The sequence below is a fragment of the Pleurodeles waltl genome, chromosome 4_2 (assembly GCF_031143425.1).
Source record: "Pleurodeles waltl isolate 20211129_DDA chromosome 4_2, aPleWal1.hap1.20221129, whole genome shotgun sequence".
Lineage (NCBI taxonomy): Eukaryota > Metazoa > Chordata > Amphibia > Caudata > Salamandridae > Pleurodeles > Pleurodeles waltl.
In genome coordinates, this window is record NC_090443.1 from 1,054,027,321 (window position 1) to 1,054,099,409 (window position 72,089).

The 72,089-nt window shown below is 45.8% G+C and overlaps 1 protein-coding gene across 1 annotated transcript; it reads left to right on the forward strand.

The window, feature by feature from the left end:
* Nucleotides 1–5,654: 5,654 nt before the first annotated feature.
* Nucleotides 5,655–50,350, forward strand: CLP1 (cleavage factor polyribonucleotide kinase subunit 1). The gene is made up of 3 exons (XM_069233063.1): nucleotides 5,655–5,790; nucleotides 30,349–30,966; nucleotides 48,360–50,350. The coding sequence occupies exons 2-3, from the start codon at nucleotides 30,358–30,360 to the stop codon at nucleotides 49,029–49,031; spliced, it is 1,281 nt and encodes a 426-aa protein (XP_069089164.1). The 5' UTR covers nucleotides 5,655–5,790; nucleotides 30,349–30,357; the 3' UTR covers nucleotides 49,032–50,350.
* Nucleotides 50,351–72,089: the final 21,739 nt, after the last annotated feature.

Consider the following 72,089-nt stretch of genomic DNA (forward strand, 5'->3'; position numbering starts at 1 on the left):
ATATTTGTGATGATCATTGGTGATTTAAGGACACAACCTGGATGGTCGAAGGAAACTTTTCAGATTGAGGGTTGAGGTACGTGAAGATTTATGGATTTGGTCAGCCAGCCGATTATCGCACAACGCAATGTAAGCGCGCGGAGCGCACTACCTTTTTTTAAAACTTTGCTGTTGTGGTTGAGGTGCGGTGAGGGCTGTGGCTGGTGACTGTGCCACACGCTGCACAGCGGAAAGGTGTTGCGCAGGTGGTGCGACGTACGCACTTAGAAAGTCTTGTCTTCTAGTGGTGCACTAAATACAAATACAAGCGGAGTGTACATGCGCTGGGAACTTTGTGAGAAAAAAAAGCTGAGCGTACGTGAGCACACAGGAAGTCATGCACTTGTAAAAAAAAACAACTAGAGTGCTGAATCTACATATCTGCGGTGACTTGCACACCACGTATCAGACATTGTGTGCTGGTTGCCAATTAGAAATAAACTCGTACATCTGCGGTGGCTTGCACACCATTTATAAGACATTGGCCCCTATTATGACAATGGTGATAAAAACTGCCTACTGCCGCGGCGACATCTGCCAAAAGACAGTCGCCGCGGCTACCATTCGTCCGCCATGATATGACCACAGCTGGATTTCCGCCACAAGGGCAGAAATCCGGCTGTGGCCATACTGGCGGATGGCGGTAAGGTGGCGCTGCTACCACCAGCAGCGCTACACCAGTAGATCGCCATATGTGTGAGTGTGTGCGTGAATGCGAGTGTGTGTTTAGTGTTGTTTGCGTGCATGTATGAATGTGTGTGAGTGCATGTATGTATGGAAATGTGAATGCGTATCTGCATGTATGTTTGGATGTGTGTGCAGATGTGTGCGTGAATGGATGAATGCATGCGTGTATGTATGTGTGGGTGTGTGTCTGCGTGTGTGTGTGTGTGTGTATGTGAATGGGGGCGTGGATGCAGGGAGGGGTGAGGTGTGTTTGGGTGGGCTTGCAGGGGGAGGGGGCCTCCTATTAGTGACAGGGAAGGAATTCCCTGTCACTGATAGGGCCTACCACCATGGTTTTCGTGGTGTTACGAACGCCACGACAACCATGGCGGTAGGCAGGGTCATTATACTGCCGGTGGCACAATGGCGCCGGCCGGGCTGGAGATTCTTATCTCCAGCCCAGCTGCTGCTACCGCCATGGCGGTTGGAGTGGTACATTGGCGGGTTGGCTTAAGCCAACCTGCCAATGTCAGAATGTGGCGGTAAGTACCGCCAGCCTGTTGGCGGTACTACCGCCACATTAGCTCTGACCGCCGGGGTCATAATTACCCCCATTGTGTGCTAGCTACCAATAATAATCACTAAAGTAGTAACTTTTACAGGTGTTGTTAAGACTATATATATATATATATATATATATTAATTGTTTTATTGTGATTTTACTGAAGGGATTTATTGTGTTATTTATTCATTCGTTATTGTTATATTTCCAATGTATTCTTAATATAGCATTGCAAGGAAATATTATAACACCACCATATTTCTTGTCACAGGCAGATCAACCTGACATTTGTTTGGAGGATTGGGTGGAAATGTTAGAGAACTACATCATTGCTCTTGAGGGTCAGATTTTTTGCCAGCTAGGAAAAAAGCACTATTGTTAAGTGTGCTGGGATGTGAAGACAAAGAGTTTTCAAGTACCTACCTGTGGCGTTAGGTCCTAACGGTCAACCTATAGATTTTGTTTGTAAAGAAGCTATTAAAAGATTAGAGAACAGGTTTACAAAAGAAGTCAACTTAGAGATGGCTAGATATAAATTTTACACTCAACCTCAAGCTGAACACAAATCCATTGAAGTCAGTGGAGGTTTCCCAATAGGTTTCTCCAGTTGTCATCACTCAGAAATCTGATGGTCGTTTGAGGTTCTGTGTGGACTTGCGGTCCTTGAATCAAAATATAGTAATCGATAAGTTTCCTCTCCCAAACATCAATGAATTACTGACATTGGTAAATGATAGGAGGTACTTTTCAAAACTAGATTTGAAGAGTGCCTATCATCAGATTAGACTGCATGAGGACTCTAGACCTCTAACGGCTTTCATAACATCAGAAGGAATGTTCCAATTTACGCATATGCCTTTTGGGTTAGCATCAGCAGCAAGTGTTTTTCAACGAGTGATTATACAGATTTTGGCTAAAGGAATGGATTATAAATGATGGCAGGGATAAAACAAGTACAAAAGTTATGAGAAGGAAACCAAACATGAATTAGAGGTAGGAGATTGGGTCAAAGTTAAATCTGGTAGAGTTCAGAGAGGACTCTCTAAGTTCAGAGGGCCTTTTCGTGTTCAGCGTGTAGGAACATTCTTTGTGATTTTGGAAAATGGTGAGAGGTGGAATTTGAGGAATGTGGCATTATATAAAAAAAAGAGAGTGTATGAGAAATGAAGATGAAGGCTGTTCGGGGTTCATGTTTGTGAAAGATGAGGAAGTGAATAAATGTACTGAGTCCAGTATTTCTATATACAATGGTGGTGAGTTGGGAGGATTGACATTTGGTAAAATAATTTGTAAATCTCCTACTTATTTGAAAGATTATGTTAGACATTAGAAAGGTCAAGATTTAGGATTAACGTAATTGTAGTTGTCTGTGTGAATCATAGTGAAGAGGGGGAAGATGTTTTATGATGTAAACTTGTTATCGTGATGTGTGTATTTTAGAGTGTAAGGTGTCGAGTGTTCCAAGAAAGCCAGTTTACTCTGGCGTCTTGAAGGCGACCAACAGCAGGTTTTGTTCTCCAATAAATCTTATAAAAAAGGAACCTGAGAGACTGCAGATCTGTTCACAACAAACTCCAGATACCTTCTGGAGAACAGCGATTGAAACTTCACCTTCTGGTGTTTCAGCTGGTCATTTGCCTTTGGGGCCCTTGCAAGGTTGATCTTTTTGCCTCCAGGCTGAATGCGCAACTGGGGAGTTTCTTCAGTTAGAAACGTAATTTGTGGACTCTTGTCTCTGATGCGTTTCTACAGTATTGGGAAGGGGTTACGAACTATGCGTTTACGCTGTTCACAATGATACCCAGGGTGACAGCATTGGTGATGAGGCAACTGACAAGCTTCTCTCTACATCGGGCAAGCTTGAGTGAACAGTACACGTAAGTAACATGCTTCGGCCCAGGTCAATAGGTTTGTTGGTGTAATAAATGGAGCGTGGAGCCCGTGGAAGCTGACCTACTGATCGTCTTAACTTTTCTGTCAGAATTGGCTGCCAGTGGGCTTGCCTAATTAGCTCAATTAATAACTTCTGTTCAGCTGTCTCAGTAGGACATAACCCAGCAAAGGGTAGACCTCAAGGGGAACATCACATGATTTCCTGAGAGGATGTGTTTTTGCAGTCCTCCGTTACTGTGTTATTCAAATATATGGTAAGTTTATATAGTTTTGTGTTTCCTAGAACTCTGACCTGATAGTGAAGTTCTTTTAAGACATCAGTTTTCAGCAAAGTTGTCCATGTTATTGTGCTTGGTTTTCTTGTTTCTGACGTCAAAGCCTTGGATTTAACATGTAGAATGTTTTTACCGTAGAGTGTGATTATTCACATATCTAAACGTACTAAATGTAATTACAGGTCAATTTCATAGCTATTCTTTCCAGACAATAGGATACTGTGTATGGTTTGTTGTCTTAAAGCGTATGAAGATGAAACAAGACTACTGTGACCTGATGGTGGGGGCCAAGTATTGCTTTTGTAGCAAAAACCTTTCTGGCCAGTTACTTCCGCCATCCTAGCAGCTGGGTAGGATGGTTGATGAAGCAAGCTGGTATAGAAAATTCTCAGTTTGGGTCTCATTCCCCGAGGGTCGCAATGGCTTGGAAGGTTTTTGCACTGCATTCCAAACTAGAAGACATAATGAGAGTGGCTAATTGGTGTTTGACTCTACTTTTAAGAGTTTCTACTATAAAAATTTCTAGCTTACATATTAAGAATTTTCAATTCTAATAAAGGACATGGATGCAACGATTATCCCACCCAAGATAATGATTTCAGTGCATGCTTTAGCGCAATGTTTCACTCATGCCTGTCTGATGTTTGAGGTTTACTGTGGTTGTCCAAGATTCAAGGGCATAGTTATGTCTTTTTTTATTTTTCTTAGGTGCAGAAGCAAACAGGAGTGACACATGAACTTAGATGTGTTAGAGAGGGGAACTTTCTGCATGAAGAGATAAGCGAACCGCGGCCTGAGGAGTCACTAACTCTAGGAGGTTTGAGACGTAGATTATCAGCATTTTGTGAGGGTCTAGAGCCACCTGATATCTTGAGTTTGTTTGCTAGCAAGGGCTGGAAGCATAGCTGCCAAGGTTTCAGATTGTTATGTGTAACATTTTCAAGATTTCAGTTTAATTATGAGTTACATTTCAATGACTATGAGTGACACTTTCTCGTGAACAAAATCAAGCAATGTAGTCAGTGAACACACATACATTTTTTAAATTACACCCACTTGAGCAACAAAATATTGATGGAAATACTAAACAAGACAACAATAAAAACTTAAAAATAATGTCAGTATTTTTCTGAATGTGTGGTAGTGTCAGTCTGAACATCAAGCAGAGAGAACGCTTGTTTCTCCTCTCTGCTGTAAGAGGCCTTATCCCCTTGTTCCTATCCTTCATAACTCTCTTCCTATTAGTGGTACAAGGCACACGCTCCCCTCTTCCTTCATTAGCCTGTCACCACTGCTGCTTTCAGAACAATCCGCTTCTCACTTTACTCCCTGTTTTCTTTGTCTGGGAGCCCGCCACACCACCAGCTGATGTGAGCAGTGAGCAACAGGTTAGGCGGCTGTAAAATAAATATTCTCAACATTATTATAGACCTGTCAGTTGCGGCTGCGACTTGTCTTGCAGCACCCACCACCAGAGGCAGTCATATTCTTGTATAGATGTGATTATTTCATCATGATAATCCTGCCCCTGCTATGACTGCGAGCACTCACTGGCCAATGATGCTGCCAGACGTGCATCAACAGGCATGCCACGGTGACCAATGTAATTACTTCAGTGGCATGGTGGGCAGCGGCAAACTAAAGAAACGTAAACTGCGGTTGGCCACGGCACAGGTGGACGCAGAGTAAATTGTTACAGGGATGACCACTTGACGCCATGTCACATGGATGCGGCTGTCCCACTTCTGTCTGCCTCATCGCGCCGCTAGTGTCAAGGAGGCACTATAAGTGTCTGACTTTGCATTTTAGTACGGTGGTGCGGCCTAGCACACTAAAATGCGTTAGTCTCACCCCTGATGCGTGGCACTTGCCCGTGCTGGGGGCGGTGTGAAAGGCTTCAGACGACACTTTCAGGTGAACAGAGAATGTTTTTTAAAGGAGATAGTTGGGTCTTGGGGAGGCCTGAGGGAGCGAGTTACAGTAATCCAGGCTACAGAGTAAAGTGCTCGGAAACCTCTGGGTAACGTCCATGCTACATAAATTACAATTTATTACTGGGACCCGCCCCCAGGCAGCAGTACAATCCGGATTGGTTGGAACTGCAGACCATCACAGCCGGCCTCCCAATCCAAAGCGTATGCGTGTGCGTCCAATAGGAGCCGTGAAAGCGTGGGCCAATCAGGGCCGGCCTCCCAAGCTGGGGCACAGGCACTGGGTGGGAGCGGCTGGCGTCCTTCCGGCGTCGCCCGCTCGCTGCTGTGACGTCACAGCGGGAGTGCGGAAGTGGTCGGCGGGCGCGCGCTGGGACCGGGGTGAGAGGGAGACGGGCAGGTTCCGGTGAGCCTCGGACGGAAGGTGAGACCGCCCCCCCCCCGTTGTGTACGTCACGTGACCCCGCCCCCCCGCCGCGGGCGGCGAGTCCGGTGACCGGAGGGGTCACTGCCGTCCGGTGATCCTTCCTCCGGGCCCGGGTTTCCCTTTAACAAACCAGCGCTCCCCGATGAGCCCCGCTAGAGCGAGGGGCACAGACTAGGACTGCGAGTCCCAGAATGCACCTCTCAGCCTAGTAACTGGGACCGGAAGTACGTCGTGTAACAAACGCATTGTGTCAGCTCACAGGGGAGCAGTCCCAGGGAGGCTGCCCCGAGGCCAGGGGGCCCCTCCTGCTCAAGGGCACTTCTGGGGGGACCCAACCGAGAGTCAAAAAAGGGGTGTACCGGGGGGGAGGGGACGGGACAGACCGGGGGCAAATAATGCATACTTGGAAGTTTATATCTCATCACTATAATATTGCTTAGTTATTGTAAACATGACCGTCTATGAATGAAACTTTATTTGCATGATTAATTAAAACCTTTGCAAAGAAACAAAAGAACAAAACATATACATAAAAGACTATTATAAAGTATTACAAAAGAAGCAGTAATGATAGCGTTTTTAGGAGCCATTGAGCTCCCGAACTATCGACGCACAGTTACCTAAAGCTCTCTTGAGCTAGAATCAGTAATTAAACAAGGAGCATGATACCTAATCTAAAATGCTCTGAATTCTAAACTCAGTACGAGGTTAATAGTAGTGTATGGCCACCTTGCAGTACACTATGCGTCACATTGTCTAGAATTCCTAAGATGCTAAGATTTATAAAATCACAGCAAGGTGCTTAGAAAAAAAAGATTAAATGAGTAGAGACTGCTTATGTCTATAAAGTGTCTGCGGAGCATTGGTGCTGTTAATTGCGTGACCGTCTATGTCTACAGCACATGAGTGCAGTTTCTGTGGCCACCAGCTATCCTGACCCTACAATATGTAGTGATAGTGATAGCCACAGTTGAAAAACAATAACATCTGATATGCACCGGCCTCCGGGTGCACGTGTGATAGTTCATGCACGGTCTCCTACGTTGGAAAAGGAAGAACGGCTAGTACTTTAGCACTGCATAACTATCTGCTGTGGTGTAGCTTTAACTGTGATGTATCCAAGAGATTCTTGGATGCATCGCGGAGAATGCTTGCAACCAGGCAACAGCAGGGGTTGGAAGGAGAGCAGGGAAGCGGACTGTACTGTTGTAAAAAACATGAACCGTCAATAAATGCCTGCATTTCAACTGCGTGCAGAGTCATCTTAACAATTTGGCGACGAGTGGAACTGGACATACATGACTGCAGGATTCGGACGGCAAGCTTAGAAGGACATTTTACTCACTAATGACCATATATTAGCCCGTTGAGGAAATTATTGTGCTAATACCTTTACTCGCTCATTTCTCGGAGCGTGGGCTCATTTACCCTGAACATTGGCAGTTAGAAGCGCGCGTGTAAACAGCGTGTGTTTTCATCAAAATAAACGCGCGCGTTTAAACCAATTTTTGTTTTCAGCGCTTTTTATGTCCATGTGCATATTGTTGACAGTGGCGAGCGCTGCACTGTGGCCTTTGTTTTCAAGTAAATAAACACACGCACGTGTGTTATTCGTGGCATGCTTTTCGATCTGCCATCTTTTCATTCACTGCTTTGTGTTTAAAAAAATATTTATTTACTGATCCGAGCACACCCCGTTCACACCGCTTTTCCCTTTGTAAATTCATGGAGGAATTCGAGATCAGTAGAAACAGGACAACACTGTTTGGGCAAAACTCATTAGAAACAGAGGAGAGACTTTTATACCATGCTTCTCGTACTATTCTCATTAGAAACAAGGACTTGTGGAAAGCACTCCTTTGTGCAGTATATACCACTATATTCATACTCTGCTTCTCATACAAATTTTATTTTAATTAAGAATAAAGACTTCTGGAAAAATACTGTACTCCCCTGTGCAGTATTTACAAGTATATTTACTGGAATAAACATACTTCTCATAGCCACCACAACAGATGAAATAGATTGCAACGTACTTTTACTAATTTTACATAATGGCAGCGGGGAGCATGTTACCACCTCCACAGTTTTTGACTGAGGCAGGTGAACCAATTTTACCCTGGAAGAGATGGAAGAAGATGCTAGACTCTTTTATATTATAGCAGTAGGTGGAGAGAAATTCTCTCCAGCAAGGAAACAAGGAGTACTTTTACATAATTTAGGAATTGAAGGTCGTAATATTTATGAAAGCCTCGATGAGATCACCATAGAAACTGCTGAAGGAGAACCTCGTGATATTTTTGAAATGTCTGTGGTAATGTTAGAAAGACATTTTGGTCCTAAAATAAATGTGGTTATGGAACGACATAAATTCTTCTCAAGAATTCAAGGTAAAACTGAGAAAGTTTGAAATTACATAGCTTCACTGAAAAGTTTAGCACAAACATGTCACTTTGGAGACCTCACGGACTCACTAATAAGAGATCAAGTAGTACATTGCACCATCAATACGCGTGTACAAGAGAAACTGTTAGCGAAGAACCCGACTTTGAAAGAGGCAGTGGATATTGTCGAAAGCATGGAACACACTACTGGTTGGGTTCGAGAGATGTGTGAAAAACCCCTTAGTGCCAACATTGCTGAAGTGAATACGACTGGTTTTGGGGAGGGTGATCTTACCGATCTTGTAGGGACCTTGACTGTCAGGAATACTCTAGTAAAAGATAAAATGAAGGGCAAGTTTGGCAAAGACTTAAGAGACCATTCCAAAACGAAGTGTTACAGATGTGGTAACCCGAATCACTTTTCAAACAAACCTGCGTGTTTTGCTAGGAATTTAACATGCAAGGGGTGTGGGGAAAAAGGGACACATCATCAAGGTTTGCAGGAGTCTCAAGATCAGTAGCGTTGATCCACAGGATATGCATCAATCAGCACACTGTTCTATGTGTATCACAAGATAATACCAACAAGGTTCCTGATGACATGGATTGTGGTCATGTAAAGATGCTGGAATGCCAAATCGCTTTTCACAGTAATGAAGTCATAGTCCTTGCAGACTCAGGCTTGCGATATACACTTGGAGGGATAAGAATTGGGAGCGCATCTTTAGAGAATATAACATACAGTTAAAAAAAAAAACAGACAGCAAACCAGGTGGTTATGGGGGAATCAAGATTGATCTCATTGGGTATACCATTATGAGAATGAATTTCAAAGGACGAGAGACAGTTGGTAAAGTCTATGTAGCTAAACGGAGTAACAACTTGCTGGGTTGGCGTCATCAGAAGGAGTTGGGCATCATATTAAATCCCAATGCCTCTGACTAAGTCATGTTAGTAGATAATGTATGTGGTGCTGAGGATGTTTTCAGAGAATTTCCTGATGTATTTACGGATCAACTTGGTCTTCTTAAACAATTTTAACACAAAATTATTCTCAAGAATAGCACCACGCCCGTTGTTCATATAGTAAGGAAACCCTGGATCAAATTGGGTTTAGATATAGTGGGACCATTCAATTTGTTAAAACCTAATGAAAGATTTGTTTTGGTCTTGGTGGATTATAAATCAAAATGGGTGTACACCTGTTGTGTGGGATCAGTTATACTGAGAACTATGATAGAATTCTTGAAAGATGTGTTTGTTTTTGAAGGAACTCCCAAGGTGATTGTGACACAAAATGGTGGGCAATTTGTTTCAGATGAAAAGAAGGCGTTTTTAAGTGAGTTATCTATTGAACATCATCGTATGGCACTTTATTCCCCACAAGCCAACGGTCTTGTAGAGAAGATGAATGGTCTCATAAGAGATTGTGCCCAGTTGGCCTTGATGAATAGAGGGGAATTTAAAAGTATTTTGAGAGAGAAGTTGTGGGCTCATCGCACTGCTCCCAATGCGTTGACAAAGAAGTCTTCTTTCCAGTGTTTCAGAGGACGAGTGGCTGGGTGCAAGGTGATTCCTAAGTAGTTAAGATCTTATGGTGGCAATGAGAGTGTGGATGGTAGTAAAGTTCGTATGCATCAGAAAAGGTATAAGGAGCGTTTTCACAAGCATAGGGCAGTGGTATTTGTGAAGAAGCCGAGGTGGTCATTCAAAGGTGAGTCAAAGTTTATAGGACCATTTTGTATCAAGGAACATAAGGGAAAAGTAGTGACTAGCGAATGTAGAGGCGTGGAGTATGTCTAGGTTGGCTAAGTGTGATTGGTGCACCAAATTGATGGAATCTAAACCATGTGCTGATGATCTGGGAGACAGTAGGATTATATCACAACATCAGGGTGTTACCCCATTACCCAAGGAGGTCCGTATTCGAAGGAAGCCAGGATATCTCAAAGACTTTGTGTGATCATGTTATTTCCCTTTGTGGTTTGTATTTTTGTTTATCTTGTACATAGTTTTGAGCAATGATTAAGTATATTGCATTATAGTAGTATAGTTAGCTTAGTTTTAATAATTGTTGTATATTCGTTTGGGGGAGGATGTGCTGTGGTGTAGCTTTAACTGTGATGTATCCAAGAGATTCTTTGATGCATCACAAAGAATGCTTGCAACCAGGCAACAGCAGGGCTTAGAAGGAGAGCAGGGAAGCGGAGTGTACTGTTGTGGTGGCTGTTGTAAAAAAAACTCGAACCTTCAATAAATGCCTGGATTTGAACTGTGTGCAGAGTCATCTTAACACTATTCCATGTAGGCCACATACATAGACACTGTACGAAGGCATACGCATAACGTAATCCAGTGCCGGATGGGACTGTGTGTATATTAATGTAGGCTAAGGTCTTTTTAGAGCACAAGTAGTGCTTGGGGAGCTGCTCAGAACAGAGTCAAATATCTATAAAAACCATCGAATATCCAGAAAGTACTGGTAGGAAGTTGGTTTTCTGGCAGGTTTCACAGCTCGCTTTAGTGTTGGTATAACTCAAGTAACGCACATTACCTACTGTAGCCGCCTTGCCCAACATGCATGGAAGGTTCTATTAGACTTCTTGGCACTTAAGAGACACAGGTACTGTGTCACAATGTTACACTTAGTAATTTACACTTAGTAATGAGTTCTCAATACAAATAGAAGCCAAATGCGATTTTATTATTTTTTTATTTTTTATTTTTGCAAAAAAATCAAGGGTATAATCACAGTCAGATATAAATTGTGTATGGTCACGTAATTACAGATAAACTACCAGGCACACACAGGCAACTACTTTATGTGTTTATCAAGTTTACTTTGCCAGGTGTGGAGTACTACCCAGCCTGATTACATAGACCACAAGTCTACAAACCTTTCGGTATGAGGGCAACATTGTATATTTTACAAATATTTGCGTGCCAAAAAAAAAGTTTTATAAATGAATTAATAAAACTTCAATGAATGAATAAGGTTTACTTGGATCTTTTTTGTAATCCACAAGAAATGATTAAGAACAAAAGAAAAATGTGACAAATTACAGAGAAACAATGCCATGCTTAAACTGACAAATGATATATAATGAGTAAAAATGTCAAACATTAGCAAATACACTGAAAAAATAATCAATTACTTAACTGTAGATAAGAAAAGCAGGCTATTCATTATTAATTAATTTAAATACTGATAATTTACACATTTACATGAAATGAGAATTTGTCCAATTTTGTAGCACACAATAAGAAAACTAAACATACTCCAAGAAAGAACTTTAGTAAAGAAATTCAAAATAAACTTGAGACATTATTAAAGGTCCAATAAAAAATAAGTTCAGTCTGGACTTTTCTACACAATTCTGTCAGTTGGAATTTTCTGCAGCATGGTTTACCTGCACTAGGAAATTGCTTTTTTCAAAGATCTGGCATACATAACATTGCTGGTCCAAAATTTACACCAGAGAAGTTAAAAAGGCTCTGATGCTACTTACAGGCAGTCAAAGGAATTGGATATATATATATTCTTTGAGCATCGGAATCCAAAGCTTTTGAAAACAGAAGGTCAGATAAAATCTTGTAGAAGGCCGGATGTGGCCTACAGGCTGTAGTTTGGAGACCCCCTGATATAGACTGTAAAGTGGAAGCACACATCATTATGTGCACAGTTTCAGAAGGCTGATGTGAATGTGATGTTGTCATTTCTGACTCTCAGTGGAAGAAATCCATGAGACCATCTTTAGGGCTGTAAAAAAAGAATAGGCTACTTAAATTACAAAAAAGGCAGAACAAGAAGAAACAAAAAGCAATGGTTTAAAACTATTTTAACTCAGGAAAGAATGTATAGTGCACAGGAGTATGCCAGCCAAAAAATAGTGTGACAGTGCACACAATGTATGATGTAAGAGACTTGAAATAGTGCATCTATCAAGTGTCTGAAAGGAATGGAAAAGCTCATGCCAAACTGTTACGCCAAACCAGCAATTTGTGATGCATAAAACACGGATGGTAGGAAATGATACTTCCAAATATAGTACTTAAAAAAAAATCAGTGAGTTAATTAGATATCCTTTTGTACCATGGAATCCTCATCAAGCAAGAGAATACTTATGAAAAATAGGATGGCGAAAGAAAAAAATACATAGGCATTTAAGGCAAGTATTAAACCAGACCTTCTGTATTGTTCAGCAACGCACAAAATGTACTGACATTACTAAGCCAGTCTTGAGTATTAATTTGAACTGATAATTAAGGACCCAGTGATGTAATGAAATCTGTGATAAAACTGGGTAAATGAAAAAACGTATTAATCAAAACATCAACGTGCTAGACCTCAGGGTCTCCCAGTGATGAGCAATTTTATTTTCCCATCTCCGAACACTGAAGAAGGTAGTACCTACTTTAGTGATTTGATGGTTCATTGAAAGCCTTTCTTCAAGCCAAGCGCTTAGATTCTTTATTACAGAGACTGGAGTCGGAGAGGGACTAAGGAAATCCAGCCACAGATGTGGCCCTCAGAAATGAGTTTGATTGGTCACCAGCAGAACCCCAATCTTGTCCTCATTCAGTTTAAGGGAGTTGTTGTTCGTTCAAGCGGTCACTTTCATAAGGCAGATATTTAGAGCATCAGATCTGTGATTTTCCTTAGATATTAGAGAGAAAAGGATCTGAGTGTAATCTGCATAGGAAAAAAGTGTAAGACCGCATAATTCCTCTATATCTGTCAGTGGGCTTGCATAACTATTGAATAGGGTTGGACTAAGAGCAGAACCCTGCAGAATGCCAGATGATAACGGGCGAGAATTAGAACTGTGAGCTTTGGTGTAAACCTGAAAAGAGCAGTTTTGGAGAAATGAACTTGGCCAAGTCATGGGTCAGCCTTGAATGCCGATGTTGTCCAACCTTTGGAGAAGTATGTTATGATTTACCATGTCAAACGCGGCACTGAGGTCAAGTAGGATCAGGGCTGCAGTTCCACCATTGTCTTCCTGGAGACTTAGCTGTTCGTGATCCAAGTGGAGCATACTCCGTACTATGGCTGGCTCTAAAAAACGATTGAGGGTTGAAGAAGACTGTTCGATTAAATGAAAGCTGAGATTTGCTGATTCACATGTTTTTCAGTAATTTTGTCAAGTACAGACAAAAACGAAATTGGCCTATATTTAGATTAATTAAGCATATCCAGATTCGTTTTTTAGGTTGAGCGTAAGCATACCGCTTCATTTATATACTTCTTTGTGGGCTCTCTGGTTTGTTTCAGTGTCTTTAAAAAATCCTTGCTTGCTAGTGGTCACTGCTTCCTCTTAGTCCCACCTTTTCCTCAGTTGCACATTCCCCTGGAGCATGGTCCCAGTACTTGTACCCTTCCACTTGTGACACTATAGCATCTGTTTAGGGACTGCTTTTTTCTTAAGCTAAGAGTATTTGACCAGAGCGCTGGATGTTTTTGGTGGCTCTAGTCAGTTTCTCTAAACAGGGGTTTACATTGTTCTTCATAGTTAAATGTGCTGTGCTTTCAAAGACCGAGGTTGAATGTTAGAGGCTGTTTTCCGGGGTGCCCGTTCCTGCCACCACGCAAAGACAGTTGTGACTTCAACTATGTTTGCATTATGTGCTGCTGATGTGTACAGAAAATTGCTGGCATTACAACATTTAATGTATATTGCCCCATTTTAAGATTTCGGTTGCACATCATGCTCGATGACATCATTAACGTCGGGTATTCAACTATCTGACACTGAACTCCTTCGTCCTGTAATGGTGTGAGGATGACGCTGCACGTTTAGCTCCTTGCTGCACTCAGAGTCCAAGGGTCTTTATTTAGAAGCACATGCGATGCAAGACATATGCCACAAATGCAGCCTCATGCAGCTAAGGAAATGGGCGTGCCTAAACTTCCCACCTCAGCCTCTTCCAGTGTGTGGGGCCCAGGTCACGACTTTTTAACACCAGTACTTGAAGCGCGGAACTGAACTCGCAATAGCAGACACCCTTTAAAAGAGTTTGTGCAATGCTGCTGGCCTACACCATGTAACGCGGACTGGCCAGGCTGCTGCCTGCTAACTCAGCGTTCTCGGATGCGCTGTCACAAATGGCTCCTTGTTTCCAAAACCTTCCAGCTGTTGAGCAGTAAACCGCTTCTTTTATAGTTAATGAAATTATAAATGTTTAATAAAGGCCTGCAGACAAGATGGTGTCGTGGGAAACAAACAATAAACATAAGAGGAGCATTGGCGCCGCATAGCGAATTCTATTCATTTTCATGCACTCCACCAACACTGCTTTTGTGCAGATGGCTCAGGAATTAGTCCAAACCAATTAGAGCAGCTTCTGGGTCTTCTGTGGGTCGAATGTTCCTAAAGATGGCCGCTCTGTATTTAGAAACCTCCACAAACTTGCATGTGGTGCATCCTTTATGATTAGGATCAACAGGGCTTTGCCTGGTATAAGAGTGTACAACCCAGTGAGAACGTGTTTTATAAAAATATGTGGGACCCGATGAACTGAACCTGTCCAGCTGTCCTGTCATGAACTCTGCCCAATGAAGTTGTTGGGGTGACATGAATTATGCAAATAAATGCGAACAGGGCATCCCGTTGCTGTGTATTGTATGTGAAGCGGTCACAATGTGGCTTTGTGCTGGGCGTCTTTGTTGCAAATAACTTCTTTTGGGCATCAGATCTGGGGGGCTGCACATATCTGTGGATGCACTGTAAATGTTTGTGGGGAGGTGAACAGCTGCAGCTTTATGAGGAATCATATACAGCTGCTCCTTTCTGAAAGGCTAAACACAGCTGCCATTCTTTAAGTTAACATGGGTGACTGTACGCGTGGGAGCAATGGAAAGCTATACCTCACTGTAAACAGCCACAGATAGTGGTACATCTCAGAGGGACGGCAGACAGCCGTGCCTCTTTGAAGGGACGGCAGACAGCCGTGCCTCTTTGAAGGGCCGCAGACGGCCGCTGCTTCTCTTTGAAGGGCCACAGACGGCCGCTGCTTCTCTTTGAAGGGCCGCAGACGGCCGCTGCTTCTCTTTGAAGGGCCGCAGACGGCCGCTGCTTCTCTTTGAAGGGCCGCAGACGGCCGCTGCTTCTCTTTGAAGGGCCTCAGACGGCCGCTGCTTCTCTTTGAAGGGCCTCAGACGGCCGCTGCTTCTCTTTGAAGGGCCGCAGACGGCCGCTGCTTCTCTTAGAGGGACCCCAGGCATCAGTGCTTGAACTATCCGAGCAAAATTCTTAATGTGTTTACATCTAATATTCAGGGATAGTGATGTGTGTTGTAAGGAAATGCCTCCTTGGCATGGTTGCCCCCTGACTTTTTGCCTTTGCTGATGCTATGTTTACAATTGAAAGTGTGCTGAGGCCTGCTAACCAGGCCCCAGCACCAGTGTTCTTTCCCTAACCTGTACTTTTGTATCCACAATTGGCAGACCCTGGCATCCAGATAAGTCCCTTGTAACTGGTACTTCTAGTACCAAGGGCCCTGATGCCAAGGAAGGTCTCTAAGGGCTGCAGCATGTCTTATGCCACCCTGGAGACCTCTCACTCAGCACAGACACACTGCTTACCAGCTTGTGTGTGCTAGTGAGGACAAAACGAGTAAGTCGACATGGCACTCCCCTCAGGGTGCCATGCCAGCCTCTCACTGCCTATGCAGTATAGGTAAGACACCCCTCTAGCAGGCCTTACAGCCCTAAGGCAGGGTGCACTATACCATAGGTGAGGGTACCAGTGCATGAGCATGGTACCCCTACAGTGTCTAAACAAAACCTTAGACATTGTAAGTGCAGGGTAGCCATAAGAGTATATGGTCTGGGAGTCTGTCAAACACGAACTCCACAGCACCATAATGGCTACACTGAAAACTGGGAAGTTTGGTATCAAACTTCTCAGCACAATAAATGCACACTGATGCCAGTGTACATTTTATTGTAAAATACACCACAGAGGGCACCTTAGAGGTGCCCCCTGAAACTTAACCGACTATCTGTGTAGGCTGACTAGTTTTAGCAGCCTGCCACAAACCGAGACATGTTGCTGGCCCCATGGGGAGAGTGCCTTTGTCACTCTGAGGCCAGTAACAAAGCCTGCACTGGGTGGAGATGCTAACACCTCCCCCAGGCAGGAATTGTCACACCTGGCGGTGAGCCTCAAAGGCTCACCTCCTTTGTGCCAACCCAGCAGGACACTCCAGCTAGTGGAGTTGCCCGCCCCCTCCGGCCAGGCCCCACTTTTGGCGGCAAGGCCGGAGAAAATAATGAGAAAAACAAGGAGGAGTCACTGGCCAGTCAGGACAGCCCCTAAGGTGTCCTGAGCTGAAGTGACTCTAACTTTTAGAAATCCTCCATCTTGCAGATGGAGGATTCCCCCAATAGGGTTAGGATTGTGACCCCCTCCCCTTGGGAGGAGGCACAAAGAGGGTGTACCCACCCTCAGGGCTAGTAGCCATTGGCTACTAACCCCCCAGACCTAAACACGCCCTTAAATTTAGTATTTAAGGGCTACCCTGAACCCTAGAAAATTAGATTCCTGCAACTACAAGAAGAAGGACTGCCTAGCTGAAAACCCCTGCAGAGGAAGACCAGAAGACGACAACTGCCTTGGCTCCAGAAACTCACCGGCCTGTCTCCTGCCTTCCAAAGATCCTGCTCCAGCGACGCCTTCCAAAGGGACCAGCGACCTCGACATCCTCTGAGGACTGCCCCTGCTTCGAAAAGACAAGAAACTCCCGAGGACAGCGGACCTGCTCCAAGAAAAGCTGCAACTTTGTTTCCAGCAGCTTTAAAGAACCCTGCAAGCTCCCCGCAAGAAGCGTGAGACTTGCAACACTGCACCCGGCGACCCCGACTCGGCTGGTGGCGATCCAACACCTCAGGAGGGACCCCAGGACTACTCTAAGACTGTGAGTACAAAAACCTGTCCCCCCTGAGCCCCCACAGCGCCGCCTGCAGAGGGAATCCCGAGGCTTCCCCTGACCGCGACTCTTTGAATCCTAAGTCCCGACACCTGGGAGAGACCCTGCACCCGCAGCCCCCAGGACCTGAAGGACCGGACTTTCACTGGAGGAGTGACCCCCAGGAGTCCCTCTCCCTTGACCAAGTGGAGGTTTCCCCGAGGAACCCCCCCTTGCCTGCCTGCAGCGCTGAAGAGATCCCGAGATCTCCCATTGACTTCCATTACAAACCCGACGCTTGTTTCTACACTGCACCCGGCCGCCCCCGCGCTGCTGAGGGTGAAATTTCTGTGTGGACTTGTATCCCCCCCGGTGCCCTACAAAACCCCCCTGGTCTGCCCTCCGAAGACGCGGGTACTTACCTGCAAGCAGACCGGAACCGGGGCACCCCCTTCTCTCCATTCTAGCCTATGTGTTTTGGGCACCACTTTGAACTCTGCACCTGACCGGCCCTGAGCTGCTGGTGTGGTAACTTTGGGGTTGCTCTGAACCCCCAACGGTGGGCTACCTTGGACCAAGAACTAAGCCCTGTAAGTGTCTTACTTACCTGGTTAACCTAACAAATACTTACCTCCCCTAGGAACTGTGAAAATTGCACTAAGTGTCCACTTTTAAAACAGCTATTTGTGAATAACTTGAAAAGTATACATGCAATTTTGATGATTTGAAGTTCCTAAAGTACTTACCTGCAATACCTTTCGAATGAGATATTACATGTAGAATTTGAACCTGTGGTTCTTAAAATAAACTAAGAAAATATATTTTTCTATACAAAAACCTATTGGCTGGATTTGTCTCTGAGTGTGTGTACCTCATTTATTGTCTATGTGTATGTACAACAAATGCTTAACACTACTCCTTGGATAAGCCTACTGCTCGACCACACTACCACAAAATAGAGCATTAGTATTATCTATTTTTACCACTATTTTACCTCTAAGGGGAACCCTTGGACTCTGTGCATGCTATTCCTTACTTTGAAATAGCACATACAGAGCCAACTTCCTACATTGGTGGATCAGCGGTGGGGTACAAGACTTTGCATTTGCTGGACTACTCAGCCAATACCTGATCACACGACAAATTCCAAAATTGTCATTAGAAATTCATTTTTGCAATTTGAAATTTTTCTAAATTCTTAAAAGTCCTGCTAGGGCCTTGTGTGTTAAGTCCCTGTTTAGCATTGCCTTTTAGAGTTTAAAAGTTTGTTAAAAGTTTGAAATTAGATTCTAGAAACAGTTTTAGATTCTTTAAAAAGTCTTCCAACTCTTAGCAAAATAATGTCTGATACAGAGATGAATGTGGTGGAACTCGACACCACACCTTACCTCCATCTTAAGATGAGGGAGCTAAGGTCTCTCTGTAATATCAAAAAAATAACCATTGGCTCCAGACCTACCAAAATTCAGCTCCAGAAGCTGTTGGCAGAGTTTGAAAAAGCCAACCCCTCTGATGATGACCTCACAGAGGAAGAAATTAGTGACTTGGAGGCCAATGTCCCTCCTCCAGTCCTAAATAGGGAGAACAGGACCCCTCAAGTCCTGTCTCCAACTGTGTTAGTCAGAAATAGTGAGTCCCTCACAGGAGGGTCCCACATTTCTGAAATCACTGAGGATGCTCTCAGTGAAGATGACCTCCTGTTAGCCAGGATGGCCAAAAGATTGGCTTTAGAGAGACAGCTCCTAGCCATAGAAAGGGAAAGACAAGAGATGGGCCTAGGACCCATCAATGGTGGCAGCAACATAAATAGGGTCAGAGATTCTCCTGACATGTTAAAAATCCCCAAAGGGATTGTGACAAAATTTGAAGATGGTGATGACATCACCAAGTGGTTCACAGCTTTTGAGAGGGCTTGTGTAACCAGAAAAGTGAACAGATCTCACTGGGGTGCTCTCCTTTGGGAAATGTTCACTGGAAAGTGTAGGGATAGGCTCCTCACACTCTCTGGAAAAGATGCAGAATCTTATGACCTCATGAAGGGTACCCTGATTGAGGGCTTTGGATTCTCCACTGAGGAGTACAGGATTAGGTTCAGGGGGGCTCAAAAATCCTCGAGCCAGACCTGGGTTGACTTTGTTGACTACTCAGTGAAAACACTAGATGGTTGGATTCAAGGCAGTGGTGTAAGTAATTATGATGGGCTGTACAATTTATTTGTGAAAGAACACCTATTGAGTAATTGTTTCAATGATAAACTGCATCAGCATCTGGTAGACCTAGGACCAATTTCTCCCCAAGAATTGGGAAAGAAGGCGGACCATTGGGTCAAGACAAGGGTGTCCAAGACTTCAACAGGGGGTGACCAAAAGAAAGGGGTCACAAAGACTCCCCAGGGGAAGGGTGATGAGACAACCAAAACTAAAAATAGTAAAGAGTCTTCTACAGGCCCCCAAAAACCTGCACAGGAGGGTGGGCCCAGAGCCTCTTCACAAAACAATGGGTACAAGGGTAAAAACTTTGATCCCAAAAAGGCCTGGTGTCATAGCTGTAAACAGCATGGACACCAAACTGGAGACAAGGCCTGTCCCAAGAAAGGTTCCACTCCAAACTCCCATCCAGGTAACACTGGTATGGCTAGTCTCCAAGTGGGATCAACAGTGTGCCCAGAGCAAATCAGGGTCCACACTGAAGCTACTCTAGTTTCTGAGGGTGGGGTGGATTTAGCCACACTAGCTATCTGGCCGCCTAACATGCAAAAATACAGACAGCAACTCTTAATTAATGGGACTAGAATAGAGGGCCTGAGGGATACAGGTGCCAGTGTCACCATGGTGACAGAGAAACTGGTTTCCCCTGGCCAATACCTGACTGGAAAAACTTACACAGTCACCAACGCTGACAATCAGAGAAAAGTACATCCCATGGCAATGGTTACTTTAGAATGGGGAGGGGTCAGTGGCCTGAAACAGGTGGTGGTCTCCTCAAATATCCCAGTGGACTGTCTGCTTGGAAATGACCTGGAGTCCTCAGCATGGGCTGAGGTAGAACTAAAAACCCATGCAGCAATGCTGGGTATCCCTGAACTGGTGTGTGTGAAAACAAGAGCACAATGCAAGGCACAGGGTGAACAAGTAGAGCTGGAGTCTGGAAGAATGGCCCAGCCTACCAAGAGAACAGGAAAGTCAGTTGGGAAACCAACTACAACACAGCAAAAGAAAGGGAACCTCTCTTCTCAGGAAGAAGTTCTGCCCTCTGAGGGAACTGAGCCTTTGGAGCTTGAACCTTATCAGGTTGAGCTCTTAGGCCCAGGGGGACCCTCAAGGGAGGAGCTGTGTAAGGGACAAGAAACCTGTCCCTCTCTTGAAGGCCTTAGGCAGCAAGCTGCTGAAGAGTCCAAAGGCAAGAAAAATGGAACGCATAGGGTCTATTGGGAAGATGGACTCCTGTACACTGAGGCCAGAGACCCCAAACCTGGTGCCACTAGGAGAGTGGTAGTGCCTCAGCTGTTCAGGAAGTTCATCCTAACATTGGCCCATGACATTCCCCTTGCTGGACATTTGGGACAAACCAAGACGTGGGAGAGGTTAGTCAACCACTTCTACTGGCCCAATATGTCCAACATGGTTAAGGAGTTTTGCCTCTCCTGCCCCACCTGTCAAGCCAGTGGTAAGACAGGTGGGCATCCAAAGGCCCCCCTCATTCCACTTCCAGTGGTGGGGGTTCCCTTTGAAAGAGTGGGTGTGGACATAGTTGGTCCACTAGAACCTCCCACAGCCTCAGGAAATATGTATATCCTGGTAGTAGTGGATCATGCTACCAGGTATCCTGAAGCTATTCCCCTTAGGTCGACTACTGCCCCTGCAGTAGCCAAGGCCCTCATTGGTATCTTTACCAGAGTGGGTTTCCCTAAGGAGGTGGTGTCTGACAGAGGTACCAACTTCATGTCAGCATACCTAAAGCACATGTGGAATGAGTGTGGAGTGACTTATAAATTCACTACACCATACCATCCACAAACTAATGGCTTGGTTGAGAGATTCAACAAGACATTAAAAGGCATGATCATGGGGCTCCCAGAAAAACTCAAAAGGAGATGGGATGTCCTCTTGCCATGTCTGCTTTTCGCTTACAGAGAGGTGCCACAGAAGGGAGTAGGATTCTCACCCTTTGAACTTCTGTTTGGTCATCCTGTAAGGGGACCACTTGCCCTTGTTAAAGAAGGCTGGGAGAGACCTCTCCATGAGCCTAAACAGGACATAGTGGACTATGTACTTGGCCTTCGCTCTAGAATGGCAGAGTACATGGAAAAGGCAACCAAAAACCTTGAGGCCAGCCAACAGCTCCAGAAGTTTTGGTATGACCAAAAGGCTGCACTGGTTGAGTTCCAACCAGGGCAGAAAGTCTGGGTTCTGGAGCCTGTGGCTCCCAGGGCACTCCAGGACAAATGGAGTGGCCCTTACCCAGTGCTAGAAAGGAAGAGTCAGGTCACCTACCTGGTGGACCTGGGCACAAGCAGGAGCCCCAAGAGGGTGATCCATGTGAACCGCCTTAAGCTCTTCCATGACAGGGCTGATGTGAATCTGTTGATGGTAACAGATGAGGATCAGGAGGCAGAGAGTGAACCTCTCCCTGATCTTCTGTCATCAGACCCAAAAGATGGCACAGTAGATGGAGTGATCTACTCAGACACCCTCTCTGGCCAACAGCAAGCTGATTGTAGGAGAGTCCTACAACAGTTTCCTGAACTCTTCTCCTTAACCCCTGGTCAGACACACCTGTGTACCCATGATGTGGACACAGGAGACAGCATGCCTGTCAAAAACAAAATCTTTAGACAGTCTGACCATGTTAAGGAAAGCATCAAGGTGGAAGTCCACAAGATGCTGGAATTGGGAGTCATTGAGCGCTCTGACAGCCCCTGGGCTAGCCCAGTGGTCTTAGTCCCCAAACCTCACACCAAAGATGGAAAGAAAGAGATGAGGTTTTGTGTGGACTACAGAGGGCTCAATTCTGTCACCAAGACAGATGCTCATCCAATTCCAAGAGCTGATGAGCTCATAGATAAATTAGGTGCTGCCAAATTCTTAAGTACCTTTGACTTGACAGCAGGGTACTGGCAAATAAAAATGGCACCTGGAGCAAAAGAGAAAACAGCATTCTCCACACCTGATGGGCATTATCAGTTTACTGTTATGCCCTTTGGTTTAAAGAATGCCCCTGCCACCTTCCAAAGGTTGGTGAATCAAGTCCTTGCTGGCTTGGAGTCCTTTAGCACAGCTTATCTTGATGATATTGCTGTCTTTAGCTCCACCTGGCAGGATCACCTGGTCCACCTGAAGAAGGTTTTGAAGGCTCTGCAATCTGCAGGCCTCTCTATCAAGGCATCCAAATGCCAGATAGGGCAGGGAACTGTGGTTTACTTGGGCCACCTTGTAGGTGGAGGCCAAGTTCAGCCACTCCAACCCAAGATCCAGACTATTCTGGACTGGGTAGCTCCAAAAACCCAGACTCAAGTCAGGGCATTCCTTGGCTTGACTGGGTATTACAGGAGGTTTGTGAAGGGATATGGATCCATTGTGACAGCCCTCACTGAACTCACCTCCAAGAAGATGCCCAAGAAAGTGAACTGGACTGTGGAATGCTAACAGGCCTTTGACACCCTGAAACAGGCAATGTGCTCAGCACCAGTTCTCAAAGCTCCAGATTATTCTAAGCAGTTCATTGTGCAGACTGATGCCTCTGAACATGGGATAGGGGCAGTTTTGTCCCAAACAAATGATGATGGCCTTGACCAGCCTGTTGCTTTCATTAGCAGGAGGTTACTCCCCAGGGAGCAGCGTTGGAGTGCCATTGAGAGGGAGGCCTTTGCTGTGGTTTGGTCCCTGAAGAAGCTGAGACCATACCTCTTTGGGACTCACTTCCTAGTTCAAACTGACCACAGACCTCTCAAATGGCTGATGCAAATGAAAGGTGAAAATCCTAAACTGTTGAGGTGGTCCATCTCCCTACAGGGAATGGACTTTATAGTGGAACACAGACCTGGGACTGCCCATGCCAATGCAGATGGCCTTTCCAGGTTCTTCCACTTAGAAAATGAAGACTCTCTTGGGAAAGGTTAGTCTCATCCTCTTTCGTTTGGGGGGGGGTTGTGTAAGGAAATGCCTCCTTGGCATGGTTGCCCCCTGACTTTTTGCCTTTGCTGATGCTATGTTTACAATTGAAAGTGTGCTGAGGCCTGCTAACCAGGCCCCAGCAACAGTGTTCTTTCCCTAACCTGTACTTTTGTATCCACAATTGGCAGACCCTGGCATCCAGATAAGTCCCTTGTAACTGGTACTTCTAGTACCAAGGGCCCTGATGCCAAGGAAGGTCTCTAAGGGCTGCAGCATGTCTTATGCCACCCTGGAGACCTCTCACTCAGCACAGACACACTGCTTACCAGCTTGTGTGTGCTAGTGAGGACAAAACGAGTAAGTCGACATGGCACTCCCCTCAGGGTGCCATGCCAGCCTCTCACTGCCTATGCAGTATAGGTAAGACACCCCTCTAGCAGGCCTTACAGCCCTAATGCAGGGTGCACTATACCATAGGTGAGGGTACCAGTGCATGAGCATGGTACCCCTACAGTGTCTAAACAAAACCTTAGACATTGTAAGTGCAGGGTAGCCATAAGAGTATATGGTCTGGGAGTCTGTCAAACACGAACTCCACAGCACCATAATGGCTACACTGAAAACTGGGAAGTTTGGTATCAAACTTCTCAGCACAATAAATGCACACTGATGCCAGTGTACATTTTATTGTAAAATACACCACAGAGGGCACCTTAGAGGTGCCCCCTGAAACTTAACCGACTATCTGTGTAGGCTGACTAGTTTTAGCAGCCTGCCACAAACCGAGACATGTTGCTGGCCCCATGGGGAGAGTGCCTTTGTCACTCTGAGGCCAGTAACAAAGCCTGCACTGGGTGGAGATGCTAACACCTCCCCCAGGCAGGAATTGTCACACCTGGCGGTGAGCCTCAAAGGCTCACCTCCTTTGTGCCAACCCAGCAGGACACTCCAGCTAGTGGAGTTGCCCGCCCCCTCCGGCCAGGCCCCACTTTTGGCGGCAAGGCCGGAGAAAATAATGAGAAAAACAAGGAGGAGTCACTGGCCAGTCAGGACAGCCCCTAAGGTGTCCTGAGCTGAAGTGACTCTAACTTTTAGAAATCCTCCATCTTGCAGATGGAGGATTCCCCCAATAGGGTTAGGATTGTGACCCCCTCCCCTTGGGAGGAGGCACAAAGAGGGTGTACCCACCCTCAGGGCTAGTAGCCATTGGCTACTAACCCCCCAGACCTAAACACGCCCTTAAATTTAGTATTTAAGGGCTACCCTGAACCCTAGAAAATTAGATTCCTGCAACTACAAGAAGGAGGACTGCCTAGCTGAAAACCCCTGCAGAGGAAGACCAGAAGACGACAACTGCCTTGGCTCCAGAAACTCACCGGCCTGTCTCCTGCCTTCCAAAGATCCTGCTCCAGCGACGCCTTCCAAAGGGACCAGCGACCTCGACATCCTCTGAGGACTGCCCCTGCTTCGAAAAGACAAGAAACTCCAGAGGACAGCGGACCTGCTCCAAGAAAAGCTGCAACTTTGTTTCCAGCAGCTTTAAAGAACCCTGCAAGCTCCCCGCAAGAAGCGTGAGACTTGCAACACTGCACCCGGCGACCCCGACTCGGCTGGTGGCGATCCAACACCTCAGGAGGGACCCCAGGACTACTCTAAGACTGTGAGTACAAAAACCTGTCCCCCCTGAGCCCCCACAGCGCCGCCTGCAGAGGGAATCCCGAGGCTTCCCCTGACCGCGACTCTTTGAATCCTAAGTCCCGACACCTGGGAGAGACCCTGCACCCGCAGCCCCCAGGACCTGAAGGACCGGACTTTCACTGGAGGAGTGACCCCCAGGAGTCCCTCTCCCTTGACCAAGTGGAGGTTTCCCCGAGGAACCCCCCCTTGCCTGCCTGCAGCGCTGAAGAGATCCCGAGATCTCCCATTGACTTCCATTACAAACCCGACGCTTGTTTCTACACTGCACCCGGCCGCCCCCGCGCTGCTGAGGGTGAAATTTCTGTGTGGACTTGTGTCCCCCCCGGTGCCCTACAAAACCCCCCTGGTCTGCCCTCCGAAGACGCGGGTACTTACCTGCAAGCAGACCGGAACCGGGGCACCCCCTTCTCTCCATTCTAGCCTATGTGTTTTGGGCACCACTTTGAACTCTGCACCTGACCGGCCCTGAGCTGCTGGTGTGGTAACTTTGGGGTTGCTCTGAACCCCCAACGGTGGGCTACCTTGGACCAAGAACTAAGCCCTGTAAGTGTCTTACTTACCTGGTTAACCTAACAAATACTTACCTCCCCTAGGAACTGTGAAAATTGCACTAAGTGTCCACTTTTAAAACAGCTATTTGTGAATAACTTGAAAAGTATACATGCAATTTTGATGATTTGAAGTTCCTAAAGTACTTACCTGCAATACCTTTCGAATGAGATATTACATGTAGAATTTGAACCTGTGGTTCTTAAAATAAACTAAGAAAAGATATTTTTCTATACAAAAACCTATTGGCTGGATTTGTCTCTGAGTGTGTGTACCTCATTTATTGTCTATGTGTATGTACAACAAATGCTTAACACTACTCCTTGGATAAGCCTACTGCTCGACCACACTACCACAAAATAGAGCATTAGTATTATCTATTTTTACCACTATTTTACCTCTAAGGGGAACCCTTGGACTCTGTGCATGCTATTCCTTACTTTGAAATAGCACATACAGAGCCAACTTCCTACATGTGTTTTCAATACTTGTAACACAGCAGCAGCTCACTAATATTACTGCAAATAACCTCAGTTTCTCAAATATGAGGTCCTGTTTTAAGTGTTAAAGAACCTTTATTTATGGATGCTGCATGCAATTAACACAACATTTCTTTGAAAATGTCAGTAACATTCCCTCACACGTCACCCACATTAACAATAAATTGCAAGAAAACTGTACTAAAAACATCTAAGAAATCAGGGGTGTGGAATTTATTGAAATATCTACTTGTCCAGGGGACAGGTTGCTTCTCAAATCTACTTGTCCTGTAAAAAGATCTACTTGTCCCTTTGGTGCCATGTAGTGTGGCAACAAATTATGGCAGCAATCTCATTATGTAAGAGCTCTGATAATAGCCTCTCTGATTATGCCAGGGCTACTACCATAGTAGGGCTTGAATACTTGCAGTTTCAATCCCTACTGTAGCAATTTCCTTATTTTGCCACCTTTCTGCAGATGTGCATACTGGGGCTGGAGGAAGCAGTAAGCAATAGTTCCAGGGCTGGAATGCCTTTGAGTCTGCAAACCTACTAACCTGCATGTTTTAAATATTTTCACCAAATTCTCTCTAATATTTCCCCATAATAAGAAAGGTTGGACATTTACTCCTGACAATGGCAGAATTAGAACTTCTTCCAGAGTTGGGAAGAAAGTGGCCGGAGGGAAAATTAACTTGCAAATGCTCAATAGATTTTCACATGAGCAAATCTACACATGCGTATTTACCCATGCTAAAATACAGTTCACAAATATTTTTTAGGGGTACGACATATACCATGGGTGCACTTTAGTGACTTTCTTTAAGAATTTGGGGCCACATGTAGGTAGGTTCAGATTTGCGACCCGCAAATTACGAGTCGCAAATCCGAATGTAGGATGGTGTCCCTGACACCATCTGTGATTCGCAAAGGCTTCGCAAATGCCCACCTTATGAATAATCATGAGGTGGGTCGCAATTTGCGTCCCCCTTGCGAATAGCGGCCCTCACAGGGATGGTGGCCTGCTGGAGACAGCAGACCACCATGTCTGTGACTGCTTTTCAATAAAGCATTTTTTTTTTTGTAATGCAGCCTGTTTTCCTTAAAGGAAAACGAGATGCATTACAAAAATGAAAAAATGTTTACAATGTCATTCACAATGGGGAAGGGGTCCCATTTTGCAAAAGTGTTAGCACCCATTTGAAATGGGTGCAAACTGCGATTGGTTTGCGCCCGCGTTCGCGGTCACAAAACAATCCTACATTGCACTGCGAGTCGCAATTAGGAAGGGAACACCCCTTCTTAATTGCGAGTCGCAAACCTGTTTTGCGATTCGGTAACCAGGTTACCGAATCGCAAAACTCGGTTTGTGCATCGTAATGTGCTTTTTGCATGTTGCAAACAGCGAAAGTCGCTGTTTGCGACATGCAAAAAGCTACCTACATGTGGGTCTTGGTCCCTAATTAGGTCTGGTGTTAAAGACATTTTGTTTTTATTAAACTTCTATTTCTCTCTCTTTCGGCTGGCTTTACTGTGAGTGATCGCATTCTGCTCTTCCACAAGGAGCATATTGGCACACAAAGTAGTTTTGTTCAGTGTCAGGAACTACAGTGGCAATCAGTGACGTAACGAAACTGGAGGGTGCCCCTTTGCAAAGAACCTGGAGGAGCCCCCTCTCCAGACTCACTCAGGGCAGGTGCTGTGCTGAAGGGGCCCCCTGGAGGGCGGCTGCGGGACCTTTGTTATGCCACTGGTGGCAACGTGTGCTTTTAGAGTTCAAAAACTTTTTGGGGTTTTTTTGCCAGTGTTTGTTACTATGTTGAGGGCCTGGTAGCTCCCACAACAATAAAGTGTTACAAAAACCATGTCAAAACAAGACACGCATTGATGAAACTAAAAGACGTATAAAAATATGTCAGATCAGTTGGCTTTGTCAGTGTTTGTTTATTTTCATGCTTCCCATATTCGTGTTGAAAATGGTTACACTGATTTTCTATTAGAAATATTTTTGGGAAATACTAGCATGCATCAACACATTTTACTAAATTACACTTCATTTGGATCTAATCAGAGAGCATTCTGGGAGCATTATACTTAGTCTCATAGCCTAAACTTTTCAAACATGTGTATACACGTTTTTTTTGTTTGTACTGGAACCAACGTCAGTAGTGAAGTGTGACCTTAAAACATTTATTTACAGCACTCACCCTAATAATGAAGACTTTCAACTAATGAACCATAAATACAAGTTCGAACAGCATTATCCTTTGAAACACATTACCTCAACTGCAGAGAGTTCCACTCTCTGTAAACAGGCAGCCAAAGGGTTGGTGCTGCAGAGGGTTGGGCCTACTTGTCCCAAGGATAAAGTAAACATAAAAACTTGTTGCCCTTGACCCCAAACAAGATGTCCATTCCACATCCCTGGAAATGTTCAAGGTCATCAGGGTGAGACTCTGCAGTAAATGGAAGTGCTTTAGTTATATGCAGGGCCACTGGAATTGTGTGGCAGAGAGGACCAAATTATGCAGCAGGATTGAACAAATCATGTGGCAAGAGAAGTCCAATTATGCATTTACAGCGCCAATAGCTCTAACTCAAGCAAATGCGAGACATATTGCTTTACAAATGCTTGTTTCAATAAAGGCATTACTATTGCATGTTTCCACACTTTTGGGAACATTGCCTCCTACAAGTGAGGAGTTGAAAAGTGGAGTTGTTTACAAAATATGAGGACATACTTTGCCAAAATACGAAGTCAAAGAGGGTCCATAGTTGAGCTTGATTTGATGGAATTAAGTAGATTGGTAAATGTTTGAAGATCCATGGGCAAGCAAGGGCTCAAACAGCGGGGCGGAGCAAGGCAGCAGGTGATAATTGCTGCTGCTTGAAGCTGGGAGAAAATAGTTGCAGTATGGGTAGAATGTTTCTCTGTTTGCGTCTGGAAGCAGCCATTGAAAGAAGTTGAAAATAGAGAGACCTGAATATTGGCCACTCTCTTGCAAAAGACCCTGCTAATTTTTGCACTGCGACTGAGAGAGTAATGAGGGGGAAATGACAGTGGGATCTGATAGAGATTTAACCACTTGAAATAGTGTTTTGGGGCAATTTTGTGCCATGGTGATTTTCTCAGAATACTAAGAGGCGCCAGTATAGCGTCAATTGTTATATTTTTTGAGGCAAGTCTATACTCCTGCTTATTGTCTTCACAGGAAGTCTTGCGCCAAACTCTTTCAAGCCACTTTCAGTTCTTCTTCCTTTCGCTTAAAGCAGCATTAAACCATGAAGTGGGAAAAAGGGATCTGTGATGAGTATTGTATTTGGTATGGGGTATGGAGTCAAGGGAGTACTGAATCCAGTTATCAATAGTGTAGGAATCAGACTCTACTAAGTGGCTCAGCGAAGGTGTATTTACCTGCAGAATGGAGTTAAGAGCAGAAGAATTTATTTTCAACCAGCTCCTTGAATAGGAAACTGGGCTGCACACCGGTGATGCAAAAGTAGAGGGTATTGAAATAGAGAAAGGTACGTCCAAATGGTCTGACCATATTAGCGGAATTGGGCAGTCTACCCTATCAGATTGGAAAACATAGGATCAAGCAGATGTCCATCTGCAAGAGTAGGGACATTGTTTATAAGATAAAACTCTAAAGCTCTGAAATCCACTACCAAGGAGAAGGCCATTTTGCAGGGAGGATTATCAAAATTGATTTTAAAATCACCTAAAACATTTAATTTGGCACATTTCAAGATGAAGGGGGAGAGGACCTCTGATACTCCATATGAGATCTTGCATGGCTCTGACAGCTCCTTAACACAGCAATAACATACCTGTTGTTTACTTGAGAGCAGAGATGGTCAGTGATAGACTGTTCTACATCTATGAAGTGCAGATCTTCTCGTATCAGTGGTCCATCTTTAAAGAGAAGAAAACTTGACCTTAACTTCGTCTTTGTAATTTTTCCAACTTGGAGATATATAAACGTATGTTCATTTATACCACTTTGTAGTTGAAGCCATGTTGAACATCTGACATTTTTATTTGTATCTGCCCTGTCTGTGGTTCCCCAGAATTACCCTTCTAATATCTAAGGAATGTGCAGAAGCTGTGTGTGGTTCAGGAGATCGGTTCCACACCTCCTAGCACCATTACTTTGAGCCTAGTCTCCTGCAGGAGCTTCCGCACAGAATCTAGATTGCATTATAGGGACACAACCACACAATACCCCACATTGGTTCTTCTGGATGGTAAATAGCAGTGGTCAGTCCAATGACTGAGGCACTGCTTCTCAGACTAGCACTGATTGTGTGTGCGGAGAGGGCACGATTCACATGAATCTTTAGATTGAGAAGCAGGTTTGTATTCGACAAATTCTGATGAAACATTTCACTTTAGTATTTAATGTCCCCTTCTCTTTACAGGACATCATCATGGCGGAGGAGCCAAGTGAGGAGAAAGGACCACCAGCTCTGAAGTTCGAGCTGGAGAAAGAAACAGAACTGCGTTTTGAAGTAGATTCAGCTCAGTCTGTGCAGCTGGAATTGCTCTCTGGCATGGCAGAGATCTTTGGAACCGAACTCACCCGCAACAAACGATTTACCTTCGACGCTGGCTGCAAAGTGGCAGTTTTTACCTGGCACGGCTGTTCTGTCATGCTGTCTGGTGAACCAGAAGTGGCTTATGTCTCCAAGGACACACCCATGCTCCTCTACCTCAATATACACACAGCCCTGGAGCAGATGCGAAGGCAGGCTGAGAAGGAGGACGAGCGTGGGCCACGGGTGATGGTGGTGGGCCCCACTGATGTGGGCAAGTCCACTCTCTGTCGGCTACTTCTCAACTATGCAGTACGTGTGGGGCGCAGACCAACATATGTGGAGCTTGACGTGGGGCAGGGCAATGTATCTATCCCTGGCACCATGGGGGCATTGTACATTGAGCGCCCTGCTGATGTAGAAGAAGGCTTCTCTGTGCAGGCTCCATTAGTCTACCACTTTGGCTCAACCACTCCTGGTACCAACATCAAGCTCTACAACAAGGTAAGCAAAGACAGTCTTTTCTTGGGGCTTCAGGCTTCTTGACTTGTGCAGTGGTGGTGGGCTTCTTGTTACACATGTCCATATTAGAAGTTGTCAGTTATGAATGAGTGTTTCCTAGCTGTTAACTCCCTTCATCGAGAGGCTTGTGAAGCCTGACTCAAAGCTGTCATCAAAGAACTCTTCTTTTGTCTAATAAATCTCTATTTTTCTTGTCCAAGTTCTGCTCTCAATACAGCTAATCTGGTTATTTGGAGAGGCAGGTCTCTGTAAAACAAAGCTTTTTTCTTACCCATATATTTAAATGTCCTTCTTTGCCTCTGTTTTCTATGTTACCTCTTGAAGCAGCACGTAGTTCCTCCTTTATGTTGTGGACCCAGTCTTCCTTTTCTTTGTTATACCTTGATGTCACAAGCCTTTTCCTTTTTATCACTTTTGATTTAACGGATATTATATTGTGCCCAAACCAAAAATAATAGCTTTGTGGTTCTTGTAAATGAGTAGTAAGGCCAAGAAATGACTGCAATGTTTTGTGAAGGTAAGAATGTTAACAGCAATGAACTGGAAAACTTGTTCTGAGGTTCCCTCAGCTTCTGCAAGGTAGAGGTTAGACCACATTGTGCCAGTGACATCTTGTGCTATGTGGCTCCAGAGGACATAGTCAAGATTATAGCACCCAATGCAGAAATATTTTTAAAAGAGAGATTGTTGGAAAGGATAGACTTTTCCCCTTTGCGGTGATGCATCTACTGGTAGGTATGTGGTGCAGTGAATGCTGGGATTAAGGAGAAATATTTTTAGGAGCAGTACCACTAGAAATGGTAAAGTTGGCATTTGCACATGTGTGGGAGCGCACTGAGTATGGACAGTCCCTAATGTCGAAAAAAAAGGGATTCAAGTAACGATTCAGATCCATTCTTCACCTCAAAACAGCAAACAAATGGTTCAAAAAAGCAAAATCAGAATGTTAGCCCTCCACCAGATGTTTTCACAACCTGATACCGTGAGGGTATCCAGGCAACTGTGTCTAGGAGACTGAATGTGTGCTTTAGATTTGCCAAAAACATCTTTAGGTAGACCGCGCAAGCACTCTGGCCTTTTGTAATCTATCTGTGATCTTTTAACCACACCCACCGCACGCCCATCACTATCACTCTTTCATGGACTTGCCTTTCAAAAATCCTTTATCATTGGTAAATTTGTACTTTTGTCGCTCCTTGGGACAGTTTTTTTACTGCCTTGGCCATTGTTAGAAATGGGGGTTTTGGTTGGCAGTCAGGTTGCCCTCTGTCCAAGCAAGAACCCTCACTCTAGTCAGGGTAAGTCACACACAATCCAAAATCAGCCTGTGCTCACCCTCCGGTAGCTTGGCACGAGCAGTCAGGCTTAACTTAGAAGGCAATGTGTAAAGCATTTGTGCAATAAATCATACAACACCATAGCATAACACCACAAAAATACACCACACAGTGTTTAGAAAAATATATAATATTTATCTGGGTATCTTCAGGTCAAAACGATCAAACTTGCAATACGAATTTGTAAAGGTATCACTGAAAAGTGATAGAAAGTGTCTTAAGTCTTTAGAAAGTAAACAAAGTCTCTTTCAAGCACAAAGTACCTGGTTTCTGGTGGAAAATCTCCTCAGAGGGCCACAGGAGAAGAGGTGCGTGGAAAACTGGTGTGTGCGTCGATTTCTCCTCAGCACACACGGACTTGCGTCGTTATTTTCCACACGGGGAGTCGGGCGTCGTCTTCCGGCGCGCGGACAGTCTCTTACTGGGGTTTGCGGGGAGTACCAGATGTCCCGGGTCTGTGCGTGGATTTTCCTGCTTGTTTTCCGGCTGCGCGTCGTTCTGCGGGGCTGCGCGTCGAAGTTTCGATCTCACGGCAGGCGTCGCGTCGATTTCTCCTGGAAAGTCGGGCGGCGTTGTCCTTGCGAGGCCGTGCGTCAAAGTTTCGGTCGTCCCGAAGACGTCGCGTTGATCAGCGTCGGTGTGCGGCGTTTTTCTTGCCGCGGAACAAGCTGTGCGTCAAAGTTCGGCGCACGGAGCGTCCAAGAGGAAGAGAGAAGTCTTTTTGGTCCTGAGACTTCAGGGAACAGGAGGCAAGCTCTATCCAAGCCCTTGGAGAGCACTTTTACAGCCAGACAAGAGTTCAGCAAGGCAGCAGTCCTTTGTAGAAAAGCAGACAGGTGAGTCCTTTGAGCAGCCAGGCAGTTCTTCTTGGCAGGATGTAGTTTCTGGTTCAGGTTTCTTCTCCAGCAAGTGTCTGATGAGGTAGGGCAGAGGCCCTGTTTTATACTAAGTTGTGCCTTTGAAGTGGGGGTGACTTCAAAGAGTGTCTAAGAAATGCACCAAGCCCCCTTTCAGTTCAATCCTGTCTGCCAGAGTCCCAGTAGGGGATGTGGCAGTCCTTTGTGTGAGGGCAGGCCCTCCACCCTCCCAGCCCAGGAAGACCCATTCAAAATGCAGATGTATGCAAGTGAGGCTGAGTACCCTGTGTTTGGGGTGTGTCTGAGTGAATGCACAAGGAGCTGTCAACTAAACCTAGCCAGACGTGGATTGAAGGGCACAACAAGATTTTAGTGCAAAGAAATGCTCACTTTCTAAAAGTGGCATTTCTAGAATAGTAATATTAAATCCGACTTCACCAGTCAGCAGGATTTTGTATTACCATTCTGGCCATACTAAATATGACCTTCCTGCTCCTTTCAGATCAGCAGCTGCCACTTCAACAGTGTATGAGGGCAGCCCCAATGTTAGCCTATGAAAGGAGCAGGCCTCACAGTAGTGTAAAAACGAATTTAGGAGTTTTACACTACCAGGACATATAACTACACAGGTACATGTCCTGCCTTTTACCTACACAGCACCCTGCTCTAGGGGTTACCTAGGGCACACATTAGGGATGACTTATATGTAGTAAAAGGGGAGTTCTAGGCTTGGCAAGTACTTTTAAATGCCAAGTCGAAGTGGCAGTGAAACTGCACACACAGGCCTTGCAATGGCAGGCCTGAGACAGGGTTAAGGGGCTACTGAGGTGGGTGGCACAACCAGTGCTGCAGGCCCACTAGTAGCATTTAATCTACCTGCCCTAGGCACATGTAGTGCACTCTACCAGGGACTTACAAGTAAATTAAATAGTCAATCATGGATAAACCAATCAGTAGTACAATTTACACAGAGAGCATATGCACTTTAGCACTGGTTAGCAGTGGTAAAGTGCCCAGAGGTCAAAAGCCAACAACAACAGGTCAGAAAAAATAGGAGGAAGGAGGCAAAAAGTTTGGGGATGTCCCTGTCAAAAAGCCAGGTCCAACATGACCCCCTACCAGCCTAAAGCCAGGGGAGAACAATCACTATCCTGATGTACTTCCCTGTTTGAGGCGACAGAACAAGGACCCAGGCCCACAACAGCAGGGGCATGCTCTAGTTCTTCGCCTTCCTGACTCCAATTGGATCCCTCTGTCCATACTCTCAGGGCCCACTAAGCCAACCCATGGGGAACTTTTCTCCTTACCTGCGAATCCCATCTGTGCAGCACCTAACCTTACCTTGCTCACAGATGTATCCCAGGAGCAGGATAGTACCACCATGACCAACACAGTGGTGTTGCCCACTCTACCCCCGGGGTGTGACACTTGTCCCCTCCCCAGGGATAACTCTGTCCACCCGGACAGCAAGCCACAGTGATTACTGACAGCTGCCAGGGATGAGAGCCAGGCCCCAGGCCTCTCAAAGCTCTCCAACCACTGTGGCTGTGGAGAGTGGGGGGCGGTAGCCCCAGGTGCTGGGCACCCTTTAACCACTCTCCCTTCCACCAGGTCAGGGATGACAGCCTGAACCTGGTCCTCCCCTCTGGGGCTCTGTACCCTCCCTCCTGGAGCGGTACCCCCAGAGTCCAACATGGTCAGGGTGCTTACAGAAGTCGCCCTGTACCATTCCTCCACCAGTGCAGGGCTGTTAACCTGCAACTGGCCCTCCAACCTGGGGCCTGTACCTTCAGGTTGGACTAGGGCCCGGGGTGAGGCTTCCCTCCCCCTGCCCTCCTTTCTGGGGTCCAGCACCCTCCAACTAGGAGTGGCCTCCTCAGAAGACAACATGGTAGGGGCACTGTTATCAGTAGCCCCTCCCTCCAGGTCCGGGGGGACACCCTGAACCTGGTCTTCCAGCCCAGGGTCTGTACCCTCAGACTGGATCACTGCCTGGCAAACCAGGACTTCCTGGGAGGCACACCTACCCCCCACCAGGTCAGAGTTTAACCTCTGCACCTGTCCATTCAACTCAGAGTCACAACCCTGAAGTTGAACAATTGCCTGGCACGCCAGGACTTCCTGGAGGGCACACTGACCCTCCACCAGGTCGGAGTTTAACCTCTGAACTTGGCCATTCAACTCAGTCACCACCCTGAAGTTGAACAATTGCCTGGCACTCCAGGACTTCTTGGGAGGCACACCTACCTCCCACCAGGTCGGAGGTTAACCTCTGAACCTGGTTCTCCAACCCAGGGTCACCACCCTGAGGTTGAACAATTGCCTGGCACGCCAGGACTTTCTGGGGGGCACACCTACCCCCCACCAGGTCAGAGTTTAACCTCTGAACCTGGTCATCCAACCCAGAGTCACCACCCTGAGGTTGAACAATTGCCTGGCACGCCAGGACTTTCTGGGGGGCACACCTACCCCCCACCAGGTCAGAGTTTAACCTCTGAACCCGGTTATCCAACCCAGAGTCAGCACCCTGAGGTTGGACAACTGCCTGGTACACCAGGACTTTCTGGGGGGCACGCCTACCCCCCAACAGGTCAGAGCTTATCCCCTGAACCTGGTTAGCCAACCCAGAGTCACCACCCTGAGGTTGAACCATTGCCTGGCAGGCCAGGACTTCCAGGGAGGCACACCTACCTCCCACCAGGTCAGAGTTTATCCTCTGAGCCTGGTTCCCTAACCCAGGGTCACCACCCTGAGGTTGGGCAATTGCCTGGCACGCCAGGACTTTCTGGGGGGCACACCTACCCCCCACCAGGTCAGAGTTTAACCTCTGAACATGGTCATCCAACCCAGAGTCAATACCCTGAGGTTGGACAATTGCCTGGCACAGCAGGACTTCTTGGGAGGCACATCTACCTCCCACCAGGTCAGAGTTTAACCTCTGAACCTGAGTATCCAACCCAGAGTCACCACCCTGAAGTTGAATCTTTGCCTGGCATGCCAGGACTTCCTGGGGGGCACTCTCACCCCCCACAAGGGACACACCGTCCCCAAGGGCCACACAAGAGTCTGGTTGGCGCAGGTCTCCCGACCTCTGCCCATCCGGCAGAGTCTGGGTTTCCCCCAAACCAGAAACGGTTTCACCTGGGTCATTCCTGGGGGGCTCTGCTCTCAGAGCTGTCCCCTGACTCTCAAGGTCCTCCACTGGGGTCTGTAACCCCCTCTCAACCCTATGTCTGGACTTCTGCACCCCCTCACTAGGAGGGGTACTGCCAGACACCAGAACTGTTGGGATGCTGGCTACAGTCACCCCCCCAAGTTCTTCTGACACTGCAGGGCTTCCCTCAAAAGGTGGCCTACGGTACAGGCTAGGCTTCCCTCCTGGTGTTCCCTCATGGAACCCTCTAGGACCTGGGACCTACCAGGGACACTACAATCCTTTCCCACCACACTCGGTTGGGAACCACCTAGACCACTCCCTTCAGGAGCACCCCCAAATGCCTCTTCAGACTCTCTAGTACTCACCCAGAAGTCTGCCTCCATTGTAAGTTCCCTGGGGTCAGAGAACTCACACTCCACCTGGTGTTGGCGTAGCTCTGGAAAATAAGGACCAGACATATGCTCTCCAGCAATTACATCACTCTGCCCTTCACATGTATTAACCACAGTACCCTTCACCCAACCACCCAGTAACTCAACCTTGGAAAAGCACTCTACTTCACCCTCCTGAGACTGGTGAGACAGTATCTGTCTGTCCCTGACACTCAACCCATACTCTTCTGGGATGTCTCTACACTCTATATCCAGGACGTCCACCAGGGGGGAACCCTTTTCTCTGTCACTCTCTGCTAGAGTCAGTAAAGTGTCCCTCCCCCCAGTAGGAATATGACTCCCTGTGCCAGTTCCCCAATCCTTCTCAGGGACCCTGTGCATAACGGGAACTACCTCATACCCTTGAACCGCCTGGGGTGTGTCAACTCCCTTCTTCAAGTTGGGCACCACATCTCTGGGCTTGTGCCCTTCTTCAGCAGTACTAGATGCAAGATTTTTGCTGCCACCATCTGAACTGGACTCAGCCCTTCCGGCCTCCAGTTTCAGCTCTTTACAGCTCAGCTCTTGAGCTGCAATCTTTTCCTCTTCCAGGGCTAAAAGTCTTTTTGCCTCAACCTCTGCAAGATACTCCTCTAATTGTTGCTCCTGTCGCCTTTGACCTCGGAGCCATTCATCTATTTCTGGGTCACTGTCCAAATCTGAGTAGTCTTCCTCCTCAGGTGCGTAGTCCTCCTCCTCATCTGAGGGGTACTTAGTCATTTGGTTTCTTGCTGCCTCTCTCTCTGCCCATCTTTCCTCCCCCCAGACTATGTAGTGATGGAGCATCTCTGCCTTAGTAGATCTCCTTGCTACAGGAAGGCCCCATTTTCTGCAAAGCTTCCTTAGGTCAGCCTTAGTGAGGTGGTCAGTACGAACAAAGAATGAGTAGGTAAGCAATCCCATTCTGATAAGATCTTATCAGCAAAAACCAAAATTCAAAGTCCAAAATATCAATAGTATATCCAGGAGGACATCAAAGAACCAACAGCCAAAAAAAGATGAAAAATCAAGTTGACCTTCAACTGTGGGTAGGTAGTGAAATACTTAGCTATTGTATGTCACTGCACAAACACAAGTCCTATCCTCACCGCTGAGCACCAATGTTAGAAATGGGGTTTTTGGTTGGCAGTCAGGTTGCCCTCTGTCCAAGCAAGAACCCTCACTCTAGTCAGGGTAAGTCACACACAATCCAAAATCAGCCTGTGCTCACCCTCCGGTAGCTTGGCACGAGCAGTCAGGCTTAACTTAGAAGGCAATGTGTAAAGCATTTGTGCAATAAATCATACAACACCATAGCATAACACCACAAAAATACACCACACAGTGTTTAGAAAAATATATAATATTTATCTGGGTATCTTCAGGTCAAAACGATCAAACTTGCAATACGAATTTGTAAAGGTATCACTGAAAAGTGATAGAAAGTGTCTTAAGTCTTTAGAAAGTAAATAAAGTCTCTTTCAAGCACAAAGTACCTGGTTTCTGGTGGAAAATCTCCTCAGAGGGCCACAGGAGAAGAGGTGCGTGGAAAACTGGTGTGTGCGTCGATTTCTCCTCAGCACACACGGACTTGCGTCATTATTTTCCACGCGGGGAGTCGGGCGTCGTCTTCCGGCGCGCGGACAGTCTCTTACTGTGGTTTGCGGGGAGTACCAGATGTCCCGGGTCTGTGCGTGGATTTTCCTGCTTGTTTTCCGGCTGTGCGTCGTTCTGCGGGGCTGCGCGTCGAAGTTTCGATCTCACGGCAGGCGTCGCGTCGATTTCTCCGGCGGAGTCGGGCGGCGTTGACCTTGCGAGGCCGTGCGTCAAAGTTTTGATCTCACGGCAGGCGTTGCGTCGATTTCTCCTGGAAAGTCGGGCGGCGTTGTCCTTGCGAGGCCGTGCGTCAAAGTTTCGGTCGTCCCGAAGACGTCGCGTTGATCAGCGTCGGTGTGCGGCGTTTTTCTTGCCGCGGAACAAGCTGTGCGTCGAAAAGTTCGGCGCACGGAGCGTCCAAGAGGAAGAGTGAAGTCTTTTTGGTCCTGAGACTTCAGGGAACAGGAGGCAAGCTCTATCCGAGCCCTTGGAGAGCACTTTTACAGCCAGACAAGAGTTCAGCAAGGCAGCAGGCCAACAGCAAGGCAGCAGTCCTTTGTAGAAAAGCAGACAGGTGAGTCCTTTGAGCAGCCAGGCAGTTCTTCTTGGCAGGATGTAGTTTCTGGTTCAGGTTTCTTCTCCAGCAAGTGTCTGATGAGGTAGGGCAGAGGCCCTGTTTTATACTAAGTTGTGCCTTTGAAGTGGGGGTGACTTCAAAGAGTGTCTAAGAAATGCACCAAGCCCCCTTTCAGTTCAATCCTGTCTGCCAGAGTCCCAGTAGGGGGTGTGGCAGTCCTTTGTGTGAGGGCAGGCCCTCCACCCTCCCAGCCCAGGAAGACCCATTCAAAATGCAGATGTATGCAAGTGAGGCTGAGTACCCTGTGTTTGGGGTGTGTCTGAGTGAATGCACAAGGAGCTGTCAACTAAACCTAGCCAGACGTGGATTGAAGGGCACAACAAGATTTTAGTGCAAAGAAATGCTCACTTTCTAAAAGTGGCATTTGTAGAATAGTAATATTAAATCCGACTTCACCAGTCAGCAGGATTTTGTATTACCATTCTGGCCATACTAAATATGACCTTCCTGCTCCTTTCAGATCAGCAGCTGCCACTTCAACAGTGTATGAGGGCAGCCCCAATGTTAGCCTATGAAAGGAGCAGGCCTCACAGTAGTGTAAAAACGAATTTAGGAGTTTTACACTACCAGGACATATAACTACACAGGTACATGTCCTGCCTTTTACCTACACAGCACCCTGCTCTAGGGGTTACCTAGGGCACACATTAGGGATGACTTATATGTAGTAAAAGGGGAGTTCTAGGCTTGGCAAGTACTTTTAAATGCCAAGTCGAAGTGGCAGTGAAACTGCACACACAGGCCTTGCAATGGCAGGCCTGAGACAGGGTTAAGGGGCTACTGAGGTGGGTGGCACAACCAGTGCTGCAGGCCCACTAGTAGCATTTAATCTACCTGCCCTAGGCACATGTAGTGCACTCTACCAGGGACTTACAAGTAAATTAAATAGTCAATCATGGATAAACCAATCAGTAGTACAATTTACACAGAGAGCATATGCACTTTAGCACTGGTTAGCAGTGGTAAAGTGCCCAGAGGTCAAAAGCCAACAACAACAGGTCAGAAAAAATAGGAGGAAGGAGGCAAAAAGTTTGGGGATGTCCCTGTCAAAAAGCCAGGTCCAACAGCCATCAACCCTGTTGCATGGATAATTGCACTTTTGCCTATACATTTGACTGTGAGCGAACTTCTTTTTCCTTTTGTCTCTCCTTAGCGCTCATGCTCACGGCGGCCTTGGCGCTTTAAATCGGCTCACTTATGTCAACTGTTTTACTTTTCATTTTTGATTTATATGGCAAGAAAAGTACAGTTAGGAATTGCAAGGCTAATCACTCCAACTCAAGCTAATGCGAGACTCATTGCATTTAAATGCTTGTTTCACATTCCAATCATGGTGAAACATTAGTATTTCCTGAGAATTCTGTGACCAGGTACCATTAGTAATACATGATTCTATAGTTTGTTCAGACTTCTGCCTCCCAGAATGTTTTCACCAGGCATGTCAGTGATGGTCTCGTGCTTGAGGTGAAGAGAAATGTTTGACTCCCCATAGCTCAAAGATATTCTGATCAGTCTCAAGTTTTCAACAAATGCAGCTTCATTTGCAGTTAACAGCCAATACCTTTCTCCTGCCTTGGGATGCAGGTAAACCATTCTTAATCTTCCTCAAAACCAGTACAGTCTATTCTCTATTGGGTGCTGTGTTGAACACATAGAAGGTATTTTTCAAAGGAGAGATTACCTTCTGTCCTCCTCGTATGTCACAAATTTTAGAGGGCAACACACCTCGGATAGATAGCCTGTCTACTGAGCCTCATGTCATGATGCGTTTTTCTTGTTCTGAATGCTCCACTCCAAATAAGATTGCTTAAGCAGTGTTTAGAGGACGAGTGGTACCAGAATCTGGGCACATGGAAACACACCATGACACTCTCCAGCAGCAATCAAGTCCTTCCTTTGGTGGTGCTCATGAAACAACCTCCCATAGGGCATTCCCATCCAAACTATAGTCACAGAAATGTCTTTAGTGAGATGGGTACACGTTGTAAAGCTGATGCAATATAGTATAGTTGAATAACGAGGGTTTGTTTTCAGCGGAATCAAATTGTGCTGCGTCACACTAATGTTAAGGTCCTCTAACTCTGGTTTAAAATGCAGAACTACAGTGTCAGAAAATTATCTTTGACATATAATAGTTTCATCGTGATGTAAACTTTAACCGCTCCTAACAAACACAAGCCATAGCATATTTTCCGTCTTTAATAACAAAAACATCAATTTCAAACATTAACATGAATTTAAGTGAACCAGTGGTAAAGCAGAAAGAATGACAGAATACCAAATATCAAAAGAATAGAGAAAATTATTTCCTTTACATAATCTAAACCGACACTAAACCTCCTCGTTGTTGAGGACGTACTACATTTATGTTTACTCCCGCAATCTGAATATGTTCATTGAATTGAGATTTCACATTTCTAAACACTCTGGGTCCTTGTTCACTCCCTCCCACAGCTTTGACTTTGAACATTTCTTCTCTTCGTATCTCCAGCATCTTAATTGATATCTTTGTATTGTCTCCTTCACACCAAAGAACCCTTCTACCATCTTGTTTACTCTCTTTCCCTTAACTATAAAGGCCATCACTTTGAACCTGGGCTCCTTCACCCCTTGAAAGCACAAGCTCTAGTTAGTACTGTGAGAAGGTGAGATATTATTTGCCTAACACAGTGGTGAAAAGATGTGCTGCTGCCTGATGGAAAGCCCAATGCTTGTGGCTCTGACATGTTATCTATTTCCTGCTGTCTCTGCCAGGAACTGGCTTGTAGTTTAATAGCACTTACCGAAATGAGCACCATTGTGGCTTAACAACTCATTAAACTCTAGCAACAGAAATCAGAATGGGAGGAGTTGGCAAGTCATTCACTAATTGTAATATGTATTTTACTGAATGTAGACCTGATGCAAGTGACACTACCTTTTTATCAGAAGTATCTGCACTGAAATCAACAACTTATTTTTTTTGCTTCATTTTGGAGCTACACACACCATCAGTAGATGACTGTTCACCCCATTTCCTCCTATTCTTCTTTAATTGGAAAACCGATGTTCTTTTTATTTTTTGCCAGATTTGGATCAGATATAAGCTTTTGATACTCATTTGATTGTATAATCTCCCCCCCCTTCAAAACCTAATGGATTTCAGTTTCCCATCAATAGAATTTAAATCCTACCTGCAGAATTCTCACCTTTCCAATGTCCTAGGCGCCAGAGTAGCGGGGTCTTTGGGTCATGTTCCACCCCTCTGTTACCGCCTTCGTCAGATGAAAGTGGGTTATTACTTCGGATCTTGCATGTTGAGGCCTGGCCAAGATAGGGGCGACGCTTTCCGGTAGCCTCAGTGCTGCTGACCCAAGCTCCTTAAATACCGATGGACAGGAAGTGAAAAACAGGCAATGGAAAAGGCACCATATCATATTAGATTAGGAAAAGTCCACAGAGAAGCTTAGAGTGAAGCCATCTTGGCAAGGGATTAATAAAAGAAAACAGTGCATGCTGGGAAGGGAATAGCACCCTGGGAAAGAGAAAGCATGGCTCCCATGTCTGGAGGAAAAACAGCCCAAGAACAAGTAAGCATTATGTGAGCGTCGCGGGGGACACACGTGACGCACGAGCAGGGCAAGAAGTACCCACCTCGAGATACGCGGCCCAAACTTGGGCCCCCGACCTCGCCGCCGGGAAAAGGAAAGACACTGCAGGCAGATACATGGCCTGCCGGAGGCCCAATGGACTGAGAAACTGCGGGCCCCGATGCCGGCCGAGAATGTAACGCGTGGGTCGAAAACCCGCCCGCGGCGTAACACTTTGGTAGCCCTCAAACGCCATGCTTTGCTCAGAACCTCTGGGATTTCTTTTTGGTGTAAAGCCCACGCTTAAGGACATGCTGGTTGGTGCCTCCGAGTTATGTGGGGAAAAAGTGGATTCTGCATTAGAGTGGGTCAAAACAAGTATGGCATTTGTAAGTTTCCTTGGCTTGAACCCCCCCCACACACCACCCACAACTGGTACTACAAGCATTCTCATGAGTTTTCTGAGTTTGCTTGTAGCATTCAATTTCTGCCAATGCCAGCCACAGCAACTGCAGTAGTAGCAATTTCAGAACCTGTCGCTTCTACAGTATAGTGTCCTGGAAAGGAAAAAAGCCACCCCTCCCAGCAGCCTTCCACCCTTGCTCTGGCTGGATAGAAGCTATAGTTTGCCCTTGTCACACCATGTGAGGCTGGGTGTCTTGCTCTTTACAGCCCTGGAAGACCATAACTTTGGACCAATGGGTACTCCAGATTATAAGGAGGGAATATGCTCTACGCAGCTACCACACTTGTTATTGCTCTCCCCCACTGTACTTTTAGCTAGACAACCATCTACACATCTTCGAGCAGGAGGTGGCTGTCCTGGTACAGAAGGGGGCAGTGGGGTTGGTGCCAGAGCAGGACATAGGGCATTGATACTCTTCTCTGTACTTCCTGGTTCATAAGAAGGCCGGCAGCCTTCGTCCTATCATAGACCTCAGGGTATGAAAAGAGAAATTAGGGATGCTCTCCCTGGCTCTGGTTTTGTTGGAACTGGAAACAGAAGACTAGATGCTGTCCTTAGGCTTGCTGAATGCATGTTTCCATATACCGATCCTGCAGTTGCACATGAGGTATCTGCTTTTTGTAGTGAGGTCTACTCACTACCATTTTGTGGTTGTTTTGGTCTAACATCAGCACCTAGAGCCTTTACAAAGGTGATGGCAGTGGTACCGGCACATCTGAGAAGATTGGGAATTCCAGTATTTCCATATCTGTATTGGCTGCTGGAATCAAAGCCTTTGCATTGGTGTTGTGCCACTTGCAGTCAACTGCATCCATGCCGTTCGACCAGGGTAATTTAAGCAATATACCCAAATCTCACCTGTAGCCCGCTCAGCACCTCCTGTTTATAGAGGCACTAATGGAGACAACATCCATTCAAGCCTTCCCACCCACACAGAGGATTTGAGACATTCAATCCATAATTCCATTATTTCAGGAATTGGCTCAGTTTCCTGTCCTGAAGGCTGTACGTCTGCTGGCTTCATGCATCCTTCTGGTCTTGTATGCACGCTGCTACATGAAGGCTTTCCAGTGGTGCCTCTGCACACAATTTTTCCAGCTTGAGGGAGATCTGTCGAACAACATCATGTTCTCCTGGAACAATGCAGCTGATCTAACCTGGTGGGCTGTGGAGGAGCACCTGCTGGCAGGGATGTCCTTTGAGCCCCTGCTAGCTGTGGTCACGGTGGAGACTGCCTCCACTCTAGGGTGTGGCGTTCATCTGGAGATCTGAGGACCGATTGGCGGCAAGACCTTCTTTTCCCCCTTTGTGAACATTCGGTCCAGACCTTGACAAACAATATGATTGCAATGTGGTATATCAGCAAAAGGAGGAGTAGGGTCACAGCTTCTCTGTCGGGAAGTCCACAACTCTGGTCTTGGGCTCAGCAGCACAGTTAGGCTGGTAGTGAACCATCTAGCATGCTTTCTGAAGACCACAGCTGACGCCACAGTTGGTGTCATCTTGCTGACCACAGTTGGTTTCTCGAAGGTGGACCATCTTCAGCCAATGGGGCATCTTCTGATGGTCCTTTTTGCCACACACAGCATCACACATTGTTGAACATTCCGTGCCCTCCAGTATCCATTGCAAGGAATCCTGAGAAACATGTTTTGGTTGAGCTGAAACTTTCATCATTGCCTCCTGTTTCTTCTCATACCCTTGATTCCTCAGGTTCTGAGGAAGATTCGCCTGGACTGTGCTTAAGTAATCTTCATTAGGCTGGATTAATGGAGATGGGGGTGGTACGCAGACTTCACACTCTTCACCCTGTACCCTCTGCTCTGTCTCCCTCTCAGGAAAGATTTCCTTTCGTAGCCAGCGGGGCAGGTTCTGAACCCTAAACTTCAGGGCTTCCATCTTCATGCCTGGAGAGTGAGCAGAGTAATGTAGCCTCATTCCAACTGCTATTGGAGGTGGTAGATGTCATTCTATTTGCTTTCTGTCATTCCACCAAACTGGTGTACTCCAGAAAGTGGCATGTTGCTTGGTGTGGATTCCTTGATGGCCCATTTGTCAGATACCTTAAGGTTTGCACTCTCCCTCTCCCCACAGCTGTACTGTGGGTACCATCAATGGATACCTAGCGGTCTTGTGGCCTTCTGGACCCACCATCCCTGTTCAAATCACTCATTGTTTTGCATTTGCTCAAGGGCGTGTAAAATATTTTTTCTACTACTTCCTGTCCACCATTTAATTTTTTTATTTATTTTAGCTGCAGGTTGTCAGTTATGGATTTTGACGGTTAAGGCCGTATTTCTGGTGGCTGTCACTACAGTGAGGTGTTTCAGCAAGTTAAAGACCATAAGCATCCGCCAACCTTTACTACCTTTTTCCCCAACAAGTTAGTTCTTTGAACCAGAGTTGCTTTCCTTCCCAAAGTTGTGACGCATTTCCTCTGGGCCAATCCATTACACGTTCTTCCTTCTATGTTCCTCTGCATCCTGCTAAAGAGGAGAGGTTGCACATGCTGGAAAAGGATGTTATCTTTTAATTTAACTACTTTAAGGACTTATGACCGAAGACAAACTCCTCATAGGATACGTGGGCAGCAGGAAGGAAAGAAAGCTGTTTATTGAGGTGCATCATCTATGCATCAAAATGTATTACTCAGTAGCCCACAATGTTATTTCATAATTCTGTACTCGTTTATTCGAGTGTGCAAGGACGAAAGGCAGAGTTGACCCTGTTGGAACTCTAACATCTGCGCTCCAGGTCTGTGATGGCACTTCTTTCTCTGGTTCAAAACTTCATCATATTTCAACACTACGCTCCCCTCTCTGGCTGCTTCCATCTTTCTCGCTTTTTTTGTTTTCCCAATATGTACGGCTTTGTCCATTTCTCCTGTTTCTCCTTTTAGGTCACATCCTACCAGACAGTTTAGCTCTCTGGTTTGCTAAAGACATCTTGAGGCTTTCAGAAAGTTGACCTAGCAATGCATTCTGCTCGTTGAGCACCATTGGCTTTGTGGTTTGTAACTCACACTTTCAGGCTCTTCATTTGTTGGCTTTGTTTGCTTCAGACTCCCCAGGTTCAGTACATCCCTCCCATTGACTAATCTTATTTTCTGTATCCTTCCACAAACTTTGCTGTGCATTCTAAGACTGAAGTCTTATGTCAGGTGCTGTCTTCTAAGGGCGCTTATTTACTTTTCTCTGGCTTCTGGTGACTGGTGGTTGGAAAGAGTGTTTTTTCCAGCACATGACGACGTTTAAATGAACTGTGTAAGTATTTCAGAATATATCAGAATTATGAATGCACAAATGAAGCACATTTTTTGTTATTTCTGAAGTGTTTTGTTAAATACTTTAATATCAAATAATCAAAACAAATCATTACGCTACGTGATACAATTTCCAAACATTTTTGTCTGTACACTGTATGGTTTTATTAGTAAAACTGGATGTCTGTGCAAATGTAATGGTCATTTCAATTGAAAATGTGTTGTCAGCACTGGCAGTTTGCTGCCACATCATGAATACTCCACTCTACTCTGCACCACTCCACACCACTGCACCATTTTACTCTACACCACTTCACTGCACTCTTCTCCATTTCACGCTGTGCCTCTCTACTCTACCCTGTCCCACTCTACGCCAATGTACTCTATTCCACCCCAGTCTGCGCAACACCAATCTACTCTGCACCACTCCACTGTATGCCACTTCACTCTTTGCCACTTCACGCTGTGCCTCTCTACTCTACCCTGTCCCACTCTACGCCAATGCACTCTATTCCACCCCAGTCTGCGCCACACCAATCTACTCTGCACCACTCCACTGTATGCCACTTCACTCTTTGCCACTTCACGCTGTGCCTCTCTACTCTACCCTGTCCCACTCTACGCCAATGCACTCTATTCCACCCCAGTCTGCGCCACACCAATCTACTCTGCACCACTCCACTGTATGCCACTTCACTCTTTGCCACTTCACGCTGTGCCTGTCTACTCTACCCTGTCCCATTCTACGCCAATGCACTCTATTCCACCCCAGTCTGCGCCACACCAATCTACTGTGCACAACTCCACTGTATGCCACTGTACTCTACACCACTCTGCAAGACTGCACTGTACGCCACTGCACTCTGTACCAATGCACTATGCCAATGCACTTTACTCTGTAACACTCAACTCTATGCCCCTGCACTCTATGCCAATCCACTGTAAGGCACTCTAGTCTACTCTGCCCCACTGCATTTTATGCCATTGCACTCTACATGCCGTTACACTCTTGCCACTCTACACAACTGCACTCTACCCTGCACCACCCAATTCTACGCCGCTTCACTCTACTGTGAAACACTCTACGCCGCTGCACTCTATGCTACTATAGTCTACACCACTCTACTCTGAACAACTGCATTCTATGCTAATGCACTCTACACAACTGCACTCTGCCACTTCACCCTACACCACTGCACTCTACTCTGCACTCTTGACACTATATTCTGCAAGACTGCTACTGAATTCTAGGACACTCTACTCCATTGTGTGCCACTTCGCTCCTTGGCACTATACGCCGCACCACTCTGCTATTCTACTCTGCACCACTACGCCGCTGCACTCTATGTGCCGCTCAACTTTATGCCACTGCCCTCTGTACTACTCAACTCTAGGCCACAACACTTTACTCTGTGCTACTCTACTCTGAGCCACTCCAATCTACTATGCAGCACTCTAATCTACGCCACTGCATTCTACGATGCTGCATTGTATGCTGCTGAATTCAATGCCATTGCCCTCTGCAACACTCTAGACAAATGTACTCCACACCAGTCTACTCTACGCCACTCCAATGTATGCCAGTCTGCGCGACTCCACACTATGCTGCTCCATTATACAGCACACTCTGCCACGCTCTACTCCACTCTTCCTCATTCCATTCTACGCCGCACCATTCTTCTACACCACTAACTTTAGCCATGTTCAACAGCAGCCGCTCTGATGGACAACATGGCTAAAACACACTGTCAAACCCAATAGCTCTTCCATAGGTGAGACCTATTGGCTTTGTCAGTGCGTGTTTCTCTACCTATCTACTTCTGTTCCTGTTTTCCCCTTTCCTTACCTTTTTAAATTTCCTTACATATTTTCGATTCCTCTCCTGATTTTTTCCAGTCTTTGACTGCCATTATATTCATGTTTCTTTTTCTTTTTTAGATTATCTTAATTTCTGTTGGAGTCTCCAGTTATGGTTCTTTCTTACTCCATTTCTCTCTTTTGCACAGTTTCTGTTTCTCCTATTGGTTTTCGCTTTTTTTCTACAACAGTATATCTGAAATTGCTTTTGTATTTTTGCTCCCCAGCTCACTTCACGGTTGGCAGAAGTCTTCAATCAACGCTGTGAGGTGAACCGTCGGGCCTCCATTAGCGGCTGTGTCATGAACACCTGTGGGTGGGTGAAGGGCTCTGGGTACCATGCCCTGGTACATGCTGCTTCTGCCTTTGAGGTGGATGTAGTTGTGGTACTGGATCAGGAACGCATCTACAATGAGCTCAAGAGGGACCTGCCCCACTTTGTGCGCACTGTGCTCCTCCCTAAATCAGGTGGCGTGGTGGAACGCTCCAAAGACTTCCGTCGAGAGTGCAGGGATGAGCGCATCCGCGAATACTTCTATGGTTATCGTGGCAGCTTCTACCCCCATGCGTATGATGTACGTTTTTCAGATGTCAAGATATATAAGGTGGGAGCTCCTGCCATTCCAGACTCGTGCTTGCCGCTGGGCATGTCCCAGGAGGATAATCAACTAAAACTGGTTCCAGTCACACCAGGTCGCGACATGGTGCACCATTTACTGAGTGTCAGCACTGCTGACAGCACAGATGAGAACATAGTTGAGACAAGTGTGGCTGGTTTCATTGTGGTGACTAGCGTGGACCCTGAGCGGCAAGTCTTCACTGTGTTGTCGCCGGCCCCGCGTCCTCTACCAAAGGGTATCCTTCTCATCATGGACATCCGCTTTATGGATTTGAAATAGGCCTCGTAGGATTGGGACCAGAATGGCTCATGGACGGATGCTCAGCTTCTGAAGTTTTCCTCTTCCCGAGGATCAGAGCTTGCATGGGCGTATATATTGGTCCAAAATAGTGCCAGAAGGGCTTCCTATCATAATTTTGGAGATTTCATTGACATCAAAGTATTGTTTTGCGGCATCCCAGTTAGTTCTGGGTTGACTATTACGGGCATATTGCATTTTTTAAAGTTTTGATCAAAAAAGTATTTTTAGACATAAATTTGTGAAATGGAGCTGCTTCCTTTTTTTGCTTGTTAGTGTAATATGTTGGAGACCAGTTTTATTTTTCTATTATGAGGATCTGAATTCATTATTCCTCCTCTGAATTGGAAAGGTGGTTAGCCTTTACATTCTCTCGTCCACTTCTCTTCCTGTTAGGCTGGCGTCAAAACTAGAAATCTTACGGCCACAGTTGTATAGAATCTCCCCTGCGCATGGAAGACAGAGGATGGAGGGGCAGATGCACTGTTGTTCCATTCACAAAAAGTGGTTGCAAATTGTTCAACAATATTTTTAGAATTGAATTGGATTTGGTGAACTGACCTATGTAATAGTAGGTCTGTTCATAAATTAATAAATCACAGGAGGCTGCAGAACAACCTGCCTAATAAATAATCATTTGGCCGGTTGCAGTCAGTAATTACCCCTGTGTTTGTCTCCAATCACATGGGATGTTGGCCAGCAAAGGACAGCAAACCACTATCTCTGAGACTACATTTAAAAACTGAAAGTTATTTTTTCTTAAAACAGCCCATGTTCCTTAAATGAACTGGTTCTGCTTTAAAAAAAGAAAAAAAAGAAAATCAATTTTGGAAAACTTCAGTGGGAGCAGACCCTACCTAATCTCCCAAGTCGACCACCCTGATTCCAAAAAGAAGTGGCACTAACGAGGCTTCTTCCCCTTTTGTGAATCAGTTACCACCTGCTTTGAGGAGGTGGGTACTGGTCAATTGTTTGTGACCGACTTAATACATTCAATACCGAATAGCAATTTGGAAGAAATATACGCCCCTTCAGAGTTGCAGAACCCATTTTACGAGTTGGAAAATCTTGCACAACTCAAAATGGGTTTTGTACTTTAGAAACTACCCTTTTGTGGTCGCAAACCCTATGATATTCTTTTGTTGTATTTTCAAGTTTGCAACTACAAAATGGCTTAGAACATCTGGCCCTTACTGTCTCTGTCCTTCCTTCTGCTATTGAACTGTGTGAACAGCTGAGAACAGTATCTTTTTGTACATTTTAAATAAAGTTTCTGATTCTTTCCTCTCCAACCATCACAATGTGTGTGGGTATTTTTATTTGTTCCGAAACAAAGGTGGTTACGAGCAGTGCACACTGACTGCTGGTGCAAGTGCTGGGGATTGACCACCTCCCCACAATCCATGTTTAACCAAGAAGAAGCGCTGCATTCCTGGGAGATTAATTTCCACTTGTTTAATGCATAAATCCACAGCATCTCATTAATCGCCACCAACGTGTTTCGAACTCCGTCTTTATCATGGTAGTTTTAAACAAACGTGTTGCATTTTGCACTTAGTGAAGATTATATGTCAAACTGTAGAGCACTGAGCTGGAACTTTATGAAAATAAAAATATACATTCTTTTTGCCTTACAGAATTATGAGTTGGTACTTGTGATGATTTTCAAGAGCAAACAAATTATGGACAACAACTCCCATAGTGCCTACGGCCTAGGTAATGGCCAATCAAAATGCAACTCGTTTGTTCGTTTATGTCCATCGCGTGTGTGGCTGTGGGTTATACATGCTTATCATATTCCTGCCGTCTAGTTCTGGGACTGAATGCAAGTTTTTTGTTTTGTTTTTGGTTTTTGTTCCATTGTGTTTGGACCTGCAGTGAGTGGTCTAAGCTTGTCATGTCATGAGCATGTTTTTTGTCAGCCCCATTCGGTTACCCATGAGATTCAACAGAGCTCCAGTACCTTCCCCTCCCAATTTGCGCATACCTTCAGCAGCACTGAAGAGTGTCGCAAACACCCTGGGACATCAAGGACTGCCTCTAGTCCTTCCTCGCCAGAGAATGGAATGGACACACTCTCTGAACTACCTTCTCTGCTTCTTCCTGGGCAGACCATCACAGGGTGTGCAATGCCTGTCCTCCTATCCTGTCAGGTGGATCCCCTCTTTCCTAATCAGCCCCAGGTATGACCTATGACTTAAGTGACCCTTACCTTCAGTCATCAAGCCCACTGACTATCCCTGAGATGACTACTACATGGATCCCTCAGGTGACCCCAATCTAGAACATTACCACACCACCTGGTAAGGATCTCGATCCCTGATGGCATCAATGCCTATTATAAGGTCACTCAGAGGGTCCGCTACTGTTCACTGCACCCAAAAGAAGGATGCTTATAGAGGCACTCTGTGTAATGAAGACTACCTCCTCCCAGCACCCACGTTCCTACCAAAGGCAGTAATAGTCCGTTGATCACCAAAGAGAGGGGAGTTGTAACATTGAGGGTGCCTTCAGCGGTAGGCGCAAAGGCACTGCCACCTCCAAACATTGACTTGCCCTGCCTCTCCTGATCGCACATCACCTGCCGGGGGGAGGATACACAACATCCTCTTTCGATCGGAGGAAATCACGTCTGCCACGTGGGTCCTAGGTGTGATTCCACAGGGCCATTGCCTCAAACTATACATATTCCCTCCAAACATGCCACTCTGTGAACAAGCTCTTGGCAAAGAACCCCACTCCCTCTTACAGAAGGATGCCGTGGGGATTGACCCTGGAACAGCAAGGTAGCAGCTATTACTCTCTGCTTTCTCATTTCCAAGAAGGACCGGTGTCTCAGGCCCATTCTTGATCTGAGGCCCCTCAACCGCTACATGCTGTAAGAATATTTTTTAATGCTAACCCCAAACAGGCTGATTTGATGATAGAGCGTGATAGCCAGTACGCCGATTTCCGCGACCCCATTCACCCTGCTCATCGGTGGTCCCTTTGTAAAGCACGTTTTAAAGATACTTACACATGCATTTACAAAGGAGTTTTGACACGGAGAGCCGGAGTGAAAAATCAGTGACCAAAGGTCTATTTATTTTTGCTGCAGCAAAAAGGACAGATGTACAACTGGCATCCCTGGCCCGAAGTAAAGTGTACTAGCATGGAGCGTTTAACAGTGATATTTATACTCATACATCAAAGGATACATAAAGTAAGTAAATAATGATATACGTCATACAAGAATTTTAAGGAGGGAATCAGTTTCCACACACCGGTTCCGTTCCCTGCTTTGTCCTCGACTCCCTTCTGCAGCTGCCTGGCTTCCCACATTCTTGAGACCCTTCAAAGGATTGTGTGGTTCAAAGGTATAGATATCAGCCTTTCCCTCCCCAAAATACAACAGCCGAGGTCAGTTAGTTATTTTTGCCACATGATTATAATGAGTAACGTGCCCCAGCTAGGGAAAGAAACCAGCTGCAAGCCCGTGGTGTGGAGCCAGGCTTATTTTACTTAAACAAATATACATAAGATAACATATGTGATAGGCAGTGCGTTCAGAGAGAGAACTCAATCTACATGTTTTAAAGGAAAAGGAGCAATACAAAATGGATTCTTACAATCGACTCTTTTTGAGTTTTTCTCCCTGAACATAACCAACGTTTTTCAAAAGGAGTTCTAAATTTCCTCATATATATTGAATTTTACTCCTACTTCCGTGGAATTGACATTCATGGGGACATAAACAACCGATGGGTATGAGCAACCAGTATCTGAAGTGAGAATAGTGGGATCAATAGCCATTAGGGAATTTATCTCTTCTCTCTGCATCATATTTCGATTTGTTTCTAGTATTTTAACTGGAGGAAGTTTACACAATTTTAAACAGGAACATAAAGCAGGTAAGCACTGCACTAACAAACAGCTTAATATAATAGCTATTATTATAAAAAGTATGTCTTTAAACAACCAGCCCCACCCGCCAAGCCAACACCATAAACATGATAAGCTTAAATTGCCTCCTTCATTTGGCCCCCCCTTTTCAAATACCTGTACTGCTTCTTTTATTTTTCCAATATCCAATTCTATCTCTGATGATTTGTTGACAAAGTAGCAGCATTTTTGCTGGTACTGATGTTGGATAGAAACACATACTCCTCCTTGTTGTACCGTAATCAAATCTAGAGAAAGCCGATTTTGTATCGCCAATTGGGCTGCAGGGTTTATTTCTAGCTGTATACTTCCTATGGCCTCCCTGGTGGCATTAAATGCAATGGCTAGTTCAGCAGACATGTTCATCATTGCCAGCTGTAAGTCGAAAATTCCAAATCCTGGAATAAGAACATGTAGTACTTGAAATACCCAGTTCTTTCGTTCCAATATGGGCGTCCCTTGTTTGTACCTATGAGCAAAACTCCCCATGTTAAGGGGCTGGGAAGATGATATATTTGATATCACAGTAATGTTGGGTGCCAAGTATGCCAGTGAACATATCCCTTCCCGGTTTAGAGGGAGTACTTTATATGCAGTTCTTCCACATACAAAATACATGTCTCCCTGGATTTGTGAATTTATAATGCTGTATTGTATTCGGGGCAAACCCACACCCTCGGGTGTGTCATGCTCAGAACTATTACAATGCTTGTAATCCGCCCAAATTTCATTTAGCAATGGTACATTTGCCCAGGGTGCAACATAAGAACATCTAGCCGTCCAGAGGGGGCCAAGGAAAACCCGTGACAATATTACAGGTGAATTCTTCCCGTTTCTAGCTCGTTCCCTTGAGGGATCATATAACAATCCTTCTGGATCTACCAGAACCTCCTCTCCTCCCACCGTCAGGTTCCAATAATTTACAGTGTAATTTTGCTGAGTCCCATTAATGAAGTCCAATTTCTGTCTATTTTCTTCTCTCCTTCAAGATCCCAATTCCCCGTGTTAATATCAAATAATAAAGTGTAAACACATTGTTCAGGTGGGACCTTCCCCATGTATTTTGCCTCTGGGTTTTGCCCGTAAGAATAAGTACCAAAACATATGGGAAACATTTTAAGTGTGACATTCTTTCCAGGAATCGGGGAAAGTTTGTATTCTGCCTGGGTATTAGGGAGCAAAGCACACCTAGGGTACCACTGATATTCTCGTTGGTCACATCTCCAAGTGGTATTGCGTACAAGACACACTTCCCCTCTTTCATATTCGCCTGGTGATACTGGTACTTCATAAAGGCCTATAGGGTCCTCAGGGTGTCTAGACAAGTGCCGGCAAATCCAGCAGTCAGTGAGATTTAGGGGGTCATTACGAACTTTGGGAATGCGGCCGCGCTCCCGCGGCCCCCATTACGACATCCCCGCTGGGCCGGCGGGGATGAGGCCGCAACATAGGAGGCGGCTCCTAATGGAGCCGGCGGTGTTGCGGCCGTGCGATGGGTGCAGTAGCACCCGTCGCGCTTTTCACTGTCTGCTATGCAGACACTGAAAAGCTGTCCGGGGCCCTGTTAGGGTGCCCTTGCACTGCCCATGCCAGTTGCATGGGCAGTGCAGGGGCCCCCCAGGGGCCCCAGGTCACCCCTTATCGCCAGCCTCTTCCTGGCGGTAGGGGTGTCATAATCCCCAGGGCTAAAACGGCGGGAAACCGTCGGCCCCGGCGGTGCGACCGCGGCGCTACCGCCGCGGTCGTAATGAGGGCCTCTGTAACGCCAGCCTGTTGGCGGTACGGACGCTACATTACCCCTGGCGGTCTCCGACCGCCAGGGTCGTAAAGACCCCCTTAGTGTTTCAGCCAACTTTCCATGAACCTTTATCAATGGATGTAAGGTGGGATTTTGCAACATGGATGCAACACCGCTGGACATTATACATATTAACATGAGGGTCACTAAGGACTACTTCATTATTGTTTTGTAGAAATAGTTATAAGACCACTCTTCACTATTCTCTCGAGGGATATTTGTCCTGCCAAACGGATATATTTTCATAATTTTATTCTACTCTCCTCCTTGTTCCTACTACCTTTCTATGGTGCTGTTTTACTCGTCTCCACCACCTATGACGGTTCAAAAATATACCCACACAATTTCCAAATAGGCAGATCCAAAATATTGCGACCACTATACCAATAATAATTATATATATATGTTCAATGGCATGTGTAGCTGCAGATACACATGCTTTGCACATCCCGCCATCTAGTGTTTGGCTCGGAGTGTTACAAGTTGTTTTTCTTCGAAGAAGTCTTTTCGAGTCACGAGATCGAGGGACTCCTCCCCTTTCGGCTCCATTGCGCATGGGCGTCGACTCCATCTTAGATTGTTTTTTTTTCCGCCATCGGGTTCGGACGTGTTCCTTTTCGCTCCGTGTTTCGGTTCGGAAAGATAATATCTCAGAAAATTCGACGGTATTGTTTGCGTTCGGTATCGGGTTAGTTACAACAGATCGACACCGACTTTTGAAGAGCTCCGGTGGCCCTTCGGGGTTTTTTCGATCCCCCGTCGGGGCCTGGTCGGCCCGACCACGTGTCTCTTCAAGGCTGATGGAACGGACCTCATTCCGCTTATGCCCCAAATGTCACAACAAGTATCCTTATACAGATCAGCATCTGGTCTGAAGATACTTGTGAAGCCTGTCGAGCGTTTCGGTCGAGGAAAACATTAAGAGACCAAAGGGCAAGAAGACTGCAAATGGCGTCGGCGCCGACAGGACAAAGACACTTGGAGGAGGAAGAAGAAACCTTCTCCATGCAGGAATCGGACTTGGACGAGGTCGATCCCGAAGAGACGCCTAAAACCGTGAGTAAGACGTCGACACACAAAACTCACGAGAAGACCACAAAAGCCCAGGGGACGCCATGGCTTAACCCGAAAAATAGGTGACCGATCATCGGCACCGAAAAAGGGCACGCATGTGTCGAAGTCATCCGACTCCGGTCGAGATACCGGCACACAGCAAACTCGACCCCGAGACAGCGGGTCTGAGCAAGTTCGGCACCGAAAGGGCGGCACTGAAACGAGTCGGCACAGAGAGACTGGGACGCCGAAAATAAGGAAAGTGTCGTCAGAGCCGAAAAAGGCTACCGAAAAGATTTCCATTCCGAAACATCCAGCCTCGGAACCAAAATCAGGTTCCTACACAGAGGAACAGGGACTGTCCTCCCAAATGCAAGGACATAAGTTCGGACAAGAACTAGAGTCAATGGAGCCAGACTACACTCAGAAGGCTCCACATCCAAAAGGACACAGGGAAGATAAGTACTCTTCCCCCAATTAGGATGAAAAGCAGACTTGCCTTTCAAGAAAAGGACAAGCAGCCACAGGCAAAGGTGGCAAGACAAACAACTCCGCCACCGTCTCCACCATCAATGCACACATCACCGGTAGCCACTCCACCACTGATGCAATCCCCAACTCATACTGGAATGAGTCAGGATGATCCCGACGCATGGGATCTTTATGATGCGCCAGTGTCAGATAACAGCCCAGACTGTTACCCAGCGAGGCCATCGCCACCTGAGGACAGTACAGCCTACACACAGGTGGTGTCAAGAGCCGCGGCATTTCATAATGTCACCTTGCATGCAGAACCTATTGAGTATGACTTTTTGTTTAGCACACTATCCTCCACTCATAGCCAATACCAAAGCTTACCTATGCTACCTGGAATGCTAAAACACTCCAAACAGGTGTTTCAGGAGCCTGTGAAGGGCAGGGCCATAACTCCAAGGGTGGAGAAAAAGTAAAAGCCACCGCCATCAGACCCTGTACATATCACGCAGCAATTAACACCAGACTCTGTGGTAGTAGGGGCAGCTCGCAAGAGAGCAAACTCTCACACCTCGGGAGACGCACCACCTCCAGACAAGGAGAGTCGCAAGTTCAACGCTGCGGGGAAAAGGGTTGCAGCACAAGCAGCTAACCAATGGCGCATTGCCAACTCACAAGCACTGCTGGCAAGATATGATCGGGCTCATTGGGACGAAATGCAGCATTTCATTGAACACTTACCCAAAGAGTTTCAAAAAAGGGCACAACAAGTGGTGGAGGAAGGACAAAGTATCTCAAATAATCAGATACGGTCAGCAATGGATGCAGCAGATACAGCTGCTAGGACAGTAAATACAGCAGTAACCATAAGGAGACACGCATGGTTGCATACGTCAGGATTCAAGCCGGAAATACAACAAGCTGTGCTGAATATGCCTTTTAACGGACAGCAGTTGTTTGGGCCGGAGGTGGACACTGCTATCGAAAAACTTAAAAAAGACACTGATAGGCCAAAGCCATGGGCACACTCTACTCCCCACAGAGCAGAGGCACATTTAGCAAAACACAGTTTAGAGGGGGGTTTCGAAGACAAACTACAGAACCCACAACCTCACAAACAAGGCCCACTTATCAGAGCCAATATCAGCGGGGAAGTTTTCGGGGACGATGTAGAGGGAGACAATTCCAAAAGAGTAGAGGGAAGTACCAAAGTCCCAAAACTCCTCAAAACAAGCAGTGACTTCCACGTCACAAATCCCCAACACATAACACCTGTGGGGGGGGAGACTAACCAAGTTTTACAAACATTGGGAGGAAATAACAACAGACACTTGGGTCCTAGCAATTATTCAGCATGGTTTTTTTTTTGCATAGAATTTCTCAAATTCCCTCCAAACGTCCCACCGAAAACACACAATATGTCAAAACAACACATGGATCTTCTAGGACTAGAGGTCCAAGCGTTGCAACAAAAAGGAGCAATAGAATTAGTACCAATTCAACAGAAAGGAACAGGAGTTTACTCTCTGTACTTTCTCAATACCCAAAAAGGACAAGACTCTAAGACCTATATTAGATCTCAGAACATTAAATACCTACATCAAATCAGATCACTTTCACATGGTGACATTACAGGACGTAATCCCACTGCTCAAACAACAAGACTACATGACAACACTAGATCTAAAGGATGCATATTTCCATATACCGATACATCCTTCACACAGAAAGTACTTAAGGTTTGTGTTCCAAGGGGTACATTACCAATTCAAGGTGTTGCCATTCGGAATAACAACTGCGCCAAGAGTTTTTACAAAATGCCTGGCAGTGGTAGCTGCACATATCAGAAGGCAGCAAATACATGTGTTCCCGTACCTAGACGATCGGTTAATCAAAACCAACACGCTAGAACGGTGTTCACAACACACAAAGCACGTCATAGAAACCCTCCACAAACTAGGTTTCTCAATCAACTACACAAAGTCACACCTTCAGCAGTGTCAGACACAGCAATACTTAGGGGCGACAATCAACACAGCAAAAGGGATTGCCACTCCAAGTCCACAAAGGGTACAGGCATTTCACAATGTAATACAGGCCATGTATCCAAAACAAAGAATACAAGTCAAAATGGTGATGAATCTCCTAGGCATGATGTCCTCATGCATAGCCATTGTCCCAAACGCAAGGTTGCACATGCGGCCCTTACAACAGTGCCTAGCATCACAATGGTCACAGGCACAGGGTCAACTTCTAGATCTAGTGTTGATAGACCGCCAAACATACACCTCGCTTCAATGGTGGAACAATATAAATTTAAACCAAGACCCAGTGCCTCAATACGTAATAACGACAGATGCCTCCATGATAGGGTGGGGAGCACACCTCAATCAACACAGCATCCAGGGACAATGGGACACTCAGCAAAGACAGTTTCACATAAATCACTTAGAACTACTGGCAGTATTTCTAGCGTTAAAGGCATTTCAACCCATAATAAGCCACAAACACATTCTTGTCAAAACAGACAACATGACAATTATGTATTACCTAAACAAACAGGGAGGGACACGCTCAACACAGTTGTGTCTCCTGGCACAGAGAATATGGCATTGGGCTATTCACAACCACATTCGCCTAATAGCACAGTTTATTCCAGGGATTCAGAATCAGTTAGCAGACAATCTCTCTCGGGATCACCAACAGATCCACGAATGGGAGATTCACCCCCAAATACTGAACACTTACTTCCAAAGATGGGGAACACCACAAATAGACCTATTTGCAACAAAGGAAAACGCAAAATGCCGAAACTTCGCATCCAGATACCCACAAGATCAGTCTCAGGGCAATGCGTTATGGATGAGTTGGTCAGGGATATTTGCATACGCTTTTCCCCCTCTCCCACTCCTTCCATATCTGGTAAACAAGTTGAGTCAAAACAAACTCAAACTCATACTAATAGCACCAACTTGGGCAAGACAACCTTGGTACACAACACTACTAGACCTCTCAGTAGTGCCTCATGTCAAACTACCAAACAGACCAGATCTGTTAACTCAACACAAATAACAGATCAGACACCCAAATCCAGCATCGCTGAATCTAGCAATTTGGCTCCTGAAGTCTTAGAGTTCGGACACTTAGACCTTACACAGGAATGTATGGAAGTCATAAAACAAGCTCGGAAACCTACCACTAGACATTGCTATGCAAATAAGTGGAAAAGATTTGTTTATTATTGCCATAATAATCAAATTCAACCCTTACACGCATCTGCCAAAGACATCGTAAGCTACTTACTACATTTGCAAAAGTCAAAGCTAGCTTTTTCATCCATTAAGATACATCTTACCGCAATTTCAGCTTACCTGCAAATTACGCACTCAACTTCACTATTTAGGATAAAAGCGTTTATGGAAGGCCTAAAGAGAATTATACCACCAAGAACACCACCAGTTCCTTCATGGAACCTCAACATTGTTTTAACACGACTCATGGGTCCACCTTTTGAGCCCATGCACTCTTGTGAAATGCAATACTTAACATGGAAAGTTGCATTTCTAATTGCCATCACATCTCTAAGAAGAGTAAGTGAGATTCAAGCATTTACCATACAAGAACCATTTATTCAAATACACAAGCATAAAGTAGTTCTACGTACAAATCCTAAATTTTTACCAAAAGTCATATCACCGTTCCACTTGAATCAAACAGTAGAATTACCAGTGTTCTTCCCACAGCCAGATTCTGTAGCTGAAAGAGCACTACATACATTAGACATCAAAAGAGCGTTAATGTACTACATTGACAGAACAAAACAAATTCGGAAAACAAAACAATTATTTATTGCTTTCCAAAAACCTCATGCAGGAAATCCGATTTCCAAACAAGACATTGCTAGATGGATAGTTAAATGTATTCAAACCTGTTATCTCAAAGCAAAAAGACAACTGCCTATTACACCAAAGGCACACTCAACTAGAAAGAAAGGTGCTACTATGGCCTTTCTAGGAAACATTCCAATGACTGAAATATGTAAGGCAGCCACATGGTCTACGCCTCATACGTTTACCAAGCACTATTGCATGGATGTGTTAACAGCACAACAAGCCACAGTAGGCCAAGCAGTACTACGAACTTTGTTTCAGACAACTTCAACTCCTACAGGCTGAACCACCGCTTTTGGGGAGATAACTGCTTACTAGTCTATGCAAAGCATATGTATCTGCAGCTACACATGCCATCGAACGGAAAATGTCACTTACCCAGTGTACATCTGTTCGTGGCATGAGACGCTGCAGATTCACATGCGCCCACCCGCCTCCCCGGGAGCCTGTAGCCGTTTCGAAGTTCATCTTGAACATTTGTAAATTTGTAAATATATCACCTTAAACTACATTATGTACATACATATTTACTCCATTGCATGGGCACTATTACTGTAATACACAACTCCTACCTCACCCTCTGCGGGGAAAACAATCTAAGATGGAGTCGACGCCCATGCGCAATGGAGCCGAAAGGGGAGGAGTCCCTCGATCTCGTGACTCGAAAAGACTTCTTCGAAGAAAAACAACTTGTAACACTCCGAGCCCAACACTAGATGGCGGGATGTGCAAAGCATGTGAATCTGCAGCGTCTCATGCCACAAACAGATGTACACTGGGTAAGTGACATTTTCCATATATATATATATATATATATATATATATATATATATATATATATATATATATATATATATACACACAAATAAGTGAGTTTCCTTCAATGTTCACAATCCACTAGAGTTCAGCAGCACGTGCTTCCCACTCTAACAGTTTGGCTGCACTAATTGGCCCATAAACTAGTTTTTCGAACACTGGACAATAGGTGTTGGCTTGATCCTGGGTCCCTTGATCACTCCTTGTCGAGTTTTTACTCCTCATGAGAACTCAACTCTCAGTGAGTAGGTCGCGATACTTCAAAGCTCTTCTTCAGTATTTCAGCAAAATGAGGGCAGAGGCCAGCAATTGAAATCAGATCGGTGGTGTGCTGGGTACTTAACAGAACAGGCACCTTTTTTCCTGCTGGAACTACAAGCCGCACCAACCCTAATGACTGGCCGCTTCAGTAGAACTTGTACTTGGTTTTTCTCGATAGTCACAGAACTGTTAACCCCACTTACACACTTTATTATCACAGATAATCTTGTTGCACAAGCTTCATCCCACTATGCATGTGTTCTTGTTGAGACAGCTTTTTTTTTTTTTTTTTCCTGACCAATGTTCTTGTGTCGTTGCACAGGCTAGTCACCCGTGTTCATGTTCATGCTGAGGTATTAGTCATCACAATCATTTACAAACTCGTCGCCCAAGGTGTGCGTAACAACAGTGAGGATAGCTCGTTTAATGCTGGTACATCAGGGGCATCGGAAATGCCTGTTGCGGTGAAAGCGGGGAACTGTATTTCATGAAGGCAAGTGTGCCGTATTCTGCTGAGCAAAGGATTCCTTGTCCATTCAGAGGAGACCTCATTTTGCAGTTCCAAGCTGGGAGCTATCAGGGTGATGTAAATGTCGTTTTTCGTGGGGGTCACCACTTTACGCACTTTCAGAATTCTGTTCATTTGGGTGGGCAAGGACGCAGGTTGTATTGATTAGTTTGTTGATCTTCAAATAGCAAACCTTCGTCACTGTGCTGCTGTGTCACCTCAGGAGCAGAAATGATGATACTGGAATTGTGTGGAGGTGTCTCCTGTCTCCCTACTTCTCTGTAGTCAGGCGACAACGGTAGTGGAATCGGTGCACGCTTACAATGGCTAGCATGTATCCAGTTTTTCCTTCCCTCCACTTTCACTGCCGTCTGTGTTGCAAGCAGTACCTGGGCTGGCCCCCGCCGCCTGGGCTGAAGACTGTTGGTTCTTTGAAAGTTCTTTGTCATAAGCCAATCCCCCGGTTTGAAGGGGTGATCAGGGCCTTCAAGAGGAGTCGGTTGGCTGGCCTTGACCTGCTGATGGATCAAACGTAAATCTTTAGTCAATTGTTTACATTAGTCTACAAACAAAGGATATTGTACTTCAGAAAGCTTCTTTGGTTGTGGTACCCCCCAGATATTGGCTGGCCTTCCTATGACTATTTCATAGGGGGATAATCGTGACTTGCTACTGGCAGTCGTCCTAATGGACATCAATGCTAGGGGCAAAGCATCTGGCCATTTTAAATTGGTCTCAGTACAAATCTTGGCTATTTTGCTCTTCAAAGAGTAATTATACCTTTCTACAAGGCCCGCTGATTGTGGGTGATTTGCAGCATCAAATCGCTGTTTGATGTTGAGGGCGGTACAGACTTTCCCCATTACCTCATTAGCAAAATGACAGCCATTGTCACTCCAGACTAATCTTCGTAATCTGTATCTAGGAAAGTACTCTTTGAGTAATATCTTGGCGGTAGAGAGGGCACCATTGTCTTTTAATGGGTAGGCCTCTATCCATTTTTAAAACATACATACGTATTTCAGTTTGTTACATGGTTCCATGTGGATAAAATCCATCTGTATTGCCTCAAAGGGAAAGTCAGGAGGGGCAAAATGGCCAGGGGGCGTAGGAGTCCCTTTTCCTGCATTGTGCACTGCACACACCATACAACTCTTGACCAGGTTATTAGCAGCTTTGGATATCATGGGATTACACCAAACGTGGTCCAGGGTTGTCTTGATGCCTTGGGCACTGATGTGTGCAGGACTGTGGGCCATAGTGACCATAGCGTGTACATAACAATTAGGTAACATCCGTCTTCTTCTGTCTGTGTAACAACCCTCACTGTCTAGTCTACCGTTCTTCTCCCACTGTTCCCTTTCCTCTGCTGTTGCTTCTGCTTGAATATCTCTCACACACTGCAAGGTATTCTCTAGTACTTCGTTCTTGGGCTCCCCACTGATACTACTCTCAACGTATGCATTGTCAAATGGTGCTTGTGCTGTTGCTTTCGCAGTAGAATCTGCAAAAGCATTTCCTCGTCCTATATCATCAATAATTTTCTTGTGGGCACTACACTTAATGATTGCGACCTGAAGGGGCAAGCCGAGAGCATTCAAAAGTGCCACAATCAAGTTGCCATGATGAATGGTAGTGCCATGTGACGTTATAAAGCCTCTATTCGCCCAGAGTCGCCCAAAATTATGAGGTACTCCAAACGCATACTGGCTATCAGTGTAGATATTAACACTAGGATGTTCACTTATTTCACAAGCTCTGGTGAGGGCAATTAATTCTGCAGCCTGTGCCGAATTTTGCGTGACTCTATGAGATTCAACCACTGTTTTTAATGTGGTGACGGCATAGGCTGCAGTGGTTGTACCGTCTGGTAACTTGAAGCAAGAACCATCTACAAACAGCTCCCCCTGTGGGTCAGATAGGGGAGTATCTGTTAAGTCTACCTGTCCCTTGGTTTCTTCCTCAGTGGCAAAACTGCAATTCCACATTGTCCTGAGGGAGGGGTAGTAACGTAGCTGGGTTCAAGACATTGCACTGCTTCAAAGTAATATTTGGACTGAACAATGTTAATTCATAACCCGTTAGACAAGCACTGGTGAGGTGCTGCGTCTGTGTCTTGTTTAACAAAATATCAATTGCATGAGGAACCATCACAGTGAGCGGATTGCCACCAACAAACCCTTCACTTTGTTTCACCGCAGCAGCGCAGAAGCCACTCCTCTAAGACAAGTAGGCAAAGCTTGCGCCACTGTGTCCAAGGTGAAAGAGAAGTATGCACAAGGGCGTTGTCTCCACCTTGATCCTGTGTCAAAACAGACAATGCACAGCCATGCTTTTCATGCACAAATAAAACAAATGGTTTGCTGTAATCCGGATTACCCAATACAGGAGCAGAGCACATCGCCTTTTTTAGTTCCTGAAAAGCCTCCTCACATCTGTCAGTCCAAGGTACAGGAGAGGGCACATCTGAAAGTGTCAGAGCAATCAATGGTTTAGCTATAAGTGAAAAATTTGGAATCCACTGTCTGCAAAAGGATGTAAATCCCAAAAATGCTCGGACTTCAGAAGGGGTGTGTGGTGCAGTCATTGTATGAACCCGTTTGATTCTATCTGGATGTAATCTCCTTCCCTCCTTAGAGAGGAGGTGTCCTAGATAGGTGACCTCCTCTCTACAATACTGCAATTTTGGGAGGGACACCTTATGGCCCAGGGATGCTAAATGATGTAATAATGCAACAGTATCAGTCTTACATTGTGCCATGGAATCTGAGGCAATTAAAATATTGTCAATGTACTGCAACAGAACAGAGCCTGAAGGTGGATTGAATTGGTCTAGTTGACGTTTAAGACATTGACTATATATACTGGGACTCTCCACAAATCCTTGAGGAGCTCTTGTCAGTGAGAATGATCTATCAAATATTGCAAAACTGAACAAATATTGTCTTTCTTCGGCGATTGGAATACTGAAGAATGCATTCTTCAAATCGATGACGGAGAAGTAACACTAAGTGGGTGGGATCATGGTGAAAAGACTATTCATGTCTGGGACTACAGGAAACTGGGGAATGACTATTTTATTTCTCGGAGATCAATAACTAATCGATATACCGTGTTATCAGTAACTGATTGTTCAGCATCTGATCTATTAGCATCACTTTGTTTCTTGACAACAGGGAGAATTGGGCTGTTACAGGGGCTGCTCACTATTTCCTTTATTACACCTGCATGCACAAGGTCAGAAATGACTGCCTTGAGCCCTTTTTCACTTGCTTTAGGTAATTTGCATTGAGGAACACGAGGTAACCGGGCACCTGGTTTGATTTTTATTACAATAGGGTCGATATCCATAATGCCTACATCATTTTTGCTTTTGGCCCATAAGCGAGCGTCTATTTCCGCTAGCTCTGGGGGTAAGTCGTATTCCTGTGAAAACATGCACCGGGTAGGGGCAATACTATCCATAGTTACATAGACACCATCCATGGAACAGTGAATAACTGCATTTAATTTCTTTAACATATCTATTGCAAACAAGTTTTCATTGCAACCTGAGGTTAAAGAGAGTGGCGTGTGTACTGTAAATGGACCTACAGTTACTCTCATGGGTGCTGAGATGGGTCTCACCACGGGGATCCTAGAAATCCCAATTGACGTGGTATGTAGCCCAGACAGGGGAGCCCGGGGGACTGCAGCATGTGCAATAGATGTTCTGGTGGCACCAGTATCTAGAAGAAACTTATGGCCCTCTCCTTCGATTTTTACATCAATATAGGGACCAGTCTGATCTACAGGAATACCTACTCGCCCCTGGCCCTGTCTGTGGCTGTCCTAATAATTGTATAATTCAAAAAAAGAATCATCAGCATAATATTGTCGTTCAAATGCATTGTCTAAAATATTAGTGTTATGCGGGACCTGGTTTACATTCTGCAAATTCTGACCATTTCTCCCTCTTCCTCGCCCTCGTGTATTATCTGACGCATTCCCTCTATCAAGTGACTTACTCTGCCTTCCTTCCAGTAATGGGCAAGTATCACGCCACTGGCCATCCTGTTTACAGTAGGCGCATTGGTTAATATTCAATCAGCGGTCTAGGGGTGGTACAGATACACTTCGCCCTCGACCCCTTCCCCTTGGTGGGCCACCCCTTGGCTGAGGGGTTGTGTCCCGCTGGGGCTATGCCTACTGTAATAGTACCTTTTTCTTCAATTCTTTTACTGACTTCTCATTCTTTTCTAATTCTTCCTTATACCTGCTCTCATAATATTGTGCCATCTGTAAAATCTCTGCCTGTCCCTTCGTTATCCACAAACTCTCTGTTGCTTTTAATTTTTGTGATATTTCAGGTAGAAGGCCATTAACAAAGCCTTCCACAAATAGCTTGACACCTGTTAGGGTGGCGAGGTCTTGACCACTAAAATCTATGAACGCTTGTTCAATTCTAGTAAAATAATCTGGGACATCTTCACCTATTTTTTGTTTATAAGTGGCAAGTTTTCCCCAGTCCACAGTTTGAAGGGGAATAACAGTTTCTAATTTAGTCAATATTCGGTTAGGTAAATGTAAAAAATCCTGATGAGGCAAGGCTCCTGGTGCCCTGCATGCTTCATGTTCTTCTACCCCCCCCCCCCATGTAGCTCCCAAAGTAAGTAAATCATCTACTCTTCGAATTTTATGCCAGACTTCAGGGCCCAGTAAGACCCCAAAAAAATAATCAATGTCTTTGAGGGTCATGGTGGTGGTGGAAATTGCAGTTCTAAGGTCACGATAGAACCCAGCTGGATTCTTTTGAGGATCTGGCAAATCCCTTCCCTTTTCCAGGGGACATGGACAAACTGAGCCACAGATACCGGAGGCGGTTGGTTGGCGATTGCAGCAGCAGTTGGAGGACCAGGATGTACTTTCCTCATTGGGAATCCATTTTCATACATTTTTAGGACTTGTTCTCTAGCTAAAACGCAAATGCGTACTCCCTCTATTAGGTCCTCATCATCAAGTCTACAGGCTGCGCTATCACGGTAAAGTTGGTATAATTCTTGTCGATAAGGGACGGGGGTAGAATCCCTATTACCACAACACCAATCTGCTTCCAATTTTTCAATCATGTACTTAATTGCTAATTGCTGTTCAAAATGTGGCATTTCTTGTACTGTGTGCATAATATCGGTGTGAGTGTAAATAGGATTTGCCATCCAAGTCTCTGATAACCCGTTTTTCATCCTCACCAATAGTGGAGCGTGTACTAGGGGCCGAAATCATAGGTGTGCTCCACATGGGCGATAGTGTATGAATGGTTGTATCTTGTCGGCGTTGTCTATTTGGGGTATTAGAGGCAGAGGACCTTATTGGTAAACTTGCAGTGCTGGATGGTAGTGGTGGAGCAGAGGGCAGATAAATTTGGACTTGGGCTGGGGTCTGTGATTGCTGTGGCACGTGCTGATGTGGTGGTGCACCTGGATTCCCCAAATTGTGCCCTTGCCCTTGCTGCTGTTGCTGTGCCCCCCATGATAGGTTGGGCTACTGCAGGGGGGGTGTAAGGTGGAGGTGCAGTGGGGCTATTATCTAACATCTGTAGCAATACCTCATCTTCCTCTTATGCATGTTTGGATTCTGTCTGCTTTGATACATAACTTCCCTCCACCTGGGCTTTATGGACTCTATCTTCAGACTCAATTCTTTTCTGGGTTTGGGAATGGTGGTATTGTGCTGCTTTTTGAATTATTGTTTTTCTTTGTTTTTTCTCTACCAATTTATCTGTCTTAATTTTTCTTTTGGTGGCCTCAGTTTCCCATTTTCTATATACCTCAAACATGTGTTGTCTAGCCTTTTTATGAAACAAACATTCCTGTAGGTAGGTTATTTTGTTTAAATCAAAAGAACCATCCTCCGGCCACTGGAGGTCAGGACAATGTCTAGTATATTTGCGCGATATACTGTTATACAAATTATTCTCTAAACCATAATCCTTTAACATGTCCCATCCTGGTGTTCCCTCTTTTAGGATCAGTTGTTTTGTATCTAAACGTGGAACATGATTTCGGCGAAAACAACTACATAGCCCTTGCCAGCATTTTTTATTTCCCATATCTAACCTTTTTAAATTTCAAAATGTAACATGCAACAAAGTAACTTTTTCAAACCCCTTTTATCAAATGCTTACCAACTTACAAATTGGTCCAGGCCTGGACAAAATATTCAAAATTAACAAAACACGTGTAATACAAATTGTCAAATGGTACCTTGTACAAATGCAAATTTACCAAAAACTAATTATTCCCAAAATTGATAACAGTTATCTAAAAACAATTAATCTCTCAAATGCAAGTTAAAGCAGACAAACGGCCAGCGAGGAACAGTCTCACCTGATTATCTGCTTTCCTGGATTTCTCTCCGGCCGCCCGTGTCAGACTAATCAGTCAAGTTAAAAGCCGATGTTCAAGGTCTTCGCTGGGACGTCGTGAAAAACGGGGAGAGGCCTGCCCGGTGGATAAGATGCAGCTGCTTTGAAACTAAGTCTTTGTGCAGGGTCCCCTGGAATCTACACCTCCGGAATGGCGTCCCCCCACTGTCAGCACGTCTCGTGACAGCGCTACTGAAGACATCCACTGGAAGGTCCCTGTTCGGGCGCCAAATTGTAGAGCACGTTTTAAAGATACTTACAAATGCATTTACAAAGGAGTTTTGACACGGAGAGCCGGAGTGAAAACTCAATGATGAAAGGTCTATTTATTTTTGCTGCCGCAAAGAGGACAGATTTACAACTGGCATCCCTTGCCCGAAGTAAAGTGTGCTAGCATGGATCGTTTAACAGTGATATTTATACTCCTACATCAAAGGATACATAAAGTAAGTAAATAATGATATACGTCATACAAGAATTTTAAGGAGGGAATCAGTTTCCACACACCGGTTCCATTTCCTGCTTTGTCCTCGACTCCCTTCTGCAGCTGCCTGACTTCCCACATTCTTGAGACCCTTCAAAGGATTGCGTAGTTCAAAGGTATAGATATCAGCCTTTCCCTCCTCAAAATACAACAGCCGAGGTTGGTTAGTTATTTTTACCACATGATTATAATGAGTAACGTGCCCCAGCAAGGGAAAGAAACCAGCTGCAAGCCTGTGGTGTGGAGCAGGCTTATTTTCTTAAACAAATATACATAAGATAACATATGCGATAGGCAGTGCGTTCAGAGAGAGAACTCAAACTACATGTTTTAAAGGAAAAAGAGCAATACAAAATAGATTCTTACACCTTTACTTTGTGGTAAGTGTGCAGGATGAACACACCTGGCCCCCACCCCCTGCTGGGCCATGCTTTGGGGGTGGGAGGGCGGCAAAAGGTTTAAAAAAAATATATATATCTATATTTCGGTTGGTTGAGAGAACTACAGTTTCTGCCCCTGGGACCACTGTCCCCATTGAGGACTCCTGTGTGTACTGCAGTACCAACCTGATCAGGCCAGGCCTAAGAAAAATCTACTCACCCGTTCGCTATGGCTAGGGCCTACTAGAGAGCTCAAGCTGGCAAAGAACGGTTGTTCTGTTCAGTTAGAAAGTGACTGAGCACTAAAGATGCCTTTGGATCTTGTTCTTATCTTGTAACATTTATTTTGTGTTCAAAGACAGGTCGAATGTCAGCTCATGTCTTCTTAAATACATTTCTGATTTATGTTTCTCTGACTGCAAAGTTACAGGATTTTGTAAAGTGAACCGTCTGACAATAGGAAAACAAAAGACTGGGGTGTCCGTTTTTTTTTCTAGCACATAGGATTTAAATACCTTGGAGATGAACAGTAAACTTTTTCACGGTATATCGGCAATATGGAAAACTTTTTTTGTAATTCATAAGTATTATAAAATAAAGTACACATTTTAATAGTATCAAAACAAATCAGAACATTTTCCTTAAATATATTTATCATAAGTGAGAATGTTTAAATATGGACTAGGAAACATTCTTTCCTGCCCTGTCCTGATGACAGTGCTGTTGATGAACTAAAGGAAGTTTTTTGCAGTGTGGGGGTGGTCATGTTTATGTGAGCCCTATTTCTGATGGATACAACTACCTGTGGATTCCTCACCTAATGAATACTCCCATGGCGCCAGCATTCGACGGAAATCTTCTTACTAGTCTCTGCACGTCGACGAGGACGTCACTCTAGCCCACGCGACGCCGTCTGACGTCATACAGGCAATAAGAGGTCCTCGCCGACGTGCCGATGACAGTTCCCTTTTTTCCGTGCATTCGAAACGGTTATCTTCGAGGGAGCTACTGTTACCTTCGTGGTTACAGTGTATTGTCTGCTGCGTAGTCTTCTCTGCGGTAATAATGTCTCCGAGGAAGTCGGGTTTCAAGCCCTGTCGAGAGTGTGGGGGCAAGATGTCAGTTACAGATCCTCACTCCGACTGTCTATGGTGTTTGAGCTCCGACCACGACGTCTCGACTTGCGATTCATGTCAACACATGAATCCGAAGGCCCTCAAGGAACGTGAGGCCAAGTTATTCATGGCAAAGTCAAAGAAGAAGGAGAAACATCATAAGAAGTCTTCTTCGCCAAGGTCTCACCGGCGTCATCGAGACTCCCGGCGCCGTAGAGACTCACGACGTCATTCCAGCAAGGAGTCTCGTTCGAGGTCACCTTCGGCTCGGCGTCGGAGGACTTGGGAGGTCAGCCCCACGGTCACGCCGCATCCATCGACGCCGTTGCCCTCTCCGGCGTCACCGACTTCGCCTGGTCAGGCGTCGGTGATTGAGGTGGTGCAGCCTCTTGTGTTTTCTCCGGCGTCGCAGACGTCGAGGCCGGCGTCGGGGTCGCCCTCGATCCAGGCACCCCAGTATCCGGTTTTTCCCACTCCTGGAGCCGATAGTACCGCGTTTCTTAATGCGATGTATACCATCTTTCAGCAGATGGCTCCAGGAGCTGCTCCGGCTGGTCCTTCGGGGCCCTTGGCCTTTTCGTTGGGTGATCCTGCGCCTCTTCGGCCGGCACCCTTTATGCCCTTTCTCCCTTTTGGGAATGTGGGCTCGGCGCCGGTGCCGGCGTCGGTGGCCGCTCCGGTGGCTTCGGATGTTTCGGCCCCGGAGGTTGCCCTTCCGTCGAAGTCAGGATTTTGCCCTGTGACTCCAGTTGGTCCATCGGCTCCAAGACCTCGTCCTCCGGCTCCTACCTCGGCGCCGAAGCTGCCTGTGGCGCCGGACGCGGCGTCAGATGCTTCTGGACATCGGCGCCGTTCTTCGACGTCGGCGGAGGCCATGTCGACTCCGCGTATCGAGGAGAGACTTCATTCGAGGAGGCGTGCTCTCCGTCTTTTAGAAGAGCAGGAGTACCAGCGAGTCTTAGAGGAGGGAGAGATTGAGGACTCTGGAGACGGACTACATGGTCTGGATACAGCCAGTGGGCTGGACACTTCCCCTGAGTGGGACCTTTCATCTCCAGGGGAATATACGGAGGAGGCTGCTTCCTTTCATGCTGTGGTGAGGAAGGCAGCGAGCTTTTTGGACCTGCCTTTGCCGGTGGCAGAGGCGAAGCAGAATTTGCTGACAGAGGTATTGCATCCGGCCTCTGCTGCAGCTGAGCCTCTCTTGCCATTTAATGAGGCTTTGCTGGATCCGGTGTTGGAGGTGTGGAAGAAGCCGGTGTCTTCCTCGGCCGTTCATAGGGCTGTGGCCAGGAGGTATCGAGCTGCACCATCTGACCCTGGCTTTCTCTCTAGACACCCTACGCCGGAGAGCTTGGTGGTGCAAGCCTCCTGTTCCTCAAAGTCAGCGCCTGGTTCCTTCCCGACGGTGCCTGGAGACAGAGACTCCAAGAAACTGGATGCGCAGTCCAAGAAAATATTTTCGTCATGCAGTTTGGCGTTGAAGGCCACCAACGCAACGTGCATTCTGGGGAGGTACATCCATGCTCTGATGGATGATATTTCGTCTTCATTTACGGAGCTCCCCCAGGGTCTCTTGGATGTGGTCTCGGACGCCCAGGCTGCCGCGACCCAGATTATCCAGTCTGGGCTGGACACGACTGACTCGGTGGCCAGGGTGATGGGCACGGCTGTGGTGGCAAGAAGACAGGCCTGGCTCCGAAACTCAGGGTTTTCTGCGGATGTGCAGTCGACCCTGCTGGACCTCCCGTTTGATGGGGACAGACTGTTTGGAGCCAAGGCAGATTCGGCCTTGGAACGATTTAAGGAGAGCAGAGCCACAGCCAAATCGTTAGGACTGCAAGCTCCTTCTTCCTCTGCCTCTTCTAGATTTTTCAGGAGGTTTCGGGGATTTGGGCGTGGTTCTTCTTCCTCTTCCTTTCGGGGGAGGTTCCAGC

Bases quoted from the DNA above. Each gene is read 5' to 3' on its own strand.
- CLP1 (XM_069233063.1), top strand. From the start codon at position 30,358: ATGGCGGAGGAGCCAAGTGAGGAGAAAGGACCACCAGCTCTGAAGTTC. The intron at 30,967-48,359 runs GTAAGCAAAGAC...TTTGCTCCCCAG, and splicing joins ACATCAAGCTCTACAACAAG to CTCACTTCACGGTTGGCAGA.